The sequence below is a fragment of the Papaver somniferum genome, chromosome 7 (assembly GCF_003573695.1).
Source record: "Papaver somniferum cultivar HN1 chromosome 7, ASM357369v1, whole genome shotgun sequence".
Lineage (NCBI taxonomy): Eukaryota > Viridiplantae > Streptophyta > Magnoliopsida > Ranunculales > Papaveraceae > Papaver > Papaver somniferum.
Window position 1 is genome coordinate 136,916,870 of NC_039364.1, and position 72,089 is coordinate 136,988,958.

The 72,089-nt window shown below is 39.1% G+C and overlaps 4 protein-coding genes and 1 pseudogene across 8 annotated transcripts; 3 read left to right on the forward strand and 2 right to left on the reverse strand.

Moving 5' to 3' along the window:
- Positions 1–26,794: 26,794 nt before the first annotated feature.
- On the forward strand, positions 26,795–30,740 carry LOC113292999 (katanin p60 ATPase-containing subunit A1-like). Of its 4 annotated transcripts, XR_003331997.1 has the most exons (10): positions 26,795–27,149; positions 27,700–28,068; positions 28,182–28,243; positions 28,333–28,438; positions 28,596–28,679; positions 28,824–29,008; positions 29,613–29,749; positions 29,854–29,926; positions 30,041–30,210; positions 30,500–30,740. XR_003331997.1 is itself a non-coding variant. In XM_026541785.1 (6 exons), the coding sequence occupies exons 3-6, from the start codon at positions 28,233–28,235 to the stop codon at positions 28,881–28,883; spliced, it is 267 nt and encodes an 88-aa protein (XP_026397570.1). In that variant the 5' UTR covers positions 26,795–27,149; positions 27,700–28,068; positions 28,182–28,232; the 3' UTR covers positions 28,884–29,436. The 4 variants fall into 4 exon arrangements, 1 of the variants encoding a protein (XP_026397570.1); XR_003331996.1 differs by having other exon boundaries at positions 29,613–29,926; positions 30,038–30,210; XR_003331995.1 differs by having other exon boundaries at positions 29,613–29,926.
- A 2,314-nt stretch (positions 30,741–33,054) lies between these two features.
- LOC113298536 (nudix hydrolase 10-like) lies at positions 33,055–37,457 on the forward strand. 2 transcript variants are annotated; one of them, XM_026547303.1, is made up of 9 exons: positions 33,055–33,492; positions 34,585–34,808; positions 34,944–35,009; positions 35,156–35,293; positions 35,516–35,593; positions 35,690–35,740; positions 35,831–35,865; positions 36,680–36,788; positions 37,116–37,457. In XM_026547303.1, the coding sequence occupies exons 1-9, from the start codon at positions 33,333–33,335 to the stop codon at positions 37,326–37,328; spliced, it is 1,074 nt and encodes a 357-aa protein (XP_026403088.1). In that variant the 5' UTR covers positions 33,055–33,332; the 3' UTR covers positions 37,329–37,457. The 2 variants fall into 2 exon arrangements, with proteins under 2 accessions (XP_026403088.1, XP_026403089.1); XM_026547304.1 differs by having other exon boundaries at positions 35,531–35,593.
- A 216-nt stretch (positions 37,458–37,673) lies between these two features.
- On the reverse strand, positions 37,674–40,287 carry LOC113298535 (annotated as a pseudogene).
- Positions 40,288–41,128: 841 nt separating this feature from the next.
- On the forward strand, positions 41,129–41,536 carry LOC113295289. The gene has a single exon (XM_026543636.1). It carries the CDS (start codon positions 41,129–41,131, stop codon positions 41,534–41,536), a length of 408 nt encoding a protein of 135 aa, XP_026399421.1.
- A 1,995-nt stretch (positions 41,537–43,531) lies between these two features.
- Positions 43,532–45,811, reverse strand: LOC113295290. Its single transcript, XM_026543638.1, has 3 exons — positions 44,467–45,811; positions 43,852–44,349; positions 43,532–43,740 (listed from the first exon to the last, which is right to left on the reverse strand). The coding sequence occupies exons 1-3, from the start codon at positions 45,809–45,811 to the stop codon at positions 43,532–43,534; spliced, it is 2,052 nt and encodes a 683-aa protein (XP_026399423.1).
- Between the last annotated feature and the right edge of the window lie 26,278 nt (positions 45,812–72,089).

Below are 72,089 nucleotides of genomic sequence, written 5' to 3' on the forward strand. Positions count from 1 at the left end.
CATGTTTCCTTACGGAAATAACATGTACGGGGCACAAGATCAGACGTATGACAGTGGTAATCAATATGGATTTTAATCTCATTCATATGACAACTACCAAGCATCCTATGGGTATAATCAAAACCAATCTTTTGGCTATGATCAATATCCCATTGAACCTTATGGATATTCTCATACATGTAAACAACCTTATGACGGGCATGTAAGTAAAAAATCACAAGGATGGAAGGATAGTTATGTTTATGATCAATTGTTTTCTAGTAATGTGTAGATGACAGGGAGTTTTGACCTCAAAACTTATGATAGTGTAACCAAACCCACTCGTATTGCTCATATTTCACATATTCAAAGGGAAGAGTTGCGGTCTAGGTATTCTATTGTGAGTAATGATAGAAAACGTGTAAACATCAGAAAACTTTATAAGAGATACAATCAACTGGAAGAAGATGGAGCATCAGAGGAGACTCTTCAAGAAATTGAAAGGGCCGTAAAAATGGAATTACAGTATCGTTGGGATAGTGAAGATTATGAGGTTGACGAAGATTATGATGAAGATGAGCAACTTTTACAAATTTCATGCAATAATGGTAAAGTTGTTCCAACTCCGGATCATTATAACGATCACTCTCTTATTCAAAAGGAGGAGAATGGATATGACATAACCGCTGTTATAAATGGTGTAACATACTCAAACAATGATTTTAAGATTTGCACCAATGAACTAGACTTCCTAGGAGATTATTCTGATTCCAATGACGAGGTTGTTGAAGAGATAGATATTTAGAATGAAACCAAATTGATTGAAATCGTGGAATACCTAGTTGAACTTGTCAAGGATAATAATGATGCTGAGATTTCGGTTGAAGCAGAAATTAAAAGTTTGATAAAAGAACATGATATACTTGAGGTAAATAATTCACTAGAGATAAAAGATGAGGATCCAGAACAAGGTTTGTCTAATCCTTTACATAATTCTATATCTATTAATCCTTTCCATCCAATTGAAGTAGCTTCTCAAAGAGTTGTTAACCCAACTTTTAGGAAAATACCTCACTTAGGATTGGAGTTATGTGCTTCCAAAGTTTTAACGGATTATTTTGCTTTTAAGTATCCATCACTTGATGTGTTTGATTCTAGCGTTGTGCAGGTTCACCAAGCTGAAGAACCTTTTGAAGTTCCCGAATTCTATGTTCTTTATCCACTTCCGAGTGTAGAAAGTATTAAGTGTGTGGGAAACTTCAATAAAGTGATAGCTTTAATATATATATCTTGTGCTAATATTTTCATGAAGCTGTTATTAGAATTGCAGATCGTTTTATGGGTGGACTACCAGATTTTCAGATTGTTGGTTTACGGGCGATAACGAGAAGGTCAGGCTGAGGACGTTAAACTAAGCGCTTAATGGGAGGCAACCCATAGGTTTTGTATTTTTTATTCTTTTGTTTTTATTTTTCTTCTTTTGCATATCATATTAGGATTTCCCACCTTGATTTTACTTAAGACGAGTCAATTACATTGAGGACAATGTAAAGTTTAAGTGTGGGGGAGTGTTTGGATATTTTGCATATAGAGTTTTTCAAAAAATTTGCATAAAAAACCTCAAACTTGTAGATATTTTAGAGTCACTAGCATACTTATAGGTATGTTTACATAGAGAATTATGACCGACATAACTGAACTTGGAAGTGTTAGGGAACTACGTTGGATTTCTTGCTTGTTAGAATGTTAAATAATGGATTTAATCATGTCGGTGATGCAAATGAGGAGCAGGGAGAAATGCATTATTAGAGTTGCTGATCAATTATTAATGGAGACTACCTATTTCAAATCAACTGAGGCACCATACCAGATTTCTTTGTATATGACTAAAGAGCTTTCTTTTGAGTGTGTGTCACCGTACGTTAATTCCGGGTAGAATGGTGAGATACCCAACCTCCCACCAATAGAAGCACTACTCTTTGATCTCTTGAGTGCTAATTATGTTAATCATGAGGATGTCGTCTATAGATGAAAACCACCTTCTTGTAGTTTGATTTGCAGTTAGCACCATTCTCTCTCTCGCCAACAACAGGTCCATAGAAACACATCATCATTAACAAGTGGAGCGACATCAAAATCTACAAGGAATGTTGAAGACGTTTGAGGTTTACAAGCAACAACACAAGGAAGAGCAAATTTCATATCCAAGTAAAGCAACATACAATGAGCATATTTCTATATACATGTTGAAGACTTACACATAAGGAGCGGAGTTTTATATCTAAGTATTAAGAGTTATTACAAGAGCGAAGAAAATCAAAAGATGAGAATTATTGGAGTTTATGATACAAAGACAATACAAGTTGCGAAAAACAAATTGGTAAAGTACTTCTTTTATGTCCATGTTAATTTTATTTCATATTCATTGTTTTAGTTGCAATCTTTTGTTTGAAAAAAAAATAAAAAGAAAAGAAAAGAAAAATACAAAAAAACTTGCATTTAGGTTGTTATTTGTTCAATAAAGCCATGAGGAAGAAAAACATATAAAGAAGATTTAAGCAACAAGGAATTAGAGGAAAAGAGTTACAAATTGTCATAGTTATATGAAGTTCAAGATTTTATCACCAATAGTTGAAGACCGAAGACGAAGACCAAAAAGATGAAGAAGACGAGCCGAAGGAAGGAAGACGTTTCTATTGGATGTTGTGAGAGTGGTGCTTTCGTCACTGCCGATCGGATGTGAAGGTGGTAAGTACTCCCATCCTTGCTATAGTGGTTGATTTCCTTTCTTAGAGATCATCAGAAAAAGTCTTTTATTTCCCACGATATTGTGGGGTCTCTAGAAATTATTTGGAAGGTTTTCTTCCCACCATTCAACATATGTAGGATTTATTTTTTCATTCCTACCTGCACACATGTGAGACCCATAAAAAAGTCGTCTTATTGAGTGCAATTATCATAAAATCCTTTTAAGTGAGGCAGCAGTCGAGGCGAAATGCTTATTGGTCGCTCTCAAACACGCGTTCTCTCATTATGGTGTGGTTATTTCTCACTCAACATTTAAGAATGAGAATATGTTCTTTGGTATTTCTAACTTCTTGTTACTAGCATGCAGAAACTCTATGTCCTCATAGCTCTTTGGATGCTTGGGGCGCTGGAACGATTTCTATCTCTAGTAAGACCTCACGAGACTATAACTCGTCCACTAGGGACACCTAGGGGTTTAAAGGCCTATTGCACATGCTAAGTGCAACTGTTTCCTCAACGACAGAGAGTTGTTGTATTTGTTTAGGGTAATTTGCTCGAGGACAAGCAAAACCCAAGTGTGGGGGAATTTGATAAGTGCTTAATTTACATGTTTAGAGTGTCAATTACGTACTGGTTTTAGTTATATTTCTTGCATATTACCTTGTATTATGATTGTTTTCTATTTTATGTCTTTTCTTAGATGAATCATCCAAAAGAAGTGGAATTATCTACAAAAGTGAAGTCACAAGTGAAGAAGGGCCAAAGACCCAGTGGAACTCATTCAAATGGAGGATTTCTAGTCATCATTTTGTAGAGGACGGGAATATGAATTCAATGGCGAAAGAACATAGTCATTCTGAGTTCATATGAAAAAGTTGTGAGGGAAATAAAATTTTGGAAGACTAGAAGAGAAAAATGGTCATTTCATATGCAAATGTTGTCGGAACCTTCTTGTACGTCAAGGGGTAGTCGTTCTGTTAAGGGGATGCCATTTTCAAAGGAACTGTTAAAGGCAGTCAGGTCTTCTACTTAGGGGGAAGCCATAATTCAAATATTACTAAAGGCACCAACAGTTTCTCTAGGGCACCATCATCTTCACCCCCCTTTCGCCGTCGACAGGTTCAGGTTATTTCATTTTTTTTTTTGACTCGCAAAGGCCAAAGTAGATTAGAAAAGTCAAAACTCTTCACCAAGATGGTAAAGAGCAGACAAAAGAAAATACAGGAAACACAAGCTTAATTATAGCAGAGCTCATAAAAATACCAAAACCAAAACACAGCTAAAGAAATTAGAAGCCTAATTAGTACATTACCGCTTCCCAGTTGTACAACACTGAATTCAGATGGATTCCGTGAAAGATTTTTGTCCCTAAACACCAGTTATATATAAAAACCTTAATCGTATTGAGAATTTCCTCTAAAGTTTTGTAACGCCCATTAAAAAGCCTTTCATTTCTCTCTAACCACACAATCCACCATATCGCGAAAGAAATGATGTCCCAAATGTGATTTCTAATACTTGAGTTTGTATTTTTTCTTCTTTTCCATTCCCATATGGTATCTCTGACTGAACCTTGAAAGACCCATTGCAATCCATAACAATTCAGAAAATAAAGCCACACATTCCTAATTGTTTGGCAATGCAAAAAAAGATGCTGATTTGACTGCGCTTCTTTCTTGCAAATTAGACATCCATTCACCATAATAGAATTCCTATAGGTATCAAAAGTAGGGTCTACATTGTAACAAAGATTCCACACGAAAAAAATTACCTGTTGTGGGATTTTTGGGTTCCATAAGTTTTCATGCGGAAAACGCAGCAAACCATCCATTTCCATAGCCTTATAACAATCAGCAACACAGAAAACACTCCTTCCTTGCTTCCAAATTCTTTGATCTTCATCACCATTTCCAAATTTGAAAGTTGAAATCAAATTTAGTAGAGGTGCGACCTCCGCAATTTCTTCTTCTTTTAGTGGTCTGCAGAAAGCCAGGTTCCAATTTCTATCACCATGATGTTCACCAAGCCGCTAATGGTAGTATCCTGCATTCTACTTATCTTGTAAAGACTAGGAAAGAGATACTGCAAAGATTGCCCATTCAACCACTGATCCTTCCAAAATAGTACCCTGTCGCCCGAGTTAACCTGCAAACTAGAATTTTGTTTAACCTCTTCGCTGCACTTTAAGATACCAGCCCATAGACTCTTCCCGACTGCATCCTTTGTTTGATTAGGATAAAAAGCTCTAGTGTTACCACTAAATTTGTGGTTTATAATTTTCCTCCACAAAGAATTATCTTCATTTTTGTATCTCAAAACCCACTTGGCATGCATGGCTCTTTTCATAAGTCTTAATTTCTTTATTCCTATTCCACCTCCTTCCTTAGTCAGACAAAGTTTCTTAAACTTGACCCAACCTTTTTTAGCCTTCCCATTCAAAGTACCCCATAGGAACTGCCGCATTATCCTTTCCATTTTATTTTCCACTGAGGCAGGCAACTGAAAAAGCGATAAATAGTATATGAGTAAACTACTCAAAACACTTTTTATTAACAAAAGCCTACCTCCCTTGGACAGGTACTTTCTCTCCAAAGACTCAGCTTTTTCTGAAATTTTTGAATTATCACCTCCCAAACTCCTACAGATTTTGATTACTTCCCAAAGGGATTCCAAGATACTTCATAGGGAAAGAAGCAGTTGAACAACCGAATATTTCAGCAATATCATTCACATTTTCTGCATTACCCACTGCCACTAAAGCGCTTTTGCTAAAATTGACCTTGAGACCCGAGATGAGCTCAAAAGCTAGCAACACATGCTTAAGATTTCTTACCTGCTCAGTATCATCATCCAGAAAAACGATAAGATCGTCCGCGAATTGCAAATGATTTATCTCTGGAGCATCAGGTGATGGTTTAAATCCAGCCAATAACTGCATTGAAGCTTCTTTTTTGATCAAAGCAGGTAACACCTCCACGACCATAATAAATAAAAAAGGGGATATGGGATCTTCCTGCTTGAATCCTTTAGTACTTCTGAATAATTGTGAAGCAGTCCCGTTGATAGCCATTGAAAACCTAGTAGTTTATAAACACCATCTAATCCAATTCCTCCAGATATTACCAAACCCAAACCTAGCCATAGTATAATCCAGACAACCCCAATTTACATTATCAAAAGCTTTTGCTAAATCCACCTTCAAAACCAAACCCGGCTTGCCTTCTCTTTCTCTCGAATTTATCAGTTATGAAGCAATAAGTATCCCATCTCTTATCTGCCTGCCATCGACAAAGGCACCTTGGAATACTGAAATAATAGAAGGCAAGACTAATTTCAACCTGTTTGCCAAGAGCTTTGATATAATATTGTAGACTCCACCAATTAGGCTAATGGATCTAAAATTGTGCATAGTAGTAGCTCCTTCACACTTGGGGATTAAAGTGATGTTCGTACAGTTGAGTCTCCAATCAAAGCTACCATTGTGCTGAAACTCCCTCATGACTGCCATTAGCTCCAGCTCAATGCCCCGGGTTATTTCTTCATGACAGCAACTTCCGTGGTTGTTTTGCAGAATTTGTTGAGGCTCGAACAGAGCTCATTGGGTCGTTAATATTGTCAGAAGATGTGAGCCATAGTCGAGATGGAGTTCTCAAGAACATGAAAAGAACTGGAAGGACGAGATACGCTGCCATTATTGCCGGCAGTGGTTATTGAGTTGCAGTTGGAGGAGTGTGTGATATCGATGATGAAAAGCTAAGGACTCGAGTTTGTTGTAATGATGGAGCTTGGGTTGTACAGAGAAGTGGACGAGATGGAAGTCATGGAGTTCGAACGAGGAAGGTTTGGCTTACTGCCATTACCGTAAACTGAAGATGATCGTGAAGAACGTATGGCTATGGTGATTAACGAGATGGAGAATATAGAGCAGTCACAAAGAAGATTGTTGCTGCCATTAATAGAGTTGAACTCGAAAACTCAATGGCAGTGATGATCATAACGTTGATGATACGATGAAACTGAGATGCATGGCAGTGATGACCAGCGTTGAGTCCGAGTCAGAGAAGAGAGTGGGTCTAATGATATAACGAGAGATGAACGAGGAACTGTTGTCGATAATATCTTGGCAGTAAATGGCTAGGATTGTTAGCCTGGTTTGATGACTGAACGAAGGAGATTGAGAGGTTCTGTTAAGAGTTTATGACGGCCAAGAGACTTGGTTTGCTGTTAACTTTGAAGACTTGCGAGAGAATTCAGCTGGAGAAGGGATTTTAGTGATATTAGATAAGCTTCAGAAGCTAGAAAACAGCTACCAAGAGGTGCTTTTACCGTTGATTTTAGTGATGGATGGCGAGGATTGAAAAGCGTTTTAGTGTTTAAGTCGACTAGAGAGAGGCTGATGATTATCAGATTCGAAATATCAGTTACAAAAGGCTACAAATAGAGGTTGAAAACATCAACAGAAGACACCTCCTCAATCTCCGAAACCACCAGACTCTGCACGGAAGTTGTTCGACAAAAGTGCAGAGAGGAGCTTTTTGCTCCTCTCCAATCTGTTTACGTCCCATCTCAGTCACCACCAGTTCGCAACCCCATCCACACGACACCAGCATCACATCCCATCTCCACAATCCACATAAACAACAGTTTGGGGATTATTTTGCAATTCATATGCCACCGACCATAATTGTTTGGGTTATTGAGTTTTATTTGAATCCTTGTTCAATTGAACTTATTTAATTCTTTCAGTTTATCTATCATGAACTTTGTGGTTATGTGTAACTAAATTCTACCGATTAAGAATGAATTCAATGTGCTAACGTGAAGCTTTATTATTATACAAGTTTGTTTGGAGTTTTATCATCATCGATTGTCTTTTCTATATTTAGGGTTTATGATTGATTTTTAGATTGGTTTGGGTGCGCAACTAGATTAGTCTATTGATCATTCTATTGCTAGTAGAATTTATGAGATAAGTAATCGTCGATTAACTCTCTACACAAGTAGATATCGTGAAACCTTACAGAGGGATTTTGTGGAGCAATTGCGAGTGAAGACAACATCCACAAGTGGACCTTGATCTAAGAGTTCAACTACTGGGATCAACCTAAATTCACAAAGCTTAAAGCGTTTGATTGGATTACACCTTGAGTGATCTACTACTTGGTGCTTCGTTGAATAGAATCTGGTAGTCGAGAACTTCCTTATCCAATGATAGAAGGAGTTTTGGGGATAACACTGATCTAGTTGTTATTCCACGGTTGGTGATGAACGGTTCTTACGAAAGATAGATAAATATACTAATCCAGTTAACGCTTGGTAACGGCGAAGGATTCATTGATCATCCCTTTCATCTTATTCTTTTTTTATTCTATTTATTTCATAAACCAACTCCCCTTTTTACTTTGTTTTGCTATCTAAATAACATATCAATTACACAACTCTCTATGGGAAGGATCATTACTACCGCTATATTACTAGTTAATTAGTGGGAAATATCTTGATTAATTTGTTGTGGTTACAACACCCATCAGTTTACATCTGAACCGTGGGTTCCTTAACAGACCTGTATGCATGATTCACACATGTCACACTTTTGGAAACTAAATATAGAAATGAGGGGAGAGCCCTACTTCTTCTTCCCTGGAATTTCTTTTTCTTTTCTTTTCTCCAATACATGTTCCTTGCAACAAATAGAAACTTATGGAACATTACTGAGATTTTGCATGAGTGAGATTTTTGGACTTATACTAACATTGAGATGCAGATATTAATGGGTTGGTTGTTTCCATAGATGAGATGGAAAATTTGGTTTTCCATACTTTAACTGGAAGCCTTTTGAAGAAATTGTTTCTTCTTGCTCAATTGCTCCGAATGAGTCTTATCAATTGACGTATATAAGCTGCATGAATGTCTGATTAGGTACTTATTATACTTTCTTCCTTGATTAAATATTGTTTAAAAACAAAGAAATTAGGGTCACCTCAATTTTGGGGATTACTGTATAGATACTAGTAGAGGCAGATTATTGTGTAGGCACGATACTAGTAAACAAACCAATGGTAAATAAATGTCATATGAGTTAATAGTAACAAGCTAAAGCAACAATTGCTTGCACAAGGTTCATAATATTTGACACCATAAGGATATTGGCATTTTAAACACTCAATCAAACAATCCAATGATGTACAATAGATCGGGAAGTTGATTTTCGTATTTTGTTTTTATTGTGTAGACAAACTAGGAAGGTAAAGCCAAGTGATTCTTGTATGTTAAATTCCTAGCATTTTATAGATAGCCCGAAAGGCAATTTCCACAACATAAACAACTACCCATTTTCAAGCAATGAGTTAAAGGGTTAACAAAAATATTGTAGGTACACATTTCATCTTCCGCCACGTGTCCACAAAGACACACGTGAAGGACATGCGGCTGAGAACATCAAGATATGATATCACACGTGGACAGCCAAGTGACGCGCCTTGTCAAGATAGCGTCGCCATCCACCAGATCCAACGGTAGAGGATCAAGGAGATAGAAACACTAGAACACTGCGAAGCACTGGAGGATAACCCAAGAGTCACTTTATCCTATCCCCAGAAAGATCTAAGATCTACGGCTTGGGATAGTCAGATTGACGCAGACAAGACAGGGGCAGAGAACAGCTGTTTACCGCGGACAGACATCTTAACTACCCGCATTAAATACCCTCAAACATCATATGTGTCAGTCAGCCTGTATTGGAAGCGCAGATAATACTGCGTATCCAGACAGAACATGCAGATGCAGCCGAGAACACGAAGACTTCTGCGTGAGTGGCACAAAACACAAGAGGATAAGGTTATAACGGGCTTCAGAAGTGGACCCCACGTAACCTCCCTATAAATACCCCTCCCCCAAGTGAAGACGGAGGCGAAAAAGATTGAGAGGAGAATAGGAGAGAGACAGAGAGATAGAGAAAGTGTAAGTGAAGTTCCTCCTACTAAGCAGGCTTATGTTGATCTCAAAGTCATTCGACTATTTCTGTAACCTTCATACATATAATGAAAAACCCAAACCCGCAGACAGAGAATCATATAATTTAATCGTTTCGTCTATGTTCAGGAATTTATACTTTGTATGTTCAATTCGATACTTATGGTATATCATGTTCGTACATTTTATACTTCATCCACTATTTATCTTATTGTATGAACTAAGAACATTGATTGTAGTTGATGAGACGAGGAAGAGTATTAGAACTCTGAGTCAAGGATTCGACATAACCAATCCATTCCCCTCAGGCACAACTTATTTACTGTATTGTCATGAGTCTGCGCGCATTATTTGTGAATACTCAGATGACATTGATCTCTGTGTTCACAATCTGGCGCTAGAAACAGGGATTTTCATCCCCGGTAAAAGATTTATCTTTTCATGTGACTTGTTCAGGCTTCGTTTTCTGAAAATAACGATGTATGGAACACTACGGTTTTTTCCGTTCATGATTTCAAAAACCAAAATTTTTAACAGATCCGCGTTTATCTAGGTAGATCTGATTCTTCATGCATTTTCTAAGTTTTCACATCTTTGAAAACCAAAATTATGAACAGATCCGCGTTTATCTAAGTAGATCTGATTCTTCATGCATTTTCTAAGTTTTCACTATCTTTGAAAACCAAAATTATGAACAGATCCGCGTTTATCTAAGTAGATCTGATTCTTCATGCATTTTCTAAGTTTTCGCCATCTTTGAAAACCAAAATTATGAACAGATCCGCGTTTATCTAAGTAGATCTGATTCTTCATGCATTTTCTAAGTTTTCACCATCTTTGAAAACCAAAATTATGAACAGATCCGCGTTTATCCAAGTAAATCTGATTTTTCATGCATTTTCTAAGTTTTCACGTCTTTGAAAATCAAAACTTCGAACAGATCTGCGGTCATCTACATAGATGGGCGCCTTTCGTATCTTCAAGATTTTACCTCTTTGAGAACTCAAAACGCTAATAGATATCACGTGGGGCCCATTGTCTTCGTGATTTTTTCTCTCTCTTTCAGGAAAATATTAAAAGATGGAGAAAAGCAAAGATGTCGGGAAGGCAAAAGCTTCATCAAAAGAGATGCCAAGGACAACCCCAGTGGTAACTAGGAGTAAGCAGAGAGGTGAAAAGCTGAAGGTAGCGGATAGGGCGCATGATAATGCAGAAAGTACGACCCCCATCAATGCCAACATCATCGCAGCAAACGCAGTAAATGTCGCGGCAGCCAAAGAAGGAGCTTCAAGAGATGGCGGATCCAAAGTTGGAGCTCCCAGAGTAACCAATGCCCAACTACAGGAACATCAGGAAGTCGTAGCAGAGTCAGGAATACAACAACCCCTCTATGGAATGCCCTTAACCAACGAACAGAACATACCTTTTCCGGCCAAGCAACCGCTTCTAATAGCAGGTCAACCCTCACAACAAACGTCGGGGTCCCAAGGTGCACGGTTAGATCCACCAGAACCAGTAATACAGATCGTGGATGAAGAACAAACCATAGCCGCTGATGAGCAATTGCGGGCAGAAACACCAAATCAAGGGTCAAATCATTCCGCTCAGATGATGGCCGAGCTGACAGAATTAAGGAAGAACCAGAAGGCATATGCAGATGTTGTGGCGATATTAGCACAAGAGAACCAAACACTCAAGGAAAGAATCATTCATAGCGCAGAGGTAGAAAACCAACGCGGCGAAGCTAACTCCAAGGCTGTAGCACCTAATCAAGATAGAAGAATGGTGATCGCAAACAACCCGCTTCCATTGAACCGAAGAGGAGCAAGGAGCAGCCAAAGATCAGACCCTGATTATAATCCCGAGAACTCGGACTACTACGACGGTACCACCCTCCTAAGAGCAAAATATACCATTCATGAAGAGTACCAGATCGCAATGGAAAATCTGCGTGCTGAGATGTTGGCAGAAACCAAGGAGCTAAAGACTAGGCAGGGAGGCGGAAGACTAGAGCAAGTGATGAAGGAAGCAAACACTACCCGCTGACGCCACACTTGGCCAGGGCTTCCATACCGCAGAAGTGTTCGGTTCCTTCTTTCGATTGCTATGACGGATCAACTGATCCTGCGGCTCATCTTCGATACTATAATCGAATGATGGCCCGTTGGGATAACAAAGACTCCATACTGTGCAGATACTTCCCATCAAGTTTAAAAGGGTCCGCCTTGTCATGGTTTGATAACTTTCCATCAAACTCCATCGACTCCTACGACCAAATCACGGAAAAATTTCTAGCAACATACATGTACAACAAGGTTGTCAATACCGGCATGGACAAACTATTCTCGCTGGAGATGAAATACAAAGAGACCATCAGAGAATATACTAATAGATGACACAAGATTTTCCAAGCTATTGGAAACGTAGATCTCGTGGTTAGTATCAACTGCTACAAATGGGGGATGGACATGATGAGTCCCTTATTTGTCGAGATCCACGGAACCATCCCTACCACCGAAGGAGATCTCCGGATAATCATAGAAAATCATGCAAGGTTAGAAGAAATTCAGCGTGAAAATCCCAGAGCTCATACTCAATGTCCCACACGCACAAATTGCGTGGATCAAGCCAGCGGGTCCAAAAGAGGAATCACAGAAGAACATCCCAACGAAGAAAGGAAAGAACGAAGGGATGATAGACGAAGAGGTGATCGAAAATTTGAAGATCAAATTTATACCAAGATGAATACCAGTTATTCGCGCATCCTGAGAGAGATCAAAGGGAGGGAGAACTTCGATTGTCCATGGTCCAAGGGAAAGCAGCCTCCTAGATCATAAAAATCCAAGGAATACTGTGAATACCACTGTTTCAACGGTCATCAAACAGAAAAATGCAAAAATCTCAAGATAATGATTCAAAAACTAATCGACGCAGGAGACCTGAAGCAATATATAGAAGATTGATAACGAAGATAGAACCAAGAGAGGCAAGCAGGTTCAATTACCAGAAGGCAACCGCACCCTCAACACGATTTCATGTTCAGAGATTCAAGGACCATCCCTAACCGCCCAGATTGGGAAGAGATTGAAAAACAATTCGAAGATTATTGTGAGCTTTATAAGATCGATGGGAAAGAGGTAAACGAGCACGAACAATGGATGGACGCGCCCATGACTTTCGATGCAGACGATGTGGAAGAAGACATGGAAGACCATAATGATCCTCTAGTCCTCACACTCCCAATAGCAGGGTGCAATGTCAAGAAAATTCTCATCGATGGAGGAAGCTCAGTCAACGTCCTGTTCTATGACACGTTCAAACGTATGGAACTCAACGACGAGCAACTGCTGTCATCTTACTACACCATCTACGGATTCAACGGCGCAGCTACAAAGCCCCTAGGGGACATTGTCTTACAAGTAGACGCAGGGCCCATGAAAGTGGACACTCGATTCAGCGTCGTAGATGCACCTTCACCTTACAACGCCATCATCGGAAGAAGATGGGTTCACAAGCTCAAGGGAGTAGCGGCAACCTACCATCAATATCTCAGATTCCCAACACCCCAGGGAGTCATGGAAATTAAAGGAGACCAAGTAACTGCGCGGGAATGTCAGACCTTACAGAATCAGATCAATAATGAGCGGGAAGAAAAGCACCAGTCCCGAAGAGCCAAAATAAGAGGAAATAACCATAGATACATATCTGGAAGAAATCTCCGGAAAAAGCCTTCTGAACGTAAGCACCACTGGCAGCGCAGAAGAAGCACCTCCGCGACAAAAGAAGACGGAGAGCCCACCAAATAGCAATCAAAGAATGTTCCTCTCTTGGGGGAACCAAAACCCACGTTTACACCTGTCGAAGCAGCTAAAGAAGTCAACATAGGTACTGAGGGAAACCCGAAGATTATCAGAATAGGCACCTTGATGGATGAAGAAAGAGAAGCCGCGCTAATCAAACTTCTAAAGGAATACGCGGACATCTTTGCTTGGAAATTGGGGGACATGCCGGGAATTGACCCAAAGTTAGTTCATCACGAACTTCGAATAAAACCAGGTACCCCCCTTTTAGGCAGAAGGTGCGCAAAGTAGCTCCAGAATACCATCGAGCAGTTGAAGTGGAACTCCGCAAACTACTGGACGCAGGATTCAAAGAAGTTAAGTACCCAACATGGATCTCTAACATGGTCATCGTACCGAAGAAAAATGGCGGAGTAAGGATATGCATCGACTTCACCAACCTCAATAAGGCTTGCCCTAAAGATAGCATGCCAAGCATTGACCAACTTGTCGAGGCAGTTGAAGGATACGAAGAAATGTCATTCATGGATGGATACTCTGGATACAATCAATTATTCCTAGCAGAAGAAGATCAGCAACATACAACATTCTATACACCACACGGCCTCTATTGCTATGTAAGAATGCCCTTTGGACTGCGAAACGCAGGGGCAACCTACCAAAGAATGGTGGATGCAATTTTCAAACCATGGATTGGAAGTACGCTGGAAGTATATGTGGATGATATGCTCGTTAAAAGCAAGCTGCGCAAAGATCATCACCAAGACCTAAAAGATATTTTCCAAGCAATGAGAGTGCACAACATGAAGGTAAACCCAGAGAAGTGCACTTTTGGTGTCACTTCCGGAAAGTTCCTCGGATATTTGGTGACGAAGAGGGGCATTGAAGTCGATCCCTAAAATTGAAGCCATCGTAAGAATGCCATCCCCAAAGAAAAAAGAGGTTCAGAAACTCAATGGTTCGCTGGCTGCGCTGGGGAGGTTCATATCCAGGTCCTCGGATAGATGTAAGCACTTTTTTAACATTCTCAAAAAAGGAAGCAAATTCGAATGGACGGCAGAGTGCGAGGAAGCTTTTCGAAATATCAAAGAATACCTGGCTGAGATCCCTATATTACAAAAACCAGACCCTGATGAAGTGTTGGCACTATACATAGCAGCAACAGAAGATGCAGTCAGCGCAGTATTGGTTAAAACCAACACGAAGATAGAGCACCCATCTATTACATCAGCAAGACTCTGAACGCAGCAGAAAGGAACTACACGAAGATCGAGCAGCTCATCTTGGCATTAGTATGGGCAACCCTGAAACTCAGAACTTACTTTTTGACTCACTACGTCCGCGTCCCATGCAAAGCTCCGCTAGAAGCAGTCCTTAAAAACGCAGGAAAAGTAGGCAGAATTGCAAAATGGAATACTCACCTAGATCAATTCAATATCATCCATGAGCTACACACTCTCAGAAGTCACAAGTATTAGCAGATTTCCTAGCAGACTTACCATTGGATAACTGCGAAGAAGTCATCATCGAAGGACGAAAGGCAGCAGGACTACCAGAAATGGACGAAGGTAAAGACCCTATAGACATCTTGGAACCAAAAAATCCTAGGCAATGGGAAGTCTTCGTAGATGGGTCGAAAAATAAAGAAGGGGGGGGGATAGGCATCGTAATCACCACCCCAACAGGAGACAGGATCATACATGCTTTCAGGTTAGAATTCAAGGGGCATACCAACAACATAGTTGAATATGAAGCAGTGGTGCATGCCCTTCAGTTGATAATAGAAATGGGCATAACTGACGTGCGTCTGACAAGCGATTCACAGCTGGTCATCCGACAAATAGGGTTGCAATATAATGTTTATGACAGAACATTGTCAGCATACATGGAATTGGTGCAAACACTGGCATCACAAATCCCAAACATCAAATTCCGACACCTGGCAAGGAAGGAACTCAGGCACGCGGATGCCCTGGCCTACATATCATCGATGCTCAGAAACGAGGACGTCAAAGCAATCAAAGTAACCAGGATTTACGAGCCTTCAATTGATATTCAAGAACTCTGCGCTGCACAGCAGAGGAACCACAGAAGAAGATATTGCAGATGATGACGTGGGAGAATTCATCGCGGATGATTTCCAAGAAGACGACATCATGGCTAAGGCAGATCAAGATGAAGACTTCAGCAAAGAAGAAGATTGGAGATCTGAGATTCATCTTTTCCTAAAAGAAAGAATACTACCCTCGGATCTAAAGCAAGCCAGAAAAATACAGTCAAAGGCAGGAAGATATGATCTGAGAAAAGAAATTTTGTACAAAAAATCTTTTCTCGGACCATTATTACGTTGCCTATCCAGATCCGAAGGACATTTGATTTTGAAAGACATACACCGCGGCGACGCAGGCAATCACAGCGGAATGAGATCCCTAGCAGATAAGGCGAAAACTCAAGGATATTACTGGCCAACAATGATACGAGACGCTGCAAGAATGTCACGAAGATGCGAAGAATGCCAGCGTTTCGCCAAAAAAATCCACGCACCCGCAACAATGTTGAACCCAGTAGACAGCCCTTGGCCATTCTCAAAATGGGGCATAGACATCGTGGGTCCCCTAATCGAAGGATCAGGGAAAGAAGATTTTGATAGTGGCCACGGACTATTTCAGCAAATGGGTAGAGGCTAAAGCCCTGGCAAGGATCGAGACGCAGATGTCTTCACATTCATTTTTCAAAACATCATTTGCAGGTTTGGCATACCAGCTGAGATTGTATCTGACAATGGCAAGCAATTCCAGGGAAAAAACATCGACTTACTCTTCGATACTTTCAAAATTCGAAAGAACAAGTCAACACCAATTTACCCTCAAAGCAATGGTCAGGCAGAAGCCACAAACAAAACCCTCGCACTCATCCTCAAAAAGCAGTTGGACGAATACAAGAAGCGTTGGTGTGAGCAACTACACAACGTTTTGTGGGCTTATAGGACAACTCGAAGATCAGCCACGGGAGAATCCCCATTCTTACTCACCTATGGAGCCGAAGCTATTATCCCAACAGAAATAATCATGCCAACTACGAAGACTGAAGCATGGGAAAGAACCTCACAGCGGACATGATGTTGGAAAGGTTGGATGATCTAGAAGAGAGGAGGGAGGCAGCACTACAAAAAATGGAAAACTATCAAAGGAAACTAGCAAGGGAGTATAATAAGAGGGTTAAGCTTAGAAATTTCGTAGAAGGGCAGTATGTGCTGAGGACCATTCCCCAATACCAACGAGAAAAGAAGTGGGGCAAATTAGCACCAACATGGGGGGACCCTTCGTCATACATGATGTTGCAGGAAATGGGTCTTATTATCTGCGCAACCTAAAAGGGGAGATCCTCAAACACCCATGGAATGCAAAATATCTCAAGCCATACTACCCGTAGAGGGAAACGCAGACCTGCATCTACGTGAAGAGCGCCAGAAGAAGAAAACGACGCTTGCGATCGACATGTTTCTATCTCTGAGAGAGGAATAGCAAACCTCAACCTATCAATCAAGCAAACTTTTGGCAAAAAATAGTCAATACATGGAGCAACATAGTAACAAGACGACTGCGTGTAAATATAACACCTCACGAGAACCCTACACCTGTAAATACAGCCTCCGCGTCAATACTTCATCCTCCTGTTTTTTACTATTTGCTACCTCAGAGGTTCCATCAATGGAATTCTTTTAAATGTAACTCAACAAACTGAATAGACACTTTAACCCTCTTTCACCCGTGGACGTAGACACTCTGCTGTCGAACCACGTAAACACTGGTGTTAATTGTTGTTCTATTTTACTTGGGGAAAGTAGTCACCTACAATCTCTCGGGACTCCCCTATCAGCGTCTATAAGTGTAGGACCATGGGGAAGGCATCCAGCAGAAAGAGATACCCAACCAATCTTATGGCAGCGGGTTGACGGAATGAACGTACATTCCAAACAACTCATATCCTAGAACGCTGCCCCGACCCCCACCGTCTGGGAATCCTCTGGCCCAGGATTAGCCAGCGGGGTGACAGGTCTCAAGACGTTCACGAAGATACACATATCTTCGGGTTCGCACTCAAACACTTCACTTACACTTATGGCAGCGGGTCGACGGAATGAACGTACATTCCAAACAACTCATATCCTAGAACGCTGCCCCGACCCCCACCGTCTGGGAATCCTCTGCCCAGGATTAGCCAGCGGGGTGACAGGTCTCAAGACGTTCACGAAGATACACATATCTTCGGGTTCGCACCAAACACTTCACTATCCCTGATTACATCAGTTATATTCCAAATTAACCATAACAATATCAATTCATTAAAAGTTGATTACAGGCTTGGCAATGATACGCGGAAACAAGAAAATACAAAAGGAATCTCACGAAGCCTCATAATCAACAAAGATCAACTCTCTACAAAAATCTACTTGGATGGTTCAACCCCACCAGCAGGTTTAGCAATCTTCCCCTTCTGCGTTGAAGGTACGCTCCCACCCGAGGAAGGGCCTGAAGAACCAGATGTAGGGCGGGGGTTTCTCACGGCGCGGATAGCTCTTGATAAGGCCATGCTCGGTCTTAGATCATACTCATGCTATCCAGAATTTTTTAGTCTCTTCCACTAGTTGACACCGAGCCTTGTACGCAATAACAATATTCATCATCTCAGCCTTTGACAACAACGAGGAAAGGCGACTCACTTCCTTCGAAGCGGCTTGGGCAGCCTCGTCCCTTGCTGTAGCTAAACCTTTATGATAATTAATCTGACTTTCCTGATGCACTAATTGAGATTGAGCCTCCGCAAGCTCTTCATTTGCAGCGAAGCTGTCCCTGGAGCTCTGCAAGGAAAAGAAAAAGCAGATGGTTAGGTCCAGGAAATTAGAATCACACTCGATAATATAAGCATATACCTTCGACTCTCGCCGAAGCTATTTCATATTCGTTAAAACATCACGGGCTTCACCAAGAAAATCATACTCATCTGACAACTTCTTATAATCCGCTTGAAGGGTTGAAAGGGCGTACTGACTCGCATCTAATTCTACCTGTTTCATTGAATCCAAGTGACGAAGATGATTGACCTCATTGTTTAAACCCTCCAGACCCTTGTTGAGCCGATACATATTTACTTCAAGATTCTCTCAGCCTCAGCTTGGCGTACCACATCAGCCCTAGACGCAGCTAAAGCTTTGCTAAGAGCACCAGCCTCAGCCCTAGCGTCATCTCTCTCCCTAGCAAGACGCTGAAGGTAATCTTTAACATCAGAAGACTGAGAAGAAAGCTTGACGCAATTCTTCTTCCAAGAGATTGATTTTAGCTTCCAATGATGAGACCTGTTCTCGGGATTCACGAAGATTATCACGCGTCCACAACAACGTTCCATCAAACAAACGACGATCATTGTTATATTGGTTCTGCAAATCAATCATTTGGACTCGTCTGACCCCACTTCTCTGCCAGAGCATTATGTTCATCGGCACGAGCATTCCACTTATCAGCCTCGCTCTTTATCTTCTCTACCAACTCTGCGATGCGAGATTTCTGACGCTGCCGCTCTTTCCGAAGCCATACTAACTCAGGAACTCCACCCACTGAAGATAGGGTGGGGGAGGGAGACTCAGACAGAACACTAATTACGGTAAAGGACAACAGCAAGGAAGAGAACAGATAATCAAACCTGTAACAGCCGAAGAATTCTTCTTGGCCTCCTCCAACTACTACGAACCATAGCAAGATCCATACGAAGCTTCTCCTCCTCCTTGCCTTGTTGCTCCTTAGCCTTGAGGAGACTCTTCAACTCACATATCTCCCTATCCCTATCAGCATGACAGTCTCCCAGTAAGCTCCTCTTCCCGAAGACGAAGCTTAGCCTCCAACTTAAGGGATTTGGCCTTAAAAAACTGGTACAACATGTGATTGCAATGCTCACTCCTCATCATCTGCGAATCAGAAGATTAGAACACCCTGACTCTAAAAATTGCTAAAAATGATACCAGGCAAAATGATAAGAGAACTCACCTCTAACATCCGTTGTTGGGGAAATCCATACTGATACCCATCAGCCAACGCCATCATATCAGCAACAGTCGAGGGAGCGTCGACTACTAGAGCAGCCTCCAGGCCCGAAGATTCTTATCCCACCTTCTGCAACCTGGTCCTCGGGAGACAATTGCATCATCTTACGGGTATAGGCATCAGATTTCTTCTCACCCCACCACAGGAGCTGGATTGGGTACGAACATCAAGTTCTTCTTTTAAACCAAGCTAAGATGGCATCATCACCCTCAGGATCAGTGACTGAGGAAAATCATCTCCAGAAGACCCAACCGAGGCCTTACCCATGTCCGTGAATTTAGCACCCGAAGAGTTCGAGGCTACTCCTGCGTCCAAATCTGGAAGGTCTCTAGCACCGCTCCCCTCTGGAACATCACTAGCATCCACGACTCCCTTCCCTTTCCGTCCACCTTGTTAGAATTACCAAGCACATCCCAATCATCGTTGGGGAAAGCAGGTTGAACTCAGAAGCCAGGCCCAGGGAGCGTTTATGTCAAAACCATCCTCCGCAGAATAAATCCGACCAAAGGAAAACTCCTGAGACATAGCAGGAATTTCACCACCAACACCCTCATCACCAAGGCCAGTGCTATCATCACCAGCATCACTGCAACCCGCAGGATTAGCTTCGGCACCAGCATCATGACACCTGCGGGATTAATTTCACCACCAATACCGCTGCCACCAGCGGTAGTATTCCCTTCAACAAATTCTCATCATCATGACCGGAGGGGATGTATCAGTACGCTCTTCATATCAGACATCTTCATCCTCTCCAAGCTCAGTCACAGGACTGTTAACTTCTTCATAAACCTCCGCCTCCTCGATTGTTGCGGTGGTGGACTGCTTGGGATTTATCCTCCTTTCTTCGTCGCCTAAAAAGACAAGGCACAAGAATAAAAACCCTGACTTTGAAAAGAATTAAAACTGCCTCAACTAAAGGACAAGGCATATGAAATCTTACCTTGACAACCGCAGCATTCTTCGCCTGAAGATCAGCATCGGAACTCTCTTCGTCATCTCCATCAACAACATCGAGGGCATATTGGAAATTCATGCCCTCAAAATTCAAATGCCAAGGACGGAAATTCCCATAACGAGCAGGAGGACCGCACGTATCTGGCTATCTGCGGTAGGACGCCATCCTTGCGGACCTGGAACCCACCCCCAAGCCCAGGGACCAACAACCTCAATAACAGTTGCGTGCCATTCATAGTCATGATCACGCTTGATCCGCTCACGAGTAGGAAACACCAGTTTGTTAGTAGAATTCTCTGTACCCGGGACGTACTTCACCTTAGCACCACTTACTTCACTCAGAAGGCGGATCTCACCACGAGGAGCGGCAATATTCCGAAGACTCACACTCCACGGTTTACGATTCCTACTGTTAACATAGTCACCGAAAGACTTGTTAAAATTCTCAGGCGTATACCACTCCCTTTCCTCAGGATTGGGAACATAAAGAGTCATCATTGTCTCTCCTTTGCTCCGAAGATAACACTCCCTCAGTGCACGAAGATAATTCCCATGAAGTTGGGAAATAGAGCGACAGTGTGTGTTCTTCGAAGAACCCTCTCGACCAGCCAGCACATCATAATAAAAAGAATCCCCAGACTTGTACAAAGGCAACATAAGACCCGCTTCAAAGGCCCCCACCGTGGTCAGCAGATGAAATTCATCAAACTTATACGTCGATATCATCTCATAAGTAATATCATCATCAGCAGCGTAAAAACGAACATCGAATAGCTGAAGACCATGTTTTCCTTGAAAACCTCCAGATCAATATGTTTGAAGGTCACTTTCTTCTCCCCAACAGCGACGCTGCGTATCTCCTGAGAAATATCCTCCTCCACGGGATCAGGCGCAGAATCCTTCGAAGGGTTTCTCTCGGAAGCTTTCTCTTAGGATGAACCTTAGATACATCAGTCCTCGAAACCACTTCTTTCGAAGACCTCCCCTTGGGTTGAGACACTGGAGGGGGAGGTAGAGGATGTTGATGAGACGCGGAAGGAGGCGCCACTGAACGAAGAGGTAGGACATCCCGCGTTCTCTTAGGATCATCACGCGGATTGACCAAGGGAAGAGAAACAGCATACCGGGAGCCAGGAGCCTCTTTTGGCTGGTCCCCCTTCTGCGTATTCCCTCTATGCGACTCACCCCTCTTAGAAGTTAAGTGCCTCTGACCAGAAGAAGACGAAACCCTATGAATGCGGGCATCACCTTGGGAAGATTTAGACGAACCTCCACCAGGCGGAGAAACATCAGGATCCCTACGCGGAGGAGATCTACGCGGACTAGGCGGTGGAGTTTGATAAGAAACCCGTGGACGGTCAGCCATGTCTGCGTAGTACACAAACAAGTTTCAGATTTCCGCGGAGACAAAACGAAAATCAAAAAACCCAATTTCATCCAGTTCTTCATAATCATGAACCAGATGGAAAATAAGGGGAAATAACAAATAGGGGCAAGCATGCACGAAGGAAGATATCATTACTGTTTGTAATGACGAACAGGGGCAATAATCATACACACATCTATATATATGTTCTTCATCACAAACACATATAGCAACAACAGAAAACGAATATATTTTTCAAAAGATAATCAAAAACAGGAGAACCACCCACCTATAAATAAAAAAGCCTCGACGAACAACAGCAGCAGCAGAAAGCTTCGAGGAACAACAACAACAGCAGCAGAAAGCTTCGAGGAACAACAACAACAACAGCAGAAAGCTTTAAGGAACAACAACTGCAGCAGCAACAAAGACAAAAACAACAGTAGCAGCAGCAACAATTAATAACAAGGAAACAAAAGCAGGGAACAAAAAATCAAAGTTCTGAGGAAAGAGAAGGAATGAAATTTATGACTAGAGAATTTTCACATTCCTTCTCATATATATGTACAAAGAGAAATAAAACCGCCCCACTACCCAAGAAGAAGTTATTGCAAATAATGGGGAACGTGCCCTAAAATCTAGGAAAATAATAAAGAGAAGACGAAGAGAGTAACACGTTTTTTCTTCCCACTTCGACTAACCGCCCAGTAGGATGAAAAGGGGAAAATGTAGGTACACATTTCATCTTCCGCCACGTGTCCACAAAGACACACGTGGAGGACATGCGGTAGAGAGCATCAGGATATGATATCACACGTGGACAGCCAAGAGACGCGCCTTGTCAAGATAGCGTCGCCACCCACCAGATCCAACGGTAGAGGATCGAGGAGACAGAAACACTAGAACACTGCGAAGCACCGGAGGATAACCCAAGAGTCACTTTATCCTATCCTCAGAAAGATCTAAGATCTACGGCTAGGGATAGTCAGACTGACGCAGACAAGACAGGGGCACAGGACAGCTGTCTACCGCGGACAGACATCTCAACTACCCGCATTAAATACCCTCAAACAGCATAGTGTCAGTCATCCTGTATTGGAAGCGCAGATAGTACTGCATATCCAGATAGAACACGCAGATGCAGCCGAGAACACGAAGACTTCTGCGTGAGTGGCACAAAACACAAGAGGATAAGGTTATAACGGGCTTCAGAAGTGGACCCCACGTAATCTCCCTATAAATACCCCTCTCCCCCAAGTGAAGAGGGAGGCGAAAAAGATTGAGAGGAGAATAGGATAGAGACAGAGAGATAGAGAAAGTGTAAGTGAAGTTCCTCCTGCTACGCAGGCTTATGTTGATCTCAAAGTCATTCGACTATTTCTGTAACCTTCATACATTTAATGAAAAACCCAAACCAGCAGACAGAGAATCATATAAGTTAATCGTTTTTTCTATGTTCAGGCATTTATACTTTATATGTTCAATTCGATACTTATGGTATATCATGTTCGTACATTTTATACTTCATCCACTATTTATCTTATTGTATGAACTAAGAACATTGATTGTAGTTGATGAGACGAGGAAGAGTATTAGAACTCTGAGTCAAGGATTCGACATAACCAATCCATTCCTCTCATGCGCAGCTTATTTACTGTACTGTCATGAGTCTGCGCGCATTATTTGTGAATACTCGGATGACATTGATCTCTGTGTTCACAAATACATTATAAAGAATCGAAATAAAACCTTCAAAAACATTACTTCCTTCGGAATTGCAAGTACAGTCCTTTCAGAAGATAGAAGATGACACCAAAACCATATTATTACTTCGACCCATGATTTTATTTTCTCTCAAAAAGGGCATTACTAACAATTTGGCATTACTAACAATTTACAAGTAACCCACCCTCCGCAGAGTTCCATTATAAGTGGTGCATTTAAGCACATTTTGGTTGTTTAGTACTTTCTTTACGGATTAATCAAGTCAGCTATGTAGGGATTATGGATTAGAAAAAGGCATATATTTTACTTTCGTATTAAGCAATGGCTTCATTTTATTATACCTCTCATTTCCTGTTGTTGTCATGGTTACGTTTATTGGCAATGTAGAAATATATCTTTAATTTTATGCTCAGAACTATCGTTGGCCGTAATGGTAAAGGGGTTTTATAACGTTTCCAGTTATGGGTTCTTGTAACATTTGGGATGGTGCTACGGCATCCCGTCTTTAAAATATTGTGATGATTAGACATTGTTGTTGTCATGATAGATAGTTCATACAATCTCACATAAGAGATAATTGCTACTAATTAGGGTAATTCATATTATCTAAATAAATATTAGACATCCGCTATGCGGTTCAACACAACTCTACAAGATTGTTCATATCATCTGAAAGTCTTGGTTACTGCTTTACAGTTCATACCGTCTATTCAGATATTATAGCAACTTTGGAAAGTATATATCATTGGAAACTGGCCAATGGTGGCTGGTAACCAGAACTACCTTGACGTTGGAAACTGGCTATCTGTTAATTTTGGAAATTGGTCGTCTGTTAACTTTGACAATTGGCCGTCTGAGAATTTTTGGCCATCTGTTAATTCTTGGCAACTGGCCATCTGTTAATTTTGGCAGTTGGCCGTCTGTGAATTTTGGCAACTGGCCTTATGTTATTTTTGGCAATTGGCCGTCTGTTATTTTTGGCAATTGGCTGTCTGTGAATTTTGGAAACCGGTTGTTTGTAATATTTGACAATTGGCCATTTGTGAATTTTGGTAACCGGCCATTTGTAATTTTTGACAATTGGCCGTTTGTTAATTTCAGGCAACTGGCATATGTTATTTTTGGCAATGGGCCGTCTCTTTTTAGCAACTGGTCGTTCCTCTTCATTGGCAACTGGCAAATGATAACTAGTATTCGAGAGATACAATGTATCATCATAGTGTGAAGTTTGAAATCATTTATCTGATTCGTTGACCATTGTGCTTGTAGGATTTCTGAGGATTACGGTATGGGACATATGCTCAGAAAATCCAAAAAATTTGAAAGCCCTATTTCTCGAGTGGCGTATTAGGAAGTTAGAGCCTGCCAAGCGGGTCATAACCAGACCCGTTGGACGCAGAAATTTCTTGGTCTGTCACATTTATTTTGAAAGATAAATGAGAATAATCTATCCTTACATATGCACCATGATATAGTAAAAATAGTAACAACTTTATCTCTCAAAGTGGCATCATTTAACTACTTAGATACCCAATATGTTATACTAATCTTCATGGTAGAATCCTGAAAAATCTGATTTCTATAAGGAGTAAGAGTCCAAACAGGCCGAGAAAAAGAACAGTGAAAGATGATATGCTCAGCATACTCAAGAGTATTCAGGTTACATATATCACACTTCTTATCTTGACCATGACAAAATCTAAAAACAGTGGTCTTAGAAGGTAAGATTCCTTCGTGACATTTCCAGATAAACAATTGAACTTTGGGGAGGATTTTCAACTTCCATAAATATTTATACATTGGGTTTATAGAGTTAGGATTTTGCATGTGAAGGAGTTGACCTGAGATTACTTTATATGCAGACTTTACTGTGAACTGGAAATTCTTAGTATATGGCCAGAGGAAATCCTATTACTAAGGATAGTTTGAGCATTACAAGGAGTGAAAAATGCATTGACTAGAATTTCCATATCTTAGTCTCATAAATCAATGAAATCAAACACAATATAATTAGGATTAGGTGCAGAAACATGTAAAGGGATAACATGATTTTGAAACCGTTTATCTCTGAATGCATGAACATTTTGGCCATTCCTAATTTCCTAGTGAGAATGTTTAGAAATGAAATCAAGACCAAAGAAAATGATCTTCCATACCCAAGAGGAGTCTTGCTTTTTACTCTCTCCGTTCTTTTCTAGTAGGCTGGTTTCTATAAATAAATGTTTCAAAAAAATAGGCTGGTTTCCTAATTGAGAAAGTCAAATGTTACTTTAATTTTTTGGGACCACTTTTCTCTTAACTTCTTTTGATGACAAGTGTCATGTGGACCATTTCACTTTAATTCTTTTGCTGACAAGTGTTATGAGACCATTTCACTTCACTTCTTTTATTGACAAGTGTCATGAGGACCACTTTCAATGATTAGTTCTCTTAATTTCCTTAAGTTTCTCTAAAAACAAAACCAGCCTATTAAAAAAGAACGGAGGGAGTATTATAATAAAAAACACGACCATGTTTAAAATATTTCCATCTAAGGATTTTGGCGAACAACTCATCATTCGAGTGTACCAATTTCCATGCATTTTTACTTAACATAAATAAGTTAACATGTTTTAGGTTTTGAAAACCAAGACCACCTTGAAGTTTACGGGTACAAACTTTATTCCAACTAGTAGGATAAAAACCACCAGGTCTAATTTTACCCCATCAGAAATCCCTTTGGGAATTCTCCATTTTTTTTGGAGAATGTTATCAGGAATCATGAAGGTATTCATGTGATATATATGTAGTGATTTTAACACATGTTAAACCAGGATAGATCTACCAGCTTGCACTACACCATTTTTCATGATTAGTAACTAGTTTTCGCAACAGCTTTTCCCCTGTTGCGAAGTTTCTGTTGCGAATGTTTTTGCAAAACTTTCGCAACAGTTTGCCTTAGTTACGAAACTTATAACTTGTTGGTATCTGTTACGATTCGCAGCAGATTGGAAATGTACGCGTGCGACTCGCGTGTGTGGCTGCCCACACTCTTAGTTGACTCGGTTTAGTTGGCTATTCAGCTCATTCAGATCAAAACTGACTCATCTGATTATTATTATCGAAAGAAATCTCACTCTATCTCATTTTTCATTCTTTTCTATTCTCTTCTCTCTCTCGTTCTCTTTTCTGGTTATTAGGTTTCCATTACTTTGATTTCAGAGAAGTAATAAGTCTTAAATCAGTAATATCTCTGAGATTAAGGTTGAATGATTTACTGATTTCAGAGATCTCAAATCCTAAATCAAGCTCTAATCTGATATCCTAGAACTGACTTAGCAGTGCCGTTCTCCACCATGATTCGATCTATCAATGGAAGTAAACACATTCCACCATGATTCGATCTCAGTTTTTGCATTATATTCTTCGATCTATAACCATCTTCTTCGATCTATAAATATTTTTGGCGCTTTGAGATTGAGCTAGTTTCGGGTTTTGTCAAAACCCAAGAAATTTGAAATTTTGGTGAGTTCAAATTGTCGTAGTTTTTTCCTTTTGAGATTTTGATAGAAAGTTGAAAACTTTCAAAGAAATTGATATGAGTTGGCCTTTTGGGAGTTGAAATCCTGTGAATAAAATTGATGCAATTTTGTCTTTTTTAGATTGATTTTGTTTTGTTTTTATTTTCGAACTCTTGTAGTGTGTTAAATTTAATACCCTAAAGTTTGAGAGTAATTTGAACATTTTGGATGGTGTAGGGGATATGTTGGATACACAGTTCTTCAGAGATTTTCTATTAAAGCTATAGCTTCTTAGAGAAATTGTTGATTCGGGATTTGAGCATCCATCTGAAGGCAATTTTTTTTACTTGGATTCTTTTATGTTTTTGATTTGAATTAGCTATTTCTTTGTGGTATTTCCTTGTATCAAGTTTTGTATTAAGATAATGGTTCAGTTGGATAGTTTTGATATAATCCTGTTGATTCTTGAAATTTAATAGGTGCTATGGCGATTGTATTTTACTTATTTTACATAACTGGGTAATATATTTTGAGATGTGTTGTTTGACTTGCAGGTAAAAAACACTTGTTCTGCGCTCCTGGTTTTGAAGGAAAAAATTTGTTGATTACCATTTCCATTAGAGTTCTCAGAGATCTTTCTTACTCACTGAGGTTCCTCGGCTACAGTTTTTCTTTTGGTTCTCAATCAGTTCAATATGAATGCATGCCTCAAGCTATTTTGGGTTTGGATGTTATCTGTCAAGAAAAATCTAGGTGGAACTGAAGAGATATGCTTTCATTTTAAATTTTGTGTAGTCGGTTATAGTTGCTGATATTATTGGTCCTCTAATCCATCTGCTTCAAAATGCTGAGTTTGATATCAAAAAGGAGGCTGCTTGGGAAATCTCAAATGCAACTTCTGGGGGATCCCATAAGCAGTTCAAGTACGTATTCATTCTATTTTTCTTGGGTTCAGTAGCTTTGTGCTCTGGTTTAGTTCTTATTTGATGAGTTTAATTAAATCTTGAATCCTAATCTTAATCTTAATGTGTGATAGGTACTTCGTGGCTAGTTAATTTGATTTGGCTTCTAAACTGTAGTTCTAGTTATGCCTGACAGGTTGATCTTTTATCTTATTATCTCGTATCTTTGTATTTAAGGAAATCTTTCTGATGATTGATGTGTATGTTTCTATCCCAAATTGACAGGCAGTTGGATGTGCAAGGGATGAAAGTTAAAAGCTGGAATAATGAGCCTGTTGCTGGACAAGTTGTTGCTCTAACTTTGTGTCACACACGAGAGTTGGTGTACCGGGTTTGTGTTCGTATTTAATTTTTATATCATGAATCTTCTATCTTCCGATCTAGTTTCTTAAAATGTCGTGTGCTAATCTATGAACAATAACCATATAAAGCATCAGCATAGCTCTTGAATGTTCTGATTCTTTTTTCCTTTCTGAATGCTGAATCAGTGGTTTGGAGATGCTGAAAAGCTTACCAAGGCTCTTTCCTCTTTTGCTAGCAAGTTTTCCCCTGTAACTAAATTTGTCTATGAGGTGAGGACTTTGACACCTTATGGAAAGAATGAGCTCATTCATTTGTGCATATTCCCAAATTTTTCTTGGTTGTGCTTTTTTTGGATTTAACTTTGCTCAAGTCTCAACATACATCGTTTACTGTCCTAAATTTTGTTGGTATAGGTTGACAGTTCGCTTGGTGCCCGAGGTGGTGGCTATGAACATGAGGCAACTAGAAAATGAGAAATGGTCGTCATGGCATCTTGGGATGGACTGAGGTCGAAAGACAGCCAAAGAATCCTTGTTCTCGGTGCCACGAATAGACCATTTGACCTTGATGATGCTGTTATGCGTTGTTTGCCAAGAAAGTGAGATATCTAAAATGCCATCCTTTGAGTTCAACTTTTTGCTAGGACATATAGTTCTAATTGGTAGACAGTTTTACTCTATGTACATAGAATATTTTTCAGGCAGTATCATATTGAGTCCGAAGTGCCGTATATGAACTGTGGTTTCTTTTCTGTCTTGTTGTCCGTTAATTATCAGTTAACATTCCAGTTGTTTATTATTAATGGACATACAGTTGAAGTCCATTAATTATAGTATATACGGGTCAATGTAGGGCGATCTCTTTACTAGTTAAATTTTTGGAAAATCATTGTTTATCGTGAGAAATCAAAAGGTACACATGTCACAATATTTAGAATTAAATGTCTAGATCTTATCTTTCTTGGTAACTTATGTTCATGGGCTTATCCTTTTGGCCAAGGGTAATTTGCATGAGCTCACTACATCCCTTAGCCCATGCTATGTCTCCTAAAAATAACAACAGTACCAGGGTCCAATGAAAAATTGGTCAAGGAAAGGGAAACCAATTCCGAGCTTTAGATGGATTTTACCCACAAGTTGCTTCTGAATCCAATGGTATTTAGTTGTCTGAGTGTATATCATGAATCCATATGTTTATTGCAGGCTTTTGTGAAGTTTCTTTAACTGAGAGAAGTGGCATTTGCTTGCTTCGGTTAGTGTTTTTATCACCTTGCTTGGTGCTGACTTTACGAGAATGGAATCTTTCGGCAAAGTTGAAGAGTTTGTGGAGACTCTGTTAAGTAATAGTTATTTTTTTCTTTAAATGAAGTTTCCTCGCTCGTTTGATAATGGTATGTTTTTATTCTTATTTGATAAGTCGAAATCTATTTGATGAACATGTTAGTGAACTAGATAGAAGTTGGCAAAAGGCTTCCAGGTGCATCCGCAAGACTTAACACATGCAAAATTCTCAAACGGTGTTAATCCATCCAGGCACTTTCTTTGTTTCTATGTAAAATGCTCCCTTTTATTATTCTTATCTTTCGTGATGGGAACTGGATGTTGATTTGTTTCACTTTTTGTCTCAGTAGGTAGAAGATAACGGAGAAGAACATGGAACCCAAGGAGAAGAGGCTGTTGATGTTGATGTTGATTCTACAGATGGCGCTATTCTTGTCAACAGTAATGAAGCTGAAGAAGAATGGGATACAACTAATGAAGGAACCTTATCATCCTAAAAGCAATTGGTTTGGCTAAATAGGTATGTGCGTTTCTGAAACTACTCTGAAACAGGCAAACAAATAATTTGGCTAGCTTTCGTTTTAGTTAATCTTTTTCATATCTATTGAACTTAGATATATGGAAGAAAAACAGTAGTCCTCGAGTTCTGAAATCACTTAGAAAGTGGGAAAAAAAATTCTTTACCACTAATCTTTTTAGCCAACCTTTTTTAGTTCACGTGTCAATGAAAACTGTTATTTGTTTCCCTGTATTACTGTTACAATTATTTTTGACAACGGCTACTCTTATGGTGTACATGGGTTTTGCAGGTCGCAGATATGAGCAGTAAGTGCGACTATTTACAAGGCTGGTTATGAAGCAACAAGAAGCTATACTTGTTTGAGCATGTAGGTAATGAATGTTGAGCTTGTCTCCAGCCTTGTGCCTTTAAGATTGTATCTACTACTGCTATACAGAATAAGTCTTTAGTTTATGATTTCATGAGTTGCCTAAGTTCTATGATGGTTGGTGTTTATAATTCAATGTATGAAATGACTATGTATTGCCAAAGTTATGTCTCTTAGAAACTTATGGGTATATGCTTTGAATGTTTATGCCTAAGAGCCGAAGAATTTCACTGTAATTTTGCCTGAAATTGTTGCAGGGGAATGATTTCCAAATGAACAGGGGAACTGAAGAATTAACACCTGATTAAAAAGTAAATAAATAGTGGTTTTGACCGGTCCAAAACCTGATTTTGACTTGATTTGACCAGGTCAAAACCACTATTTTCTTGATATTGCAAAAAATTCGCAACTGGGACTTGCGAAATTCCAGTTTCGCAACTGTTTGAAGCTGTTGCGACCATCTAATTTCGCAACTGTTCTGTTGCGACAAACTCACATTGCAACGATTGAAAAATGTTGCAACCGAAAATTCATAACTGCTTATGAGCCGTTGCGAAAACTTGCAACATCTACTTTCGTTACAGATTCAAACTGTTGCAACCCCTCTTTGCAACTGAAGCAGCCTGTTACTAAACACTAAAAATGATGTAGTGTTGGTTCATCTGTTTACCTTGTCATTTAGCTACTCACTTATCACAATATTCTTTCAGATGGTTAAAAGAATCAGAATGAGACATAGTAATGAAAATATGAATACCTAAATATTTTTCATTAAGACCAATTTTTTTGACATTGAGATACCTAATAGGAGAAACAACCAAATCATGATGAACATTATTACTGAAGAAGCAACTCGATTTTTGTATATTTATTACTTGACCTGAAAAGAGGCTGAAATCACGAATAAGATTCATGAGGATATCAGCTTCTTTATGAGAAGCTTTAACAAAGATAAGACAGTGATCTAGAAAAAGCAGATGACTACTAGACTAATAGAGGAAAATTTAGTCACCTTTATAGCATGTATAAGTTGGCAGTTCTCAGCATGGATAAGGTACCTTGTGAAAGCTTCCATACAAAGTATACACAGGTAAGGAGACAAGGGGTCTCCTAGCCTCAAACCCCTAGTAGGTTTATATAACTTACGGGGAGTCCCATTTAGCAATATAGAGATACTAGTGGTACTTACACATTGAAAAATTAAGTCACACCAATGTTCATTAAAACCAAAGGATCTAAGGATATCCATAAGAAATGACCATTCGACCCCGCCAAAGGCCTTTGACATGTCAAGTTTAAGACCCATTACTCCTCACCTATTTTTTTTCCTTTTCATGGTATGCACCAGCTCATGATAAATAATAATATTGTCTTGAATGTTCATATGGGGAACATAAGAAGACTGAAAATGACTTATTATCTTTCCCAAGAGTGGCTTCATTCTATTTACAATGATCTTGGAGATTATTTTATAATTAGAATTGCATAAAGGAATTGTTATGAAATTAATGGGGTTAGCAGAATTATTAGTCTCGGGAATTAGGGAAAGAAAAGTATGATTCATTCTCTTTTAATAAATGTTTAGAATTAAATAAATTCTGGACAGTTTTCCAAACATCGTCTATTGGAAGATTCGTATTTTCTTTATAAAACCCAGGAGGGAAACCGTCTGCCCCTAGAACAGTCCAAGGAGTCATTTGGTTTATAGTATCTCGAGTTTCTTGCTGAGTAATATGTCTGAGAATATTATTATCGGCTTCAGAGATGCATGGGTCAATATAATTTAAAATCTCATTGTTCTCATAGGGATTAGTTGTGGTACATATAGAACTAATATGAGAAACCAACAGATTCTCAACGTTATAATGCTTCCTTCTATTGACAGAATTATGTTAATAACCGGTATTCCTATCAAATGATCTAAAAAACTCTTGCTTAGACTTTTGGGCACAAAATTCTTTTTGAATTTTCTGCCAGTGATCTAAGTCTAGTTCAACTTGTTTGATGTGCTCTAAGTTCTGATTATTATAGGATAAAGTATTTGGATTGTGGAGCTCACCATTTAGAGGTTTAACTTTTTGGTCTATATTGCCAAATTGATGGATATTCCACTTCTTGAGATCATGTCTAACGAATCTCAGTCAATTGGTAAGTTGGTAAGGAGAACTCCTAACATACTTAGATAATTGCATCTCTAACAGAAGGGTCCTTACCCCAGGATATGAAGTATCTATATGGCTTACAACCCTGAAAAGACATGGGAGAGGTCTCTAGGATAATGAGAATATGATCAGTGCCTATGATGCCAATATAAATCTTTTACAAGTCCATAGTATAGTAGCCAGAGGCCATTTCCCAAAGCCTTATCAATTCCGACACAAATAAGATTATCCCCACTTTACCTATTATTCCAAATATACTGAGTGCCTATATATCCTAGATCGGATAAAGTCAGCATCGTCAATAACTTGTTTTGGTGGTGGGTTCATTTAGAACCACTGTCCCTTTTTACAGGGAGACGCATCTATGACGTGGAAGCAACATTGTTTCTTATTTTTTCAAAGTATATCGTTTAGAGATTGCTATTGTGTGTACCATCATCACTTCCAATTTTCAGTTTAGAAAATCTTCAAGAAACAGTGCATATCACCCCGCTACCAGTAATCTACAAAATTTTTTGATAACAATACAAGTATAAACTTCTCTAGTTTTCAAATTGCGTAGTCAATTCAAATCAATCTTGACTGTATATTCGATGTTTAAATATCTATACCGATTACCATCTGCATCCGTGCTATTCTCCACGACAAGAAAACTTACTACCGTTTGTTCAAATCCAAGTTTCAGTTTTTCAATCAAACTTTGCAATCTTCGAAAGAACAAGTCTAATTTTGGTGCCCTATTCATTCCCAAAGGTACGTTTCAACTTGCAATCCCATTTCTCTATCTACTTTTCATTTCATTTTGTTCATTTGACAGCTAGTTGTTGCACTTCACCGATCAAATTTTGTAGCTGAAATTCCTGATATATACGTATTTTCAGAAAAAGAGAGTACATTAAAGTGTTCAGTATTGTCTAAATTGATCTCTCTATGAGAATACGCAAGTTCTACAACTAAGTTAGAAATGCCAGTCAAACAAAACTTGGGATGATAATCATGAATTATGAATTGGATCACAAAAACAACAGAAACAATTATTTGGGTATTCTTGATCGAAGTGGGGATGAATTACGTTATATCCGTAGAGTGTGTTTTTTATACTGCCTCCACATAGAACAGGTTTAGCACTTCATCGCAACACGTCACCTTTTCTTTCTTTCTTTTTTGATTGAGTTGGCTGTGCGCCCCCTTAGCCACCCATGCTTCCTTATCTTTGGCTCTAATACTCAATAAGTAGCAGTACGACAGAAATTTTTATATATTGATTGATGAATTGTGAACTCAGAGGTTGGTGAGCATCGGGGATAGCGACTGATTTCTTGTTTTACTTATGGTATTTCTATTGATAGTTGTTTAGAGTTTAGACATTACTTGAGCTGTAAATTAGCTTTGTTAACCTGGGTTTTGCATGCTGCTGATAGAATTAAATTGGTTTCTTTGACCCCCATTGTGCCAGAACTAAAATATTTAAACAGGTTACTCTTTCCATTACTTGCTTATATCTTTTCTTCTGTGTTGCCCAACCGTGAGTCTGCCGAGGCAGTACTCTTGATGGTTTGGTTTCGTGACAGTTAATTCATGAACATCGTGATCAGTGTCCATAAACCATGCTCTTTAAGTGCAAGCATTAATTCGTGGCAGGGTCCAGTGTGAAAATAGTAAAAAGTTGTGAATATTCACAGCCGTTTTAGAGCTATATGTTTCAAATCCTCTTGGCCTCTTATACCAAATGCAGAAGGATCCTATTTCACTAAGTCCCATACTTACCTAAACAACAACACAAAAGCATGTCAATTTTAATATTAATTGCAATGCATTTGACATCTTTGATTCTTGATTATTCAGATATCCAGGTTAGAGTTGTAAGCCTACTGAACATCAGATCTATGTCAAAATCCGTAGACTCATCATCAGATATGGAGCTAGTTATAACAGAAAACAAAAACCATGAGCTGCTTACTGCAGCTTATGATAACTATGGAGGAGTAACTGTAGAGATTAAGGATCCATTGGACTGTGAAATATTCCTTTCTCTACTTAAAGCTTCAATAAAAGAATGGACACAAAAGGTGGTGGTTACTATGGTCATTTCATTTCGATACGTCAATGTTTAACTAAATGTGATTTTCTTTCTTCTTCTTTTTGTGTACCATAAAATCACTAAACATGTTATATTGATGCAAATTGTACATACTCTATTGCAGGGAAAGAAAGGTGTTTGGATTAAACTGCCAATTGAACATGTAAATCTTGTTGAAGCTGCAGTCAAGGTTGATTATCTTCTCTCAACCAAGCTGTCAGCGACAAAAGTTGATATCCTTTGTGTTTGATTGCTTCCATTGATTCCAGAGTGAGAATTTGTCATTCTTTTCCTAATGTTTCCGGTTTCCACAAACCTGCTATGCTTAATTTTCAGGAGGGGTTTTGGTACCACCATGCCGAACCAACCTACTTAATGCTGGTATATTGGATTCCTGAAACTGTTAATACTCTTCCTTTAAATGCTACACACCGAGTTGGTGTTGGTGCTTTTGTAATGAGCGACGAAGGAAAGGTACTTTCATGGTGCAGCTATTTTTAGCTCTTTATAAGTTAATCTGGCTACCCACAAATATAAGTCCCAACCTAGTCACTTGTATGATTGACATTCTCGTTTTGTGCCATAGTCATGATTGCGGAAAAACATACATTGAAAATGATCATCTGACTGTTTTCTAGAGGATTGATTTTGTTAAAATTACTATGTTCTTTTATTGCTTATCTCATTTGATGGTAGGTGTTAGTAGTACAGGAAAAAAGTGGGAAATTGAGGGGTTCTGGTGTCTGGAAATATCCAACTGGAGTTGTTGATGAGGTACTCCACACAGCATTGAGTTCTTATTCTTATTATATCCATCTTATTTATATTGTAAGCTAGCAACCTTTTACTAATAATCATTTCTATCGACAGGGTGAGGATATATGTACGGCAGCTATTAGGGAAGTTAAGGAAGAAACAGGAGTGTGTATTTCTGTAAAAGTTTCTCTTAATTTGCCATGTTTGAATAGTGAATAGATTGATTTATGTCTAAGTTCTGTTTTTTATGTTCAGATTGACTCAGAATTTGTGGAAGTTCTGGCGTTCAGGTAGGTGTCTATATCCAAAAAAAAATTACTTGCAATTGCAAATACAAAATGGTATACCTATATCTTGCTCGAAACAGTAGAGCTCATTTTGATGCTTGTGTTATACTGATCCATAATAATACCTCTCCTTTGATCAGTTCTTCCATCACTCAAAAAAACTTTGACCTACTTTCTAAGCATAACCTCATTCTTCCTATATGATTGCAGTTCACTTCATCATTCTTTTCCTGTATTTTACATATGCAATTCCATTGCTGCTGTTGTTATTCTAATTTTTGGGTTAGCACTTAGCAGACACTTTATGAGGTAGTTTTTAGCAACTCATGAGTGAATATGACATAATGATTCTACTTATTTGAATCACAATCCCGTAATATAAAATTGAACTATTTAATTCGAGGTTTTGATTGGCATGTATTTGTTTACCAACCTAAAACTGCTTTCAGAAAATATAAAATATTTATGTTTCATTTAAGAGCCTCATCAAAAAGACTAAATGAAGTAATGATGCAAAATTCAATGTGATCAAAATTCAAAAGATCCAAGTTATGGCCTGTTGCATTATGTATCACTGTCCATTAAAAATAGTCAAGTAGGATGTTGACATGACTCTGTGTGTCCACCAATCATCATGTCAAATCTTTATATCAACTAATTAGAATAAAGCACGGATTCGTAATATATATATAGTAGATTTGTTTTTCTTTCCTTTTCTTCTATCTTTCCTGAATTTATAGGCGTACTTCATATTGTCTTATTGCTCTCACCTTCCAATTGTGAAAGTTCTTAAACTCTTAATTGTTTAAATTTACAGGCAAAGCCACAAGGCATTCTTTGAAAAATCAGATTTATTCTTTGTGTGCATGATGCGGCCCCTCTCATTTGACATCGAGAAACAAGACCATGAAATTGAGGCTGCACAGGTAATGGCTCGTCAAATTAACCTAAAAGAAATCTCTAAATAAAATTCAAGCAAAAGCTAGACTTTACATCTATAAGAATCACTATTCTAAAGAGAACTGAGCAAACTAAAATATACATGTTCAAATCTTCCCACTCTTCTGTCTGTTAAAGCTAACTTAGGGAGATGCACAGGGGATTGATTATTTCTGGTGACTGGTTTGCTTGATCTCTCTTAGGGATGAGAGAAAATCGTCAACCCAGAAATGAAATGAAACCAAAAATATAGTAGAGGGCACTGTAAATTGATCAAACTGATGGAAATTCGTCATTGTTGCTATTTTTAACAGTGGATGAGTTTCGAGGAATATGCCGCCCAACCTTTTATCCAAAAAAACGACATGTTCAAGAATATTGTGGAAATCTGCTTGAAGAAGAAAGGTAGCGGGTATTATAGCGGATTTTTCCCAGTTTCAACAAAATCAAGTTTCTCCTATAGAGAGAGCTTCTTGTATTTAAATAAACGGGATCTGAATAGAACAAGTAATGATAATGAACCCTAGAAAAGCAAGGCCTTCAGGCAATATCTCTACTTCTTAATATACTAATTTATAACCTGTCCGGATGCAAGGGTACATTATATTTTCTGTGGCAATTTTATTCTCAATTCCGATGTATTTCTTTGTTTCTAACTTGCGTGAGACAATTTGGATATGTTGTACAATTGAATTTAAGTGTTATGGTCCCTGCTACTTGCTGTTTTTGTGATGAAGATGAAACTGCAGCTACCTCAGATTTGTCAGAGAGATTTGGTAAACATTTAACTAAAGTGTTTCACTGGTAAGAAAAAAGTCGTTCCAACGTAAGCAAAATTAAAAGATGACAGAAGCTGAAGGATATAAGCAGTATTAAAGACAAACACTTAGAAATTGAAACTTAACAAGCCAGACATCTGAATATGTTTTTAAACACCAAACTTAAAACAAAACTCTTTACCATCTTGCCACCGCCTGTCAAGCACCCAGGCTTGCATCTGAATGCCTGCTAAAACAAAGACAAAACAAGCGATAAGACTGCAATGATAACAGATCAAAGCAGACCACAAACAACGATTATATAAAAACATACGCCTCCTAATGAAAAAAGGACAGTTCCTTCCTACGACTGCTGTTCTCAACATCACCCCTCTACCCAAGTGCACGCTTCATTTCTTCTTGGCAGCAGACTTGGTGACCTTGGCACCTGATGGGTCTTTCTTCTCAACTTCCTTAATAACACCAACAGCAACTGTCTGCCTCATGTCCCTCACAGCGAATCGTCCAAGAGGTGGGTACTGAGAGAAGGTCTCCACAACCATGGGCTTGGTTGGAAGCATCTTAATAATACCAGCATCACCATTCTTCAAGAACTTAGGCTCCTTCTCAAGCTCCTTTCCAGATCGCCTATCGATCTTGGTGAGGATTTCGGCAAACTTAACAGCAATGTGAGAAGTGTGACAGTCAAGGACTGGGGCATAACCATTACCAATCTGACCGGGGTGGTTCATGATGATCACCTGGGAGGTGAAGTTGGCTGCTTCCCTGGCAGAGTCATCTTTGGAGTTGGAAGCCACAAAACCACGCTTGAGATCCTTAACAGCAACATTCTTAACGTTGAACCCAACATTGTCCCCTGGAAGAGCTTCTTGGAGAGCTTCGTGGTGCATCTCCACAGACTTAACTTCAGTAGTCAAACCAGTGGGTCCAAAAGTGACAACCATTCCAGGCTTGATGAAACCAGTTTCAACACGTCCCACTGGCACAGTTCCAATACCTCCAATCTTGTAAACATCCTGAAGTGGGAGACGGAGGGGCTTGTCTGAGGGCCTCTTTGGCTCAGAGATATTGTCAAGAGCCTCGAGAAGAGTTGGTCCCTTGTACCAGTCGAGGTTGGTGGACCTCTCAATCATGTTGTCTCCCTCAAATCCAGAGATGGGAACAAAGGCAATTTTGTCTGGGTTGTACCCGACCTTCTTCAAGTAAGATGAGACCTCCTTCACAATTTCATCGTATCTAGCCTTGAGTACTTGGGGGTGGTGGCATCCATCTAAAGTTATCAAAAAATGAAAAATATTATTTGAAACTAGTTGGTATCATACAATGTGGATAAACATACTTGGAAACTTAACTATACAAACAAGATTGTATTTGAAACTAGTTATACCTTGTTACAGCAGCAGATCATCTGCTTGACACCAAGCGTGAAAGCAAGAAGGGCGTGCTCACGAGTCTGGCCATCCTTGGAGATACCAGCCTCAAAGCCTCCAGTGGTGGAGTCAATAATAAGGACGGCACAATCGGCCTGAGAGGTACCAGTAATCATGTTCTTAATAAAGTCACGATGTCCTGGAGCATCAATAACTGTGCAGTAGTACTTGGTGGTCTCAAACTTCCACAAGGCAATATCAATGGTAATACCACGCTCACGTTCAGCCTTAAGCTTGTCAAGAACCCATGCGTACTTGAATGACCTCTTGTTCATCTCAGCAGCCTCTTTCTCAAACCTCTCGATCACACGCTTGTCAATACCTCCAAGCTTGTAGATCAAGTGACCAGTGGTGGTCGACTTCCCAGAGTCGACATGTCCAATGACAACAATGTTGATGTGAACCTTCTCCTTACCCATATTGAGTTATTAGCAATAAACTGCAGTATCCCATCAGAAGAACCATGAAATAGAATAAGTGACATCTCTTAGAATCAAAAGAGATACAATTTCCAAGAAAGAAAAACTGAAACAGCAAACACGAAGAACTCTCTGTGATAAGAAAGGTACATAAGAGACATGCCAGTGGTTTTTCATATTGGTGAATAGGTTTGCATAACATCACAACTAAATATCATGGTAAATTGGAAGTAAAAAGAGGAATGTGAACAGACACAAAAAAAAAAACAAAAAACAAAAAAACTCAATACCAACAAGACGCAGAACAGTTCCGATGTGTGACAATCTTATACAAAATCAGCATGATCAAGCATGAATTAATAATATAATGAAAACAGACCAGCACTGACTATCAAATTAGGCAAAATCCAAGATACAAGTACAGATACATATGAATCTACGAGAACTGATTAACGAAATTGAATAAATCAGCCACGAACATGATAACACTGTTCCATATGATCTATCTCTTGGTGTAATTCGATTTAACATGAATGATCATCATGAACAGAATTAAAAAAAAAAACAGGAAAAACCAAAAAGATTGTAGACAATTTCTGCTTCAAAACTTAGCGTTTAGAAGGACAAAAACATATAAACAATTAACGGAAACTTCATGATCTGAATTCAGACCCCAAAAACAAAGATACAATTAGATAAATACAGGAGAAAGAAAGGTGGAACAAACCTATAATAATATCGCCTAGCTTGAAGTTCCCGCGGCGTATAGAAAAAGGAGACCGAGGAAATGTTAGGCTCCTTTTGCTTATAAACCTTTCACTTTAATACTCCAGAGTATTGTTTAGGGCTTCACTCTACGGCTTCATCTCGTACCGTCGATTGTATGTGTAGATAAGCGAATCTTAACTGTTAGATTTTACGATCAAAAACTATGGGCGGCTCTGAAATGTTAGGTGGAGATGCTCTGGAGTATGACGTGGAATTAGTTTACGTGGCGTTCCTTTTCTTGGTCCCCAAGAATAACCAAGTCCAAGTGTAATTTTTTTTAAAACAACAGAATTGTCCTTTTTGTTATAAAATGCACGGCATATGCATGGATATGGTGGCTATCCATTTAGCATCGTTGCTACACCAGGCTCCTTGTATAAATACCTTGCATGAGCAACTTGTATAAGCTACTTAACAATAATAATCTACTTGTTGAATTGGAGTAACACCTAAAGCTAGTGGGTGTTGAATTGCATGGCTTGCATGCAAGCTAGAGGTGCTATTACTACGTAACTCTTTACATGTAATGTGACATCTAAACTAGGTGGTGTATACAAGCTAACACCTTTAGAACTTATATAAATAGCTCCCTTAGCTAATGTATATATCATCCCAATTTTCTTAAGTGAATAAGAAATTATCTCTTCTCCCTTATTACTCCTCTTGATATCTAATTTGAGTTTAGTGATTAGTTAATACTTGCATTAATTATTGTTAATATTACTTTGGAAACATGATACGTTATCAGCACGACTTGCTCATTCTAAAGTTGTTGCTCCAAAGTTTTGGTTAACAAAGCGCGACTGGCTTGTTCTAAAGTTACTGCTCTAAAATACTGTTTAACAGAAATAGAGAAAGAAAAAAAAGAGTTTGTTTAGCTATTTCAAGTTGCAGTCGACGTAAAAAAAAAGTAAGTTTGTTTAAGCTTATGATGTCGAATTTAATTAAATTTGACTTTGCTCCTCTTTTGCCTAAAGGAGGGAATTATATTTCTTGGGTGCTCGATGCTGAATTTCATCTTGAAGCTAAAAATCTTGGTCACACGATCAGGAACGGAGATAGCATGACAAGTGAACGTGCTTGTGCTGCAGCGGATCTGCGCGGACACCTCTCTGCAACTCATAAAGATGAGTTTATGGCATGCCGGGATCCCCAAGTATTATGGGACTCCTTGAAAGAAAGATATTATCACTTAAAGGTGGTCATGTTGCCAAACCTTAGAAATGAATGGATTCATTGGAGATTCCGGGACTTTAAATCTGTTTCAGACTACAACTCTGCACTGTACAGAATTACTGCACAATTACAGTTGTGCGGTGACACGGTCACAGTGTACTAATCTTAGTACAAATTGAACACCGATTAAGAAGAAGAAGTAACTCTGATTCAAAGAACCAGCCTCAGGGTTTTCTTTATCAAAAATGTTCATACTCTTACAGACGCACAAACGACCAATTAAATACATTATTGGATCTAGAACAACCAATACACGAGATACGGGTGGGAGAAGACGGCTAACCAATTAGATAACAGAATCTTCAGCTAGCCGTTGAGAGCTAACGGTTAAAAACTGGTGATAAAGGCACCCAACAGGATGGATAAGGGCCACCAGGTGATAAGTAAGGAAGCTAGAGTATGCCATTACCTCCCCCTTTAAGACATCCTTGTCTCAAGGATAAAAAATCTGGAAAATGAGCTTTGATTACAGAAACATCCTCCCAACTAGCATTTTCTGGAGAGGAATTGGTCCAATGTATAAGCAGATGTTGAACTTCAGAACCATTTATGGAGATGACCCTGGAATCCAGTCGAGAGTGTGGAACTACTACCACCTGACCTTCATGGTCCACCACAGGGAGAGTTGGGGAAGGTATCATAGACTGTCCAATCTTCAGCTTCAACTGAGATACATGAAACACAGGATGAATCTTAGCTGCAGAAGGAAGTTCAATCTTGTAAGCCACTTGACCAATCCTCTGTAAAACCTTGAAGGGACCATAATACTTTGTAGAAAGTTTAAAAATTTTCCTCAAGGCAACTGATACTTGTCTGTAAGGTTGGATTTTAGATACACCAAATCCCCAATGTTAAACTGTCTATCAACCCTCTTCTTGTCAGCATATAGCTTCATTCTCTCCCGGGCCTTTGCTAAATTCTCCTTAAGTATCTCTAAGATGGCATCCCTCTGCTTTAAATATGTCTCCGCAACAACAACTGAAGTAGTGATTGTGGATGGGAAAGCCAAATAAGGAGGATTATACCCATATAAGGCTTTGAAAGGTGACATCTGTAAGTTGGTATGGTAACTTGTATTATACCACCATTCAGCTAAGGGAATCCAGTAGTGCCACTTCTTTGGTTGCTGGCTAGTCATGCATCTGAGGTAAGTTTCTAAGCAAGAATTCACTCTTTCTGTTTGGACATCAATCTGAGGGTGATAAGCAGTGCTCATATTGAGGCTGGTACCCAATGTTGTGAATAATTCTTGCCAAAAATTGCTGGTGAAAACTTTATCCCTGTCAGAGAAAATTGAAACTGGCAACCCATGGAGCTTGAAGATGTTATTCAGAAATACCTTAGCAACAGAGGCAGCAGTATAAGGGTGAGAGAGAGCCATGAAGTGGCTGTATTTTGTTGGCCTATCCACCACCACCAAGGTAACATCCTTCCTCTCACTTGAGGGCAATCCTTCAATAAAATCCATTGAGATGTGTTGTCAGGCTTGCTCAGGTATTGGCAATGTGTAACAATCCTGTAGGAAAAGAATGAGAGTGTTTGTTTCTCTGAAAAACATCACAACTGCTAACAAAGCTAAGAACAACTTTCTTCATGCTAGGCCAATAAAAGTAAGTCTTAGCTCTAATGTAAGTTTCCTGAACTCCGGAATGCCCTCCAACAGCTGAATAATGGATAGAAATCAATATGGTGTGTCTCATATCATTTGATGTGCCCACATAGAGTATGTTCTTGTACCTGAGGAGGCCTTCTTGATAAGAAAATTTTTGGACTGCATTGGAATCGACCAGTAATTGAGGAATTAAGTGTTGTGCTTTAGGGTCATCAGTGTAGATAAACACTAATTCTTGAGCCCATTTGGGAGAAGTAGTAGATAGCAAATTGCAGGTAGCAGTGTCATGGGATCTTCTAGAAAGAGCATCAACTACTTTATTCTAAACTCCACTCTTATATTGGATCTGATAGTCAAACCCTAACAACTTCATCAACCATTTTTGTTGAAGTGTGGTAGTGATCTTTTGGTCCAGGAAATACTTGATGCTCTGGTGATCTGTCTGAATGAGGAATTTGTTACCTTGTAAATAGTACCTCCATTTCTTCACTGCTTTTCATAAGTAGAAAGGGATAATGCCTTAGGACCAAGTGATTTACTGAAGAAACAGATGGCTCTGCCTTCTTGCATCAACACAACACCATTACCAACTCCACTAGCATCAGTTTCTAGCACAAATTGTTTGGGGAAATCTGGTAAAGCTAAAACAGGGGAACTAACCAGGGAAGCTTTGAGATTATTGAAGGCTTGAGTGGCTGATGGAGACCATGAGAAAGAATTCTTCTTAAGAAATTATGTGAGAGGTTTGCTGATTAACCCATAATGCTTTATAAACTTCCTGTAATACCCTGTGAGGTCCAAGAAACCTCTCAATTCCCTCAATGAGGTTGCTTGGGGCCAAAAAGTCATTCTTTCCACTTTAGCTGGATCAGCAGCCACTCCTTCTGCAGATATAATATGGCCTAGATATTCCATTTTACTCTGAGCAAAAAAGCATTTAGAGAACCCAGCATATAACTTATGTTGTCTGAGTAACTGTAAGGTGATCTCCAAATGTTGAAGATGAGTAGATAAATCAGGGCTATAAACCAAAATATAATCAAAAAATACCAAAATGAATTTTCTAAGATATGGTTGAAAGATTTCATTCATCAAAGCTTGGAAAGTGGCAGGGGCATTAGTGAGCCTAAAGGGCATAACCTTGAATTCATAGTGCCCATGATGGGTTCTAAAAGCTGTTTTAAAAATATCATAAGGGTGAAAAAGAATTTGGTGATACCCTGATCTCAAATCTATTTTGGTGAATACCCCAGAACCAAATATTTCATCCAACAACTCATCAATAATTGGAATAGGAAATTTATCTGTAATAGTGATGTCATTCAACTTCCTATAATCCACACAAAACCTCTAGGAATTGTCCTTCTTCTTTACTAAGAGAATGGGAGAATAAAATGGACTATGACTGGGCTGAATAATACCATGATCAAGCATTTCTTTCACTAATTTTTCTACCTCAGATTTTTGAATGTAGGGACATTTATAGGCTCTCTGATTAGGAGGTACTAAGTTTGGCTGTAAGGGAATGGTGTGGTCCAAGTTTCTTGTAGGTGGTAAATAAGTAGGTTCCTGAAAGACATCCTCATAATAATGTAATAATTGGGATATGGAAGGAGGAACTGGTTGAGAGGTAGTTGAAGGAGTGATAGAAAACAAATGGCCTAATAAGCCATGGGTATTCTTCTTGAAGAATTCTTTAATAGCTTGACTACTCATCATTATGAGAGAAGAAGAATTTTTGGCACCAATTAAAGTAATTGTCTCACATTGGTGTTGGAAAGAGATGCTGAGCTTGGCAAAGTTGAACATGACATTACCTAATCTTCTTAGCCAGTCTTCCCCCAAAATAATGTCACAGCCTCCCAAGGGAAGTATCCTCAAATCCCCACTGAATTGGTAATCTTGCATTGAACATTGTATTTGAGGACACACTCCAAAGCTGACAGTCCTTTCTCCATTGGAAACAGTGACCAACAAATGTGCAGTAGGTTGAATTTCACAATGCAACTTGGTGGCTAAAGCAGAGTCAATGAAGCTATGCATACTACCAGAATCAATTAATATAGAAATTTTATGCTTCTTAAGCAGACCTGAAATTCTAATTGTGTCACCAGAGATAGTTCCAGTAAGAGCATGTAGGGAGATTTCCATGTCAGAGTCCACTGGAGTCTCTCCTGCTTCCTCAAAAACTTCTTCTTCTACAGTAACATCCTCCTCCACAGGAGCTTCAGCACTAAGCTTAAATAGTATTTGTCTCTTATACCAATGACCAGGTTTATAAAGTTCATCACATTTGTAACACAGTCCCTTAGGTCTCCTAGCCTGCATTTGTTCTTGATCTAATCTTTTAATGGGTGGTATAGAGGAAGAGTTGGTGGGTGTGTTGGGAGTATGAGTAGTAAGACATGGTTTGTAGGCGGATGGTGGAGACTTAGGTGTACTGGGAATGGTGATGATTGGTTTTGGAGGAAAATTAGACTGAGAGAAAACTCTGCTGGTAGAAAACGAATTGGTGATGGGTTTTGAGAATGGTTTAGTGGTTCTATATAGCAAAGAGTGTTTCTGCTCCTCTATACGAGCTAATGAAAAGTCCTCCATGAGAGATTGAGGATGAAACATCAAGACAGAACCACAAATTTTCTCCTTCAATCCACTAATGAAACTCAATATAAAATAATCCTCTGTAAGATATTGGTTCTTGCTTAGCATAATAACCTTAAGAGCTTCAAATTGTTCAAAATATTCTTCTACAGAATTAATTTGCATCAGTTTGTTGAAAGCACCAACATAATTATCATTAAAAGGGTTTTCAAAACGAGTACAAATACCAACACATAAGTCATTCCAATTGACAGAAAATTTACCAATATGAAAATTTAAGAACCACTAATCAGCTCGACCATCAAGATGAAGAGAAGCTATATTCACTCGTTTTCCATCCTCAATTTTATGGATCTGAAAGTAACGCTCACATTTTTGAATCCATCCTCGAGGATTCTCACCATCAAAGTGAGGAAAATCCAGCTTAGGCAAACGATACGAGTTTTGATTGTCTCGGTGAGAATTTAAAGACCCAAAATAAATTTCACCAGAATGACCATGAGATCCAGAAGCTCTATTAGATTCACCACCATTGGGAGATACTGGAATCTGATGTTTAGCCAAAATCAACAGTTCAGATAACTGAGAATTTACCTGAGACATCAGCAAATCATTAACTTCGAATTTATCCTTGATATGAGCAGAATTTTCCTCTAGACGTTGGTCGAGCTTCGCCAACTTGTCTTCAATGGCAGAAAATTTCTTAGTAGTGGTTTCAGATAATTCACGCACAGTCGGAACGCCCATTGTAGATCAGAACAACTCTGATGCCAATTGTACTAATATTAGTACAAATTGAACACCGATTAAGAAGAAGAAGTAACTCTGATTCAAAGAACCAGCCTCAGGGTTTTATTTATCAAAAATGTTCATACTCTTACAGACGCAAAAACGACCAATTAAATACACTATTGGATCTAGAACAACCAATACACGAGAGACAGGTGGGAGAAGATGGCTAACCAACTAGATAACAGAATCTTCAGCTAGCCGTTGAGAACTAACGGTTAACAACTTGTGATGAAGGCACCCAACAGGATAGATAAGGGCCACCAGTTGATAAGTAAGGCAGCTAGAGTATGTCACACAGAAGAGTCTAAACTGGAGAAAACTTTCAGTATGTTCCATTCGTCTCAGATCGTACATCAACAACAATATCGTGAACGACGTTTCACTCGATACTCATAGTTGATTGGTGTCCTTCTCCTAGCGGAACAAAATAATGAACTGCTGGTGAAAAATCGTGAATCTCGTCCTTGTGGTTCTGCTCCTGTGCCAGAAGTAAATGAAACATCTTACTTCGGACATGGACGCGACTCTGATAAACGTGGTTCTCGTGGAAAAAAGAATAAACGTGGAGGTCGAAAGAACAAAAATACCCGTGGTAATCCATATAAAAAGGAACATGATACGGATGTGAAACAAGCAAAAGGGAAGGAATTAGTTGTCAATCCTTCCAAGAAAACTGATAAAGATCAGCATTGCTTTCGTTGTGGTCGTAAAAACCACTGGTATAGAACTTGTCGAACTACTGACTATCTCTGTGAACTTTTCATGAAGAGTGAAAAGAAGAAGCCAGCAAAAGCAGAGATGAATCTAGCTGAAGCTAGTGTTTCCACCAAATCTCCAAAGCTAGATGTTGCTAGCTACTTGGTTGATTTTGAAGGCACTAAGTACGAAAGTGATTTCGATCGGTTTGCTAATGGTTTATTTAGTGTAAATTAAACCGGCACCTTGTAACTTTTTTAGTTTTTGTTTATATTGCTTTTTGCTTTGCTTATGTATAATATGTATACATATATATGATATATACATCTTTTGCTAGAACATGTTGTGCACTCTTTTTACACCTTCTTTATTTTGAAGAGGAATGGACTCAAAGGTCAATCAGATGGTGACATTTGTCTTGTTGATAGTGGAACTACAAATTCCATCTTTCGAAGTACTAAATACTTTGTTACCTTGAAAAAGTTCAAGGCTAATATCAATACATCTCTGGATCATCCAGTGTCTCATTACCAGGTGGTACCATATTCACTATTAACAACGCTTTATATTCCTCTGGATCCCAAAGGAATCTCTTGAGTTTTAAATATATACGTCGTAATGGTTATCACCTAGAAACTGAAGATGAGAACGATATGAAGTATTTGTATATTACTTCATCAAATTCGTGTGGAAAACACGTTGCTGAGAAGCTTGTATCTCTCGCATCTGGGTTGTACCTTACCAAGACGTCAATGACGAAAGTGGTTCATGAATCCCCTACTTTCTTAAAAAGAATACATGGTGATATTTGTGGTCTTATTCATCCCCAAAGTGGACCATTTCAGTACTTTATGGTTCTAATTGATGTATCTGCTAGATGGTCACATGTTTGCCTCCTCTCGACATGTAATCTTGTATTTTCTAAGATTCTTGCTCAGATTATTAGATTACGTGCTCATTTTGCAGATTATCCCATCAAGTCTATTCTTCTTGATGGTGCAACAGAGTTTTCTTCAAAAACTTTTGATGCATATTGTCAGTCTTTAGGTATTGATGTTGAGCATCATGTTGCTCATGTAGATACACAGAATGGTTTAGCTGAATCGTTCATTAAGCACCTTCAACTCATTGCGAGACCTATGTTAATGAAAACTCAACTCCTTGTTTCTGCTTGGGGACATGCTATTTTGCATGCTGCTGCATTGGTACGTTATCCACCATACCAAATAATAAATGCTCTCCTTTGCAACATGTGTTAGGTCATTAACCCGATATTTCTTATTTGCATGTTTTTGGTTGTGATGTTTATATTCATATAACACCACCACAACGCACCAAGTTTGGCCCACAACGTCGACTTAGGATTTATGTTGGGTTTGATTCACCATTTATTATCAGATATCTTGAACCATTAACATGGGATGTCTTTACTGCAATTGTCATTTTGATGAGCTAGTTTTCCCACCGTTAGGCGGAGAAAAGCTACCGCTTGAAAAACAACGTGATTTATCATGGTATATACCATATTTATCTCATCTTGACATTCGCACCAAGCAATGTGAAACGGTGCAGAATATTTTACATCTTCAAAACATTGCTAACCAAATGCCTGATGCATTTGCAGATACATCAAAAATAATGAATTCAAACATACCAGCTAAAAATGCTCCGGCACGTGTTGTTGTCCATACAGGACAAGCCATGGATGTGGTAGAAAATGAGTCGCCTAAAGCACGCCTTAAGCGTGGACGATCAGTTGGTTTAAAAGATTCTGCTCCTCTAAAGAGGAAAATCCAATCTCAATCATTGAAAGATATTGCTCCTAAAGAGGATATTAAATATACATCCAAATTCTCTGAGCATAACTCTCCTGACGAGGAGAGTGTTTTTGCGAAAACAGTAGAGCCTCAAAACGAGGAAATTTCCATAAATTATATTTCAAGCAGAGAAGTTTGGGATCGTAATACAATGATTGTCGACGACATATTTTCATTCACAATAGCTACTGACATTGCCTTAGATAATGATGGTTTTGAACCACACTCTATAGAGAAATATCGTCAAAGGAATGATTGGCCAAAATGGAAAATGACAATCTAAGCAGAATTACAATCTCTCGCTAAACGCAAAGTTTTAGGAACTGCAGTTCGAACACCATTTAATATCAGTCCTGTTGGTTGTAAATGGGTGTTTGTGCGTAAGCGAAATGAGAAAGGTGAAGTCGTTCGCTATAAAACGAGACTAGTGGCACAAGGTTTTTCACAAAAACCTGGGATTGACTATGAAGAAACATATTCTCCTGTTATGGATGCAATTACCTTTCGGTATTTGATCAGTCTGGCAGTCCTTGAAGGGCTCTACATGCATCTAATGGATGTGGTTACTGCCTATTTAAATGGAAAATTAGACACTGATATTTACATGAAAATCCATGAAAGGTTTTCAGTTATCAGTAGATAAACCATGTCATATGTATTTACTAAAACTTAATCTAGCCCTGTATGGCTTGAAAAAATCTGGAAGAATGTGGTACAATCATCTCAGTGAATACTTAACAACTCAGGGATATGTGAACAATCCTATATGCCCATGTATATTCATTAAAAATGAAAACTCTGAATTTGCTATAATTGCTGTATACGTTGATGATATCAACTTGATTGGAACTCCCTGTGAGATCCAAAAGGCTATAGAATTCCTTAATAAAGAATTCGAGATAAAGGATCTCGGAAAAACGAGATATTGTCTCGGTTTGCAGATTGAACATTCTGCTAGCGGAATTTTGGTCCATCAAATGACATATATTGAGAAAATTCTCAAACATTTTGAAATGGATAAAGCATATCCGCTCAGTACTCCTATGGTTGCAAGGACACTTGATATTCATAGTGATCCATTTCGTCCTAAAGAAGTGGATGAAAAACTTCTTGGTCCAGAAGTACCATATTTAAGTGCAATTGGTGCATTGATGTACTTAGCTCAATGTACGAGACCTGACATTTCTTTTGCAGTAAACTTACGATGCAGGTTTAGTTCCTCCCCAACAAAAAGACATTGGAAAGGAGTGAAGCATATCTTTCGGTATCTCCGTGGGAAAACTGACTTAGGCTTGTTTTATTCAAGAAATCCATCATAAGGTTCTCAAGTAAAGGGATATACAGATGCTGGTTTTCTACCTGATCCACACAAAGCTGTTTTTCAAACAGGGTATGCTTTTACCACTAGTGGAACTGCATTCTCATGGAGATCTTGCAAACAGAGTTTACCATCTACTTCATCAAATCATTCAGAAATTATTGCTCTGCACGAAACAAGTAGGGAAGATGTATGGTTAAGATCGTTGATAGGGAATATCAGAAATTCTTGCGATTTGCCTTCAATCACTAATGTACCAACAATTATCTATGAAGATAATGAAGCATGTATATCACAATTCAAAGACGGCTACATTAAAGGTGACAGAATAAAGCATATTTCACCAATGTTCTTCTATTCTCACCATGTTAAGAAGATCAACAAGATTGATATTCAGAAGATACAATCATGTGAAAATTTAGCTGATCTGTTCACCAAGGCGCTGCCAACACAGTTTTTCGAAAACTTGTTCATAGTATCGGAATGTGACATCTTTATCAACAAAGGGTTGATGTCAGAATCAGGGAGAATATCTACTTTTGAAGATTCTTGAAGGTACTGGACTTTTCGCGTTGTACTCTTTATCCTTTTCAAGGTTTTTCTCCCATTGGGTTTTTCCTTGTCAAGGTTTTTAACGAGGCAGTTGCGCGAGTCCAACACTGTTCTAATTTTTGGTATTGTACTTTTTTTCCCTTCGCTCTGGTTTTTCTCTATGGGTTAACCAAGCAAGGTTTTTAATGAGACAATATTTAGGATATTGGATATCCAAGGGGGAGTGTTATAAAATGCATTGGATATGCATGGATATGGTGGCTATCCACTTAGCACCATTGTTACACCAAGATCCTTGCATAAGTACCTTGTATAAGCTTCTTAACAATAATAAGCTACTTGTTGGATTGGAGTAACACCTAAAGCTAGTGGGTGTTGAATTGCATGGTTTGCATGCAAACTAGAGGTGCTATTACTACGTAACTCTTTAAATGTAGTGTGACATCTAAACTAGGTGGTGTATACAAGCTAACACCTTTAGAACTTGTATAAATAGCTCCCTTAGCTAATGTATATATCATCCCAATTTTCTTAAGTTAATAAGAAATTCTCCCTTCTCCCTTCTCCCTTATTACTCCTCTTGACATCTATTTTGATTTTAGTGGTTAATTAGTAGTTGCTTTAATAATTGTTAATATTACTTTGGAAACGTAGTACTTTTTTCTTTATTTGAAATCCGGTTTTTTTTAACCAAACGCATTTGTTTGATTTATTTTTACAAGTAGAATACACTGATAACTTTAATTTAACATAGCGTACAGTTGGGGGAAGTCCTTTTTTCTTTATTTGAAACCCGTTTTTTTTAACCGAACGGATTTGTTTGATTTATTTTTCCAAGTACACTGATAACTTTAATTTAACATAGCGTACAGTTGGGGGAATTTAGACCTTCGTAATCGGATTACAAGGGTAATCTGACTAACTCCACCCAGTAGAAGAAATGAAATATATTTGGAATTAGATTCTGGATGAATTTGATTCCCTCTAAATCCGTGTTTTGGATTTCGTCAATTAGAGACTGCAATGGAATCGGATTATAAGGAATCGATATTGTTTCATATAAAATCATGACTAAATCATCCCTTTTTAACATATTTAATCCTACCAAAAACTATAAATTGATTAGGTCTCGTTACTTCTTCGATTCAGAAACGCATAATTTTTTATTCTTTTTTAATTTTAAAACGCACTTATTAAGGGAAAACTAATTGGGCTTCACAAAACGGGGGAAAGCCCTCCCCATAGTATCCTCCCACAAAACACTGGCAAAAAAACTATGAGGTTGACCAATCCATACTTGAGTTATACACTCATAATAGTTTTCGAGTAACTATGACACAAGGGACAAGTGTTTGAGGTGTTTATACCTCGATTTACTAAGTTAGTCCTAACGAAAGTTTTACAATGGCTTAAAAGCCATAAAAATGACGAATATGTGAAGGACATCTAAGTTTCCATAGAGAACTCTACTTAGCATCATGCTCGCAAGCACCATAATATTTTTTGTAAAGATAGTTATACGTGCTTTTGATGGTGACTTCCCCACTTTTATCCTCATTTCATACCAATTTGTCTTGTACATATATGAGGGTTGAGATAAGGATAACTTGTATCTTCTCCAAAATTGATGTTGGCACTATATTTTGAATCTGATGCAAATCCTAATCACCTGTATTCTTATTAATGAGATCAACAACCCTTAGATGTTGTAGCTCAGGCGAGACAACATCTACTAAGGAACGGAGAGGCATTTTGTCTAACAGGTCGTCTCAAATGTTTACTTGATCACTTGAACCAATACACCGTTTAAGATTAGTTTTAAGAATTTCGCGACCTCTAACTATGCTCTTCCAACACCATGAGCTAGTGGGTTTAGCTGAGAAATCCCAAATGCCAACAAACCCTACATACTTAGTATTCATAAGTTGTGAGACCAAATTTCCGGGGTTCATGCATATCCTCCAAGCAGTTTTAATAAGAAAAATCTAAATTAACACAGCCTTAATAGGAACATCTCTCCCAGCATAATTCAATGCGTGATGCTTCCAACCTTGAGTCCTACTAGTAATTTTAAGAAGAAGATCAGTGAAGTTATTGATTTTTGTCCGTCGCCATTGAATATAACATCCTAGATATTTACCAGGGTTAATAGTTAAATTCATATGAAGACTCTTGGTCAGGATATGATCAATTCTTCGAGGAATTTTACCAGAACATCTAGCACTAGATTTGGAATAATTTAGAGACTGACCTACCCATTCATAATATGTATCCAGAATTTATGTGATCCCTCTAACATTTTTCAGTGAAGCATCCAAGAAAATAATGTTTGTCACAAATTATGCGAAATAGCAGGAGCACCTGTTGCAACCTTGAAACTCTTAGTATCTCCTTGATCAATAGCAGAATTAATGAGCCTAGATAATATCTATAGCCCGATAATAAAGAGGTACGGGGACAGGGGATCTTCCTGTTTCAATCCTCGTTGTGGGAAACAGGTCTCACCTGGAGCCCCATTCACAAGGACTTGATAAGAAACAGAAGATATGCATTGAAAAATTCAGTTTGTCACAGCTTGATTAAAACCCAAAGCAAACAAAGCATTAATTATGAAATGCCAATGCATTTTATCATATGCCTTCTCAAAATCTATTTTGAGAGAGATCCACCCTTTAGAACCTTGTTTCTTCTTGAGAGAACGAAATATCTCATTGGTAATCATAATCGAATCAAAAATGATGGATCTTCCAGGCACAAAAGCATTTTGGGAAGGAGAAATGAATCGAGAAAGATAAGGTTTAAGCCTAAAGGTCAAAAATTTTGATATGATTTTGTAACAGATGTTGCGTAAACTAATAGGAAGAAATTATTTGATACCAGTAGGTGCAAGAACTTTTGAGATTAGGGTAATGAAAGTTTTATTGAGTTCTAAAGGCATCCCCCCATAAGAAAAGAAATCCTTAACTACTTGACAAACTGAAGAACCAATAACAGACCAAAAGTTCTGATAGAACATCCCACGGAAGCCATCGGGACTTAGGTATTTGAAGGGACCCGTACTCTTGACGCATTGGTGGATCTCTCTATCAGTAATGGGTGCTGTAAGAATGTCCTTGTCCTGATCATGGATAACTCTCGGCAATAACTGACGTAAAGGAGGTGCATCATGGGGTAAATCACAAGAGTTCAGATTATAAAAATAACTGGTAATATGTTGTTCAACATCTTTCTCATCATAAATCCAATGATTTGTATCTATCTTGAGGCATTGAATAATGTTTTTATGCTTGCGTACAAGTGTTGATACATCAAAAAACTTAGAATTAAAATTGTCATATCTCAACCATTGTACACGAGATTTTGGGGTCCAGAAAAGTTCTTCCATTCTTAATTGATGCAATTATATTTGAAGACAATGAGCTTCATGAGCCTTATTGTGTAAAGAAGGATCAAAATTAAAAGTGGTATGAGCATCTATTAAATTCTGCCTAGCTAATTCCACATTAATGTGCAAAGAACCATAAACATTCCTATTCCACTTGACAGCTTATTTAGCTAACTCGTGAAACTTATCAGAAAGTAAGTTAGCCACAGACGCAGAAGCCAGTGGAGAACTAGGATTTTGGTTCCATATTTTTTGAACTAAATGCATGAATCTCTTATCCTCGAGCCAAAAACTTCCAACCTAAATGGATGTTTTCTAAATTTCATACGAGGATGATGACCTAATACCAAGACACGGTGATCTGAATTAAAATGCCTGAGATGAGTTACCCGAGATTGAGGATAAAGTAATCGCCAGTCTTTATTAACCATAGCACGATCGAGCCTTTTCTTCAATATGGTTGCCTAGAATTTGTTTATTAGTCCATATATATTTAGGACCAGAAGCCTCCAAATCAATTAAATTGCAGGAACTAATGACTGAATTTAGCTCAAGAAGTTTGGAGTAACTAGGCAGGGAACCACCTTTCTTTTCAGAGACTTTAAAGATAAGATTATAATAACACATAGAAGCCCAAGCACAATCGAGATATAAATTCCATTTCGGACCATGTGAGGATTTGGGATGACATAAATGGAAGACAAAACCCATGGATGTCCAAGTTTAAGAGTAACAACAGCGTGAATGGTCCAGCGAGAAGTTTAGATAGCTTTGGAAAAGCGGGGTCTAACAATCTCACCCAATATTTCGTTTAGGAAATCTGTATGGACTACTCCAATATAATTCTGAGAGCACCAACTAATAAGGGAACTCAATCAATAAATATATACAAGAGTTATATCTCTGTTTCACAATGTAATCAGCAAATCAAACTGAAAAAACGGGGGTACAACAACTACACCCAATAGTTCGATTAGCAATCTGTATGGACCAACTCCAACATACTTCCAAGAGAATCAATTAGACTCAATCTTAATAAAGTATATCAAAGAGTTATATCTCTCATTCTCGATTCAATTCTTTACTCAAGCAAATAGAAAATTGCAAGTCTAATTGAATACAAGAGAAATCACTTGAACGGTACCAAAGACCAATCTTCAAGTATCAATCAATTTCAATCAACAACCAAAGGTCGGATTTCCAATTGATTGATTCAAACGCACATCCTGTGATATTTCAATTATATAACAAAATATGATGCGGAAAAGAAATAACACAGACACCAGAATTTCGTTAACGAGGAAACCGCAAATGCAGAAAAACCCCGGAACCTAGTCCAGATTGAACACACACTGTATTAAGCCGCTACAGACACTATCCTAATACAAACTAACTTCGGTCTAGACTGTAGTTGAACCCCAATCAATATCACACTGATCCAAGGTACAGTTGTATTCCTTACGTCTCTGATCCCGGTAGGGTACTACGCACTTGATTCCCTTAGCTAATCTCATCCACAACTAAGAGTTGCTACGACCCAAAGTCGAAGACTTTAATAAACAAATTTGTATCACACAGAAAAGTCTATGGTGATAGATAAATCTGTCACCCACAGAAATACCTACAAGTTTTTGTTCCGTCTTTTGATAAATCAAGGTGAACATGAACCAATTGACAATCCAGACTTATATTCCCGAAGAACAGCCTAGAATTATCAATCACCTCACAATAATCTTAATCGACCGGACGAAAGAAAATATTGTGGAATCACAAACGATGAGACGAATATGTTTGTGACTACTTTTATATCTTTCCTACCAGAGATATTAATCTCAAGCCAATCGTTACGATTGTACTCAACACGATAGAATCAGCAAGATCAGATCACACAACTACAAGAAAGTAGTATCGGTTTGGCTTCAGAATCCCAATGAAGTCTTCAAGTCGTTAACCTACAGGGTCTCGAGAAGAAACCTAAGGTTAAAGGAGAATCGACTCTAGCTAATACAACTAGTATCACACAGGAGGTGTGGGGATTAGGTTTCCTAGTTGATAGAGTTCTCCCTTATATAGTCTTTCAAATCTAGGTTTGCAATCAATGCTAGCTTATTAACAAAGCATTCAATATTCACCGTTAGATGAAAACCTGATTAGATTCAAGCTAATATCTTTCAATCGTTGGATCGAAATTTAGCTTGTTACATACAAATGAAATGCACCAGTTTAGGTTTGTGTAACCGTACCCAAACATGTACATTTGTTGGTTCCACAGTAGTTAACCAAATGGTTAGCCATATGAGCACTTTCATATCAACCATATTCTTCTTCACCATAACTAGTTTAAATGACTCAAACGAACTAGTTAGAGAGTTGTTCAATTGTATAAATCTTATATAACTATACAAGACACAATTGAAGCAAAAACGATTTGATTCACTCGAATCAATTCATGAACTTTATAGCCACGGTTTGCATTTTGCATTCCTAAGTTAATTATATATATAAGTTCACAAATAATCGTCTTTAGATATAACAAACTCAAGTACGCGGACTTAGTTCGTGAACTTTAGTTCCCGGAAAGAGTTCACAAACTCCAGCAAATATTCTCTGGATGAGAACCTCCACCAGTTCGCGGACTGAGTTCACAGCTCTTGTTCCGATTTTCATGATCACCAAAGTACACATACTTTGGTTCAAGGAATAAGGACTTATACATATATGTGTTGTCAAACAATGCTTATATCCAACATTGGTTATATAATCTAAACTCTCATTTCAATCATTCAAATATTCTTAGAGGACGTTATATAGTTGTTATTAACAAAACCATTTTTCGTCAAAGCCATTTTCAAAGTGATTGAAACATAACATGACTTTCGTCACTAGGTAAAGATGAACTTGACCAAAGCGAAAGCTTACCAACACATATTTCGAGAAATAGATAAGCGAGATAAACTCGGCTCGAAATAGCAAGCGTGTATAATCAAAGTCTATATAGCAAAACGACTTTTGTCTCAAGATAGGAGATAGACTAGACAAAATTTTGAGTGATAGATAAGTTCAAGTCTCCACATACCTTTTAGTCGATGAAGTTCCACCAGTTCCTTGAATAGTTCTTCGTCTTGTATGATGATCGCCATGGAGTTCTTGAGCTCAACTACACTTTCTATCCTAGTCCGAGACTTAGCTATAGCAGACTAGAAATAAAGACTTATAGTTTTGATCACTAACATTGACAGACATGCTTGAGATAGCAACGCATGCGAGTTCGACCGAGCAGTGCTCTAACAATCTCCCCCTTTGTCAATTTTAGTGACAAAACTATCAATACATATGGAATAAAAAAATAAACTTTTGTAGCTTCTATTCCACATGCCTAATCTTCAACATTACTCGAAATCTTCGTCACTTCCAAGTACTCCAATGATCCCAAAGGTTGTAAGTTCAGCATCATCATTATTGAAAATCCGTAGCTATAACAATGAGAAAACAAGTATTATCAATCATTGTTATACAGTGTCATAATATCATTATGCAGCATCAAAATTTTAATTGTATCACAACTTCGACAACAATACTATGGTGATATGTATCACTTCCCCTTAGTCAATACTCCATCTCACATGGAAACCACTCCCCGTTACATAATGATCCGAAAACCATATGTATTTGTAGTGTGAATTACATATTAATTCTCCCCCTTTTTGTTAATAAAATTGGCAAAGGTACGAAAACGGGATCCTAATGAAATTTCTAAAAGAGACATTTCATGACCAAAAGAAAGCACATATCAACTTGTTTAGATGCAATCATAAAGCCGAAGATAAATGCTTTCATCAAGGAGTTTATAAAGATACAAGATAACCCCTATAATATTCCACAGCCGCACTCCCCACAAAGATTTGGCAATTAAGCACAAGTTCAATTAAGAACTCTCCCCAATAAAATGTCATTCCCGAAAGAACAACAAGAGCGACCTTAATTTCAAAATAAAAGAAGGATTTCTTTGGACATAACAAATCACATTCGAAGATGAATTTGAATCCAAATGTACTCAATTAGATTAATCACAAGAGAACCCATAATTAATCTAATCGGAAATATACAGCCAAATTAACCACAAAAAGTGATGAATTTAATGATCATGGTCGACATAAGAGAACTTACGGAGCCTCACAGTATATACATAAAATTATGGATCAAGAAAGATCAATACTGCGGAATATACAAGGATTCATTCTATTTTCCATCACTATTTGCAGAATGACATACAATAGATATAATCCTTGTCAACAAAAGATTTTAACCTATCTTCCATCAATAAATGACATAATAGGCTTAACTTTTGTATTTGTCAAAATTTCATTCATTCTTTTATCAATACATGCATATCGACATATGAAAGACTTATTTTGACAAGGTATGGGACAATCACAGTTCATGGACGCAAACACACATATCCCATAACAAATTGCAATGCATAAAACCATAAAGATTAATACTTCAAAAATCATAGAATTTAAGCGAATAAACCTAAAAAAAATGAAGATGAAAACGTGGACATAGCTATGTGTAATCGCAATAATGGATATTCCAAACTATATTTATTCTTCTAAACAAAACAAGAAAATAGAAGATTTACTAGATGTTAAGACCTTTGGAGAATTCTTTATCGTCCCCGAACTCCTTGTCGTCAACAACCATTGGGACATAAGGTTCATGAAGATAGGAGTTAATATCAATAAACCTTCTTGACTGATGTCGAACCAGGGACTTCTGAATCTCATGAGTCTTAAACACAAAAGCCTTTATTTGTTGAATCTCCTTTTGCATCTCCTTCAACACTTCAAGAACATCAGAAAACTTCTGAGAATTTGAACGAACAACTCTAGGCTTCCTCACATTCCTTCTTTTTCTTTTCAATGTCGGAGCTAACGGATATTTCTCTTTTTTCTTCATGATTGATGACTTGAAAATCATATTAACATCTTTTCCATCAGAAGACATGATGCTTGGAGTATCCATAAACGTTTGGGTTTGTGAGAGGAAATCACAATTTAAACTCAACAAGTAGTCTTGAGATAAAAAGAAGTTCCAGGGAAGGAAAAAGGAATGTAGGGTTACGCAACCTTTTAACAGGTTCGTGCACGCACAACTCTGAACCCTAGAGAGAGTAGAATTGTGGAGAATAACCCTCTTTTATTGATAGACACAAAACTAAGAAAAGAAGAAAAACAAACTTTCCTTAAATCCTGAGAGGTACACAATCTTGTCTCTTTTGATCAGGCACATATGACAAGATTTACCAATCAACACAATCAAGTTGTGTTGCGGTGAAAAACAATTTGTCCACTATTTTCCTCTTGAGAGGAATCCACAGACCTCTGTCTATCAAAACGATTTGACCATAATTTCTTTTCTAATGGTCTTGTTTTATCCTTGGAAACTAACTTCTTAGACGAAGATAAAATCCTACACACCTCAGCGTCCTTCTGAGCAAGTTTAAGCTTATTTTCTAATCGATTTGCTCTTCGTCGAAGTTTGTTGACATGTCTCAATAGGTGTTTGTACTTGTAACACTTTGATAGTTCATTACCCTTTAGAGAAAAATATGAGCACGTCAATCTTGAATATAAATCAGGCATCTGAGATGTGCAAGCTGCTAGATACACAGTGGAACCTGAAACATCACATACAGAGTTTCCAAGAAAAGGGTCAATTATTTCTTCCAGATTGGTTGAGTTTTCTTCTGAAAGAATATCAAGATTGATGTATGTATTGCTACAATTATCAAAATCAATATTTTCACCAAGAAGTGCAACGCTTGATTTCTCATCTTCATTGGAATCATAGATGTCAGACATTTCATCAAGACCTTTGTTCCTAGTGTATTTCTTCCGATTTGGACACTCGTTTGCAAAATGACCAAAAACGTTACACTTAAAGCACTGAGGCATATCCTCATCATCAGTTTCATCTGTGTCCCTGTTTTTGGGAGGAATACGATTATGAGGTTTAACTGATGACTTAGGTTTGTCTCTTGAAAACCGTTTACTTCTCTTCAATAGAAGATCTCTAAACTGTTTTGTGATCATAGAGACTGGTTTGTCAAGATCTTCATCTGATGCATCAGTCTCAGAAAGATCATCCTCAGAGACATAAACAATTTTACTTTTGTCAAGTAATTTAGTATTTTTTGTTCTTTGAAAGCAACATCCTTTCCGATTTTGGATGTGTGCTCTTGATCAAAGATCTTTAGCTTTCCAACCAACGGGTTTCTAGAAAGAGCATCAAGGTTATTTCCTTCAACGATGGCATGCTTCTTAGAATCGTATTTAGATGGCAGTGATCTGAGAATTTTCATCACAATGTCCTTTTCAGGAATAGTCTTACCCAATGCAAAAGATGCATTAACAATTTCAGACACTTTGTGATTAAACTCATAAAATTAATCTTCATCTGCCATACGAAGGTTTTCCCAATCGTAATTAAGGTTTTGAAGCCTGGTTTCCTTTTCACTGGTATTACCTTCGAATACGGTTTCTAAGATATCCCAAGCATTTTTAGACCTAGTGCACGTAGTCACATGGTGCTGAAAATCTGGGGTAATGGCATGTATGATGGCATTCAAACCGTCAGAGTTTTGCTTTGCAACAAGTATCTCGGTGGGACTGTATTCACGAATGTCCTTAGGAACGTTTACATTTCCTACTGCCACAACGGGAGCATCCTATCCATTAACTATATATACCCATCATTGAAAATCACGTGTTTGAAGAAAAGCTCGCATATAAATTTTCCACCATAAGTAATTAGATCCATCGAAGACTGGTGGTACGTTAATAGAGATAGCACCTCTGTCCATAAAGTCAGATGGCTACAAACACAAACTTTTAAGGTCTTTAACGTGTTTGCATGCTCTGATACCAATTGAAAAAGCGGGGGTACAACAACCACACCCAATATTCCGATTAGCAATCTGTATGGACCAACTCCAATATACTTCCAAGAGAATCAACTAAACTCAATCTTAATAAAGTATATCAAAGAGTTATATCTCTCTTTCTCGATTCAAATCTTTACTCAAGCAAATAGAAAACTACGAGTCTAATTGAATACAATAGAAATCACTTGAACGGTACCAAAGACCAATGTTCAAGTATCAATCAATTTCAATCAACAACCAAAGGTTGGATTTCCAATTGATTGATTCAAACGCACAACCTGTGATATTTCAATTATATAATAAAATATAATACGTAAAAGAAATAACACAGATACCAGAATTTTGTTAACGAGGAAACCGCAAATGCAGAAAAACTCCGGGACCTAGTCCAGATTGAACACACACTGTATTAAGCCGCCACAGACACTAGCCTACTACAAAGTAACTTCGATCTGGACTGTAGTTGAACCCCAATCAATCTCACACTGATCCAAGGTACAGTTGCGTTCCTTACGTCTCTGATCCCATCAGGGTACTACGCACTTGATTCCCGTAGCTGATCTCACCCACAACTACGAGTTGCTACGACCCAAAGTCGAAGACTTTAATAAACAAATCTGTATCACACAGAAAAGTGTATGGTAATAGATAAATCTGTCTCCCACAAAAATACCTACAAGTTTTTGTTCCGTCTTTTGATAAATCAAGGTGAACATGAACCAATTGATAACCCGAACTTATATTCCCGAAGAACAGCCTAGAATTATTAATCACCTCACAATAATCTTGATCGACGCGGCGAAAGAAGATATTGTGGAATCACAAATGATGAGACGAAGATGTTTGTGACTACTTTTATATCTTTCCTATCGGAGATATTAATCTCAAGCCAATCTTTACGATTGTACTCAACACGATAGAATCAGCAAGATCAGATCATACAACTACAAGAAAGTAGTCGGTCTGGCTTCAGAATCCCAATGAAGTCTTCAAGTCGTTAACCTACAGGGTCTCGAGAAGAAACCTAAGGTTAAAGGAGAATCGACTCTAGCTAATACAACTAGTATCACACATGAGGTGTGGGGATTAGGTTTCCTAGTTGCTAGAGTTCTCTCTTATATTGTCTTTCAAATCAGGGTTTGCAATCAATGTTAGCTTAGTAACAAAGCATTTAATATTCACAGTTAGATGAAAACCTGATTAGATTCAAGCTAATATCTTTCAACCATTCGATCGAAAACTTAACTTGTTACACACAAATGAAATGCACGATTTTAGGTTTGTGTGACCGTACCCAAACACGTACATTTGTTGGTTCAACAGTAGTTAACAAAATGGTTAACCATATGAGCACTTTCATATCAACCACATTCTTCTTCACCATAACTAGTTCAAATGACTCAAATAAACTAGTTAGAGAGTTGTTCAATTGTATAAATCTTATATAACTATACAAGACACAATCGAAGCAAAAACGATTTGATTCACTCGAATCGATTCATGAACTTTATAGCCACGGTTTGCAATTTGCATTCCTTAGTTAATTATAAATATAAGTTCACAAATAATCGTCTTTAGATATAACCAACTCAAGTACGCGGACTTAGTTTGCGGACTTAAGTTCACGGAAGGAGTTCACAAACTCCAGCAGATATTCTCGGGTTGAGAACCTCCGCCAGTTCGCGGACTGAGTTCACAGCTCTTGTTCCGGTTTTCATGATCAACAATGTACGCATACTTTGGTTCAAGGAATAAGAACTTATACATATATGTGTTTCCACACAATGCTTATATCCAACATTGGTTATATAATCTAAACTCTCATTTCAATCATTGAAACATTCTTAGAGGACGTTATATAGTTGTGTTGATAGTGGTTTTTAGTGCAGGGACAAAATTGTAAAACCCTATATTTAATGCGATGTTATCCTGCAAAGGAATAAAGGACATTTGAAAGTCACGAGTGCTCAAACCTCTTTACTTACACATGTATTGAAAAATTCAGTATGTATGTGAATTCATTCAGAATGGTGCTCATAGTAGTAATCCCAAGTATTCTGTAAATTCTATTTTATGCTAGCATTACTAATTAATGCATGACTCGCCTGATATTTTTCCGTGCTATGTTCCCATCCGAACTCTCAATACTGACATGACATGACGATCCATGCTCACTCTCAACAGAGTAACATGAATCTCCCGAAGTGCTAGTATTTGGATCTACACAAAAATACTCATACAAGTTACATAACTCTGACAAAGAGATAAATGCGTTCACACACTTTTAATTAAAGTTAGCGTGATTGAACACACATTTATTCTTAAAGAAAGTCTAGACTGTTAATGTCAGTCTCAGAAACAATCACGGCCACACAACTTGGACGCACTATTTAACAAGCATAGCTTACTCCTTGCAGAACTAGGCAATCACTATACTGACCACTGACGGGCCCACTAGTGCCATAGTCGATCGAGTAGTCTTCTTCTCATTCACAAGCACTTCAAGCGTCCACCCAAACGTGGATATTCGCGTTGTTTAGAAGCTCAAACGAGCTAGACCGACCATGACAGTCTCAAAGTCATCACGTCCGTCCAACTTGGCCAGCCAAGTTGGACGTCTTAGATTGAGATTTGGGCGATCAAAAGGGCGTTGTAGCAATCACCGGCGGTCCCACTAGTTCTATAATTGATCGATCCATGTTACCCATGCACAAGCGCTTCAAACGTCGACCCAAATGTGGGCGTGTGCGCTACGTAAAAGCAAAGCTCGGACGAACTAAGACCGTAAAAAACGGTCTCAAAATCCATCATGTCCGCCCAACTTCGCCAGCCTAGTTGGACGGCTTAGATCTTCTTACGAACGATTAAAGAAGCATTAGCATGGTCATTGGCGGCCCCACTTTCCCCTTGGATGATCGACTTGCCTATGGCAAGCCTATAGGGTGCTCGACCGCTTGCACAAACTTGAGCAGACGCGTTGTGTTCAAAAACCTTAATTTAGGTCACGGCAGTACATAACTGTCGCAGTTTGATCACAACCATCCATCTTCGCCAGCTTAAACGAGCGGCATAGATCTATATTTAAGTGATCCCGAAGATGTTAACGTGATCACTGTGGACCCACCTTTACACGTGATTGACCAGCCTACGCAAACTATGGATCAATGCCTCGAGACGCGCGCCCAAAGAGGGGTGGGACACACGGCTCCCTAAACCCTAAAGTTGCGTCAATGGCTGTATGCAACTGCCGCAAATCATCTCGTCCATCCAACTTTGCTAATCTAGTTGGATGGTGTGGATTTTTTTTTCGAAAACAAGCAAAGCAACATTGTGAAGACCGTCCATCCCTCTTCCACATGAGGCGATCGGCCAAATAATGACTTGACCATAGGGTCCTCAAACGATCACCCAAAGGTGGTCGATCATGTTGTCTTCTTTAAGACGCATATCCGCGACTTATTCAATCGGGCTCTAAAACAACGATGCTTCGTACACATCGATTAGTTTGAGCTACTTATGTTTCACATGCATCGAATACATACAATATTTTATATTGGCCTCATAAACAACTTAGTTGTTTCACCTAATAGTGCCATGCTATTCTCCGCGGCGTGTCCCACGACTTGACCCACTTATTCGAGACATCAAACATGTCACAAACTGGGGGATGCTTACTGGGGTATTAGTCTGGCGGTTTACAGCGTGCGGCGTGAAACACTCCCATTACGAGAACGTGTTATGAAAAGACGGACGGTTAGTAATGATGGAGTAGTGGGTGAAAGTGTGATCACGCAATGATCACCACCTCTTACACAACTCCATTACTCCACTAATTAACTTCCTCTATTTCCTACGAGATCAGGGTTGCGCTCTAATGACTTGTATAAATAGATTTTCAATATATTTCAAAAGGGACACAAGTGTTATCGACACAAGTAGCCATAAACCATATTCTGGTACACAAGTCATAAACAGCCACGCCTTCAGAATTCAACACTCTGATCTCAAACACCTTCTCCACTTCCCTCTCTAAGATCAACCCTTCTTCTTCACTTTGTGACCGAATTGAATCTGGAACGACCATTTCTAGGTTTAGGCCAGAGTCTTACAAATTGATCTCTCGAACCTAAAATCATTCCCGTGCAGTGCATTTGTTTAGGGTTTGAACTCGTTTCTCATCAACACACCCCAAATTACCAAAAAACAGCAGAATCAGTTTTTACCCCAAAACAACTGACGACCACAGTGAGAGGTTAATCTCTCGGATGCAAGATAAATTTACTACAATTTTCCCAAATTCAGAATGGTTGGTCTTAGGATCAATTCAACTTCAAACTCCGAGCGGGACCCTCCAAATGGTGATGTTCATCCTTCTAGTACTGATCGCAAAGCCGATGGAGAAATTCCGACCCTGATAGAATTGGATCGAGTACAGGAAATCCACACGAGGAACATGGACGTGATGAAAGAGACGATAGAGAACATACTCAAATTCCTCGTCAAGCTCACATTGTATTTAAGTGGCTTCGCCGCTCCAGAGATTCCAACGATGAGGAATAACTCTTCAACAGATGACCATCCTCAAATCAATAGCTTCACCATCAACCAACGGCCAGTGGACCAGGAGGCGGCTTCTTTAGTGGAAAATTTTTGTGAACTCCTGCACCTCTCAAAGGACCAACGAGTGGAAATGTTTGCTGCAATCAATCAAATAGCTTTGGACGCACGTTTGCCCCCTTCGTGCAATCAAGCCTTGGAAACATCGGAGGTGTCCATAAACAATGTCACGTTTACCGAAGACGACATGATGGTAGAGGAGGGTCACAACAGAGCCTTGCATGTTACTGCATGCATCAAGGGTTCAGAATTCAAAAGAGATCTTATCGAAACCAGAGCATCCTCGAATGTCATTACTCTTAAAACTCTCAAGACGGCCAGGGTTCGACCAGACAAAATCACACGGCATCCTACCACGATGACGGACTTCGAAGGAAACCAAACTAATACATACGGGTATTTTAATCTGAATATATCAGTAGGACCTGTCCAGTCGAAAGTAAAATTTCGAAGTGATAGAGAAATAACCAGACTACCATATGATACTGGGAAGACCATGGCTTCACGATAATAAGATCTTCCCCTCGACCTATCACCAATGCCTGAAAGCCATGCTGAATGAAGAAGTTGTTCGCATACCTGCATCATTGCCTCCTTATGCACCGATTTGTGGCGTGGAGATGTTCGAACCAAAGGAGAATTCACAAGGATCATCGAACAAGATTCACTGCACTCCACTCCCCACGTGGACGTCGATCGAGGAGGAAGACCAACTCGCATCACTGAATAGGGAGACCAAGTTTTGCGGCACGCCTCCGCTAACAAGACGCGCTACCTCTTCTTCATCAAACGAAGGCTCAACTCATCTCCATACTAAGAGGGAGCGGACCTTTATGGCGAGCCGGGACCAGCAAGGTAAAACCGTATATCGTCTCCGCTGTTAGCAATTAGCAGGGGAGGCTATCACCTAGCCTGTCCGCCCAATAGAATGCAATCACAGTGAAAAGCTACAAGAAGAAGTACCGGATGCCCCGCGACAGCTGCAGGACGACACCGACTCCACGACCGATGAATTCGAAGCCATCAATATCGGAGATGAAGAATCTCCACGACCTATCTCCATCAGTTCGACTTTACGTGAGGACGAACGCGCAAAGCTCGTAAACCTTCTCAAAGAATATCAAGACATATTTGCATGGACGTATGAGGAAATGCCTAGCTTGGATGAAAAACTGGTCACCCATCATCTACATATAAAATCTGGATCTAAACCGATCAAACAATCTCCAAGGAAATTCAGACACGACGTGGAGGAGCAGATCAAAACTGAGATTCAGAAGTTGTTGACTGCTGGCTTCATCAAGCCCATTCACCATCCTACCTGGTTATCCAACGTAGTTCCTGTAAAGAAGAAAAGCGGCCAAATTAGATGTTGTGTTGATTTCAGAGATCTGAACAAGTGTTGTCCCAAAGACGATTTTCCCCTTCTCAACATTGACATGCTAGTAGATGCTACCAGCGGGCATGGCATGTTCTCTTTCATGGATGGGTACAGCGGCTACAACCATATAAAAATGTATGAACACGATGCAAGCAAGACAGCTTTTCGAACTCCTCTCGGAAACTTTTACTATACTGTGATGCCTTTCGGTTTGAAGAATGCTGGTGCTACCTATCAACGCGCCATGACTGCAATTTTTCACGATATGATGCACAATCAAGTCGAAGGTTATGTGGATGACATAGTGGTCAAGTCAAAGACTCGTGCAGCCCATACAGACGTCCTACGGAAAGTGTTCGAAAGATGTCGCGAGTACAAATTGAAGATGAACCCTTTGAAATGCGCTTTCGGAGTCTCTTCCGGAAAAATTTTGGGATTCCAAGTCACCTCTGAATGAATCAAAGTCGATCCAACCAAAACCCAAGCTATTCTTACGATGCCTCCTCCACAAACTTTGAAAGAACTCCAAAGATTCATGGGCAAGTTAAACTATATCCGACGTTTTATACCTGGTTTGGCCCAACTTGTCGCTGCATTCACTCTCCTGTTGAAGAAGGTAGCAAGCTTCATTTGGAGTACAAAGCAACAAGAAGCATTTCGGAAGATCCAGCAAACACTGTCGCACCCGCCGTTATGAAATCTCCCATGCAAGGAAGAGCGTTATGCCTCTACACTGCTTCTAGCAACACTGCTGTCGGGGCCCTCCTTACTCAGGAAGATGATGAGGGGATTGACCGTCCTATATACTAATTCAGCCGTACGTTGAGAGATGCCTAACTCAGGTACCCCAGAGCAGAGAAAGCATGCTTATCCCTAGTTCCCGCTGTGCAGAAGTTCAGATATTATCTAGTATCGAACAAGGTGGTGTTAATATCCAGAGCTGACCCTATCAAGTTCTTACTCCCGAAACCAGCCTTGATAGGCAGACCGGCCAAATGGCTGCTTCAAATGTCAGAGTTTGATATACATGTGCTCCTCCAAGAGCTATCAAAGAGCAAGCGGCGATAGATCTTCTAGCAGCATTCCTAGGAGAAGGAACCACCGCGCTACATGAAGACCTTCCTGAATAGTTTCCTGAAATATCTTTTATCAAAAAAGGAGGCGTGGCTATTGTATTTCGACGGTTCTGCTATGCCTATCAATAATACTGGAGGAGCGGGCATAGTTCTAGTGTCTCCAACGGGGGAAGTATTTTAACATTCTTTCAAGTTGGACTTTCAATGCACCAACAATTCGGTAGAACACGAAGCTTTCCTCATAGGATTGTAACTAGCCAAACAAGCAGGAGCCAGATACCTGGAAGTAAGAGGTGAGTCTAAGCTGCTGCTCAATCAGATGAATGGGGTCTACTCACTCAAGGAGGTAACGCTGGCCCCTTATAGATCTGAGGCGCAAAAGCTATTGAACTACTTTGCCGGTGTGACCATAACACATATTGGCTGCAATAACAACAAACACGCCGATTTCCTAGCCACATTGGCCTCGAAGATGCAATTTGGAGGCTTGGAAGAAACTTTGATCGTGAGGAGACGGACTGTAGCGTCGACATGGCTTGCAGAATCTAAAGATGTTGAAACTGACGACTGGAGGACTCCAATTGTTCAAGATCTAAACACTTCACTCTCCCAAGGAAAGGTCAGTCTCAAAACCCTGCAAAGATTTTTCATGCTTCATGGAGTGTTGTACCACCGGAATCCATATGGGACTCTTTCAAGATTTCTTGGAGATGAGGAAGCGCAACTACAACTTAACCGCATTCACAACGAAATTTGCGGACAAACGTTGGTAGTGACTCTTTACCGACGTCTCCAACGCCTTGGATTCTACTGGCCAGATATGGAGACTCAATCTCGATCGCTCCAAGGGTCTTGCTCCAATTTTCAAATACCTCCACACCAACTGAAGGCTTTTAACGTGAACCACACTGGGGACTGGCGAGACCGTATGTCAATTACCTTCGTGACGGAGTACTCCCTGCAAGCAAGAAGGATGCATCCAAAATGAAGCAACGATCCAAGAGATTCGTATTTCATGAAGGAATCTTGTACCGCAAAAGCTTTGGAGGCGGCCTATTACGGTGCCTGACGGAAGTGGAGATCTCGATTCTGATGAAATAAATGCACGAAGGCGAACACCAGGGAAAGAATAAGCTATTTCTCCAGATACACGAGAAATACTATTGGCCAACCATGGAAGACGATGCCGCTGCGTTTGTTCAAAGATGCAACGAATGTCAAATTCATGGAAATATTATTCATGCACCTTCTACTCCTTTACAGTCGGTGAGTAGTCCGTGGCCATTGTACAGCTGGGGACTTGACATCATTGGGAAGATCAACCCGCCATCGTCAAAACAGCACGAGTATATCATAACCGCAACGGAGTATTTTACCAAGTGGGTTGAAGCCATTCCTCTACGAGGGACTACTGGAGCAACAAACGCAGCGTTCATTAAGGAACACATCATTTGTCGGTTTGGCGTGCCTAAACATATCATTACTGATAATGGCACTCCTTTTGCCAACAAACAGGTACGAGAGTTGATCGAAGAATATGGAATTAAACAGGTCTTCTCCACCATCTACTACCCCCAGGGGAACGGGCAAGCCGAAAGCACCAATAAAACCTTAATTCGGATTCTCAGTCGAACAGTGCATGATCATCCCAGGACATGGAAAGAACAGCTACCAATGGCATTGTGGGTGTATAGGATGGCACCTAGGAGTTCTACTGGCGTTTCCCATTACTCACTCGTCTATGGTGCGGACACGATTCTCCCGGCAAAGATTAAAATTCCGTCAGCCAGGATTGCAGCATCAAGTGGGGTCCACCGGAATGAAGCCGAAGCATCGAGCTCCAGGATTGTCGAGTTAGACACCCTAGACTCCAGGAGAGATAAAGTAGAGGAACGTACTCAAACATACAGAAGAAGGATCTCCAGAGCGTACGACAAAGCTGTAAAACCACGATTTTTCAAAATGGGAGATTTAGTTTTGAAGATTTCCAAGCATATTCAGCAAGACATGTCCGCATCAAAATTCTCTCCGAAATGGGAAGGTCCCTATGTGATCACCAAGGCTTACAACACTGGCTACTACAAGATTATTAAAGAGGATGGAGGTAAATTGGAAGCAGTCATCAATGGAAAATGGCTCAAGGCATACTACGCCTGACCATCGTTCTATCTCTTGCCGCCTTGCAACGCAACAATCAGGCATTGTCACTCTTCTCACGTCTCAGTTATTAAATTCTCCATTAATAAAAACATGTTGATGTAAACTCCATTCACTTAAAAAAATCCAATGCGATTTATTTTCCAAAGCAAGGTTCAAAACCCCCAAAAAAAAAACGATCCAAACATCACTGTGCTTACTTATTCAAGACAAAAGTATGACTCAGAAAAGGCCGTCCAACAAGTTGTAGTTCCTTGAAAGTATCGTTTTCAGTCTCTCTTGATACCTTTCAGTCCTACTCTTCAAGTCTCGTATTGCCTGCTCCACCTTCTCAGATTCTGCAGCCAAGGCCTTCTCCTCTTCCAAGATGGCTTTCGTAGCAGGGACAACATTGGTGATGATACCATCAACTTTGATAACATCAAGGCGTTGTCGCAGCCAACCCATGTTGAACTCCATGGATTCACAGGTAGATATCATATCTTCCCACTTCTCAATACTTGATTCAGTAATATCACGAATGGATGCGCCTTCCATCTCGTCAATCATGTATAGAAGACAGTCCACTGTAGTAACTAAAGCAGACGAGCAGTGCCGCACCACGTTCCTAGTTACGATATGGCCGTACCTTCTCCATATTTTTGCATACATAGGCATGAAATCCTTCCTCACTAGAAAACCGCCAACAGCCCGGTAACTAGAAGACAAACATCTCATGTGAACATCGAAACGCAAGCCCGCATTGGGGTACTCGTATGAGGAGATACCCAAATTAGCGTCTTCCAGATCAGCAGCAGGCGAGTTGGAGCTTGAAGGGGGGAGAATGGTCAAATCATCATCATCAACCACTGTTACACATGTTCCAGAAGGATACCTCTGCAAAAAAAAGAAGGAAAGAGGAGAAGATCTCATCACCTACCATCCATGAAAGATAAATACACGTTCACTAGTGGAAAATATACCGGTATGATCTTCTTGGCTCGCATAGTTCGAGCCGGAGAACCGTCGCAAGGCTCAGGGATTCGTCCGCTCTGAAATAAAACGATGATTAGACGCTAAAGGAAAAAAAGGAACTATTACTTCAAAATCAGAAAATGTTTAAAATCATACTCTGGATACAAGTCGCTTGCGTTTAGCACAAGAGTCTGGATGAGCCGAAGAAGATGATCCATTTCTATCTAACATGATGAAAGCAAGAGTTTCAACAAGAGAATCTTTATCTCGGCATGATAAGGGCGTCAATATATATACATGACAGAAACCCTAAAATGAGAGTTGTAACAAGGTTCATCCGATAAGCGAGGATTCAACGCCAACTAAGTCATGCTTCTTGTTGAAACCCTAATTAAGAATCAGGAAAGGACCGTTGGATGGTCAAAGAAGGAATGCGTTCAAGCCAACTCCGAGTCCTAGTCAGCATGTCTGGGGATGCGAGGTCGTTTTTCCAAATCCAAGTGGCGGACACTCCATGCTGCAACGATGGGAGATCAACACAGAATACCAACTGTCGCAAGAGAATACACGGACGGATGAGTGAATAATAAAGAGGAAGGACGACCCCCTTTTATACACACGACGTTTTGGAGTCCAAGTGTAAAACGGTTTCTTTGAAGCATGCGCGGAGAGGGACAACTGCCTGTGAGACCCAATACTACATGGACGGATTAACAGTGCGTCGGTACTTATACCTATTACAAGAGTCGATC

Bases quoted from the DNA above. Each gene is read 5' to 3' on its own strand.
- LOC113292999 (XM_026541785.1), top strand. The intron at 28,445-28,595 runs GTTCGTATTTAA...ATGCTGAATCAG, and splicing joins AGTTGGTGTACCGGGTTTGT to TGGTTTGGAGATGCTGAAAA. The intron at 28,680-28,823 runs GTGAGGACTTTG...TTGTTGGTATAG, and splicing joins TAACTAAATTTGTCTATGAG to GTTGACAGTTCGCTTGGTGC.
- LOC113298536 (XM_026547303.1), top strand. From the start codon at position 33,333: ATGTTTAAATATCTATACCGATTACCATCTGCATCCGTGCTATTCTCC. The intron at 34,809-34,943 runs GTGGTGGTTACT...ACTCTATTGCAG, and splicing joins TAAAAGAATGGACACAAAAG to GGAAAGAAAGGTGTTTGGAT. The intron at 35,866-36,679 runs GTAGGTGTCTAT...TTAAATTTACAG, and splicing joins GTGGAAGTTCTGGCGTTCAG to GCAAAGCCACAAGGCATTCT.
- LOC113295289 (XM_026543636.1), top strand. From the start codon at position 41,129: ATGTCGAATTTAATTAAATTTGACTTTGCTCCTCTTTTGCCTAAAGGA.
- LOC113295290 (XM_026543638.1), bottom strand. From the start codon at position 45,811: ATGCAAATTAATTCTGTAGAAGAATATTTTGAACAATTTGAAGCTCTT. The intron at 44,350-44,466 runs GTATTATTCAGC...TCACTATTACAG, and splicing joins GAAAGAAATGCTTGATCATG to ATAAATTTCCTATTCCAATT. The intron at 43,741-43,851 runs GTTTCTTGGACC...GGTCTCCATCAG, and splicing joins CTCATTGAGGGAATTGAGAG to CCACTCAAGCCTTCAATAAT.